The following is a 64,536-nucleotide window of genomic DNA, read 5'->3' as shown; positions in this document are numbered from 1 at the left end:
TGTGGAGAATTCCCTGGGCAAGGGATTTGGCCTGGCAAGAGGCTATACTACTCAGGGCCAGCCACCTCTGGGGTAGCCTGACTGCCTTTGGTCACCAACAGCCCTTGGACTGGCTTTCCCCCTCACAGGTTGGTCGTAAAGCACCCAAGGAGACTGACTTTCTTGGTGTTTGTTTGTTTGTTTGGGGGTTTTTTTGTTTGTTTTGTTTTGTTTTGTTTTTTTCCCCAGCTGCTGTCTTCACTCTCTGCTTTCCAAGTGTGGAGGGGAATGACCAAGGCGATGGTGGAGAGGGCTGTGAGGGTGGCAAGGGGAAACAGCAGACAGCTGTAGAGCTGGTAACCAGGCTTGAAACAGACCCAGGGAACAAGGTCTCCTGCCTTATACCTTATATATATATATATATATATATATATATATATATATATATATATATATATATATATATATATATATATATGAGAGGGATGTCCTTAAGGCAGGTCAGTGTTACATATTCACTCGAGCTCAGTGACTGCCCTGAGCGTGGGTAGCTCTCAGCCTTCCCCACTCCATTGCCGTTTGTCTGCACAGGACTAACAAGTCTTAGAAGTGAAAGACAGTCATAACAAATCCCAGTGCATAAAGAGATTAACTCAACTGTGTGAGCATACTGGTTCATTTTATCCCCTGAGCAGATCAAACCATTTAAGATTAAGGTCTTTAGTATGGCTAATTACAAGCAATCCATCATCAGGACAAGCTGCCTTCACTCTTGCCTGATGACATCTACAAGCCCCTACAGTTTCCTTGGCTCTTAAGCCACTTTCGGAAGCTCGTCTTTGTTGTGAATGTTATTGTCTACACTTCTTTCTGATGGAAAATGTCTGGAGGTGATAGCTGACTATTCTGCATTTAAGGAAATAAGGGTAGCTTGGTCTTCTGCTACACAAACAGATTTTTTTTCCTGAATTTTGCAATTACCACAGATTAAAAGGAGCTCTTATTTTATGTTTCACTATGAGCTTCAGAGACAAAGGCCTCAAACTTTTTGTATCCAGTTCAACTCCTGTTAAAATGCCTTTGAGTCTTATCTTCCTGTAGATTCTCTGCCTACTGTGGCTGAAAGAGATGGAACAACTTCTTAGAACCTGTGCTGAAGAACAGAGAAATAAGGTAGAAAGGATTCATCATACCAGTGTAGGGGGAGAAAAGAGGTAATTAGAAATGTAAAACCAGAAGCCTTAACAAGATGAGAGAAAAGGAAGATGAGGAGGTGTGTGTACTGCTTAAGAAAAAAAATGGGGTAATTCCAGATGGGTTAACCCCATTGCCATTGTGTCAAATGTTGAGGGGTCTCTTTGCAGAAAAGACTGTCACAGTCAGGGTGCTGCACCATGCGTTATCTCCAGGCCTTCAGTCACAGCTCTGCAGTGTATGAGCCCTGGAAAGCGGCTGTTCCTCTCCCAGGCACTTGGACTGTGCAACCCCTCTCACAGGCAGTATCCTGCCTTCTTTGGCCTGGGGAGAGAAAACTGACATGACAGTTGGGGCGAAAATGGCACTGGAAAAACCCCCTTTTCTTTGTGTGTGTGGACAATGACCAGCTCCATGAGGGGTGACAGGAGAGAGCTGCTCTTGAGGACATCATTGCTGTCTGGGCCCATGGGGCAATGGCTCCAGATGCATCTGTGGAACCAGGACCCTTCCAAGGCCGGGTGCATGTTGCAGATGATCTGAGGACAAAAAGTGTGTAAAATCATGGGTTCAAACTGTGTTCACCCTACTCGGTTCACCAGAATATGCCATCTTGTTAGTAAAGCAGATTTGGACATAATGATGGGCAGCTGGGAGAATTAAGTATTTCAGCTCAACCATTTCCTCAAAAAATGTTCTTCTCATAAATTAATGGCTGAAAGGAGAGAAAAAATGCTTTGAGCAAGCCAGACACAGGCTTACTCTTACATAGCTCGTGGAATGGGTTGAGAACAACTGGAGTGCTAGTTCTCCTGTCCGCTCCCATAAAATGTTTGTATTTGTCTGGTTACTGCTGATGGTTCAGGTTCTGGGAACTAACTATTTCTGGCCATTGCATGGAAAAGAAAAGAAAAAATGTTTAAAAAAGGTAGTGCTGCTCTGCTGATGACGTGTCACTGAACATAGATTTCCTTTTTTCTCTTAACTGCCCTGTCATTTTTTTGGCCTCCTTGGTGTTGCCCCATATCTCCAGTATGGTCATCTCTACAGACAGAAGCTTGCATTTAATGGCAGCTTCTGGCTGCTGCTGCTGGCAGGATTTCTCTCTGAAATCCACTCAAGGTTCTGGAGGGCATCACTGCTGCTCTGTGGGACCTCATCACCTCTGATCAACCCTCACAGTCCCGGCAGCCAGGCTGCGCTATTGGTGCTGCATGGATTTGTTCCTTATGGAACTGGAGGCAGTGAAAAGAGTGTTTCAAATGCCATTTCCCAGCCCACATGTATTTTCCCAAACTTCTTGTGAGGGACAGAACTGCAGAACAGTGAGATATATCAATATGCCTATTAAATTACAAGGACAGAGTAGTCTTCTGAACTATAGAAAATATATATCTACTATTTTTTTTTTTTACTTCCTCAGGTTGTAGAAAATCTAGAAAAGACCTAGTGAGTTATTGAGGTAGTAGGTCCCTTGAGACATGCTGGAACATCAGACAGAAAGACTAATTCCAGCTCTCCAGAGGCATTGATTTCACCCACGCATGGGACTCTTGTATCGGGAGCAGTGATCCCATACAAGACACCAGAATCCATTGGTGGAGCTTTAACTCTGGAGCTTTCAAGGAGGACCTCATTTGTCAGGGCCTTCAGGGCACTAATAGGCTTTAATGGCTATGATAAGCCTCAACTGGGGTCTCCTCCCACACTCTCTGCTTGTGGGTCCAGGAGCCTCAGTTCAGCTCAGCACAGGGCCATGTGCCCTACGCCAGCTGTGTCTGGTTGGTGTCCCCACTGATCCAGGTGCTATTGTAAACTTTGCTTCTTGCTGCAGACTTGCTGCCTGAGTCTGTGTGTACATGTACTGATCATTTTTGCCTCTTCTATTTTAGCTACTTCTGTGAAGTTGAAATATCCTGCTGCTTTCATGCCTGTTTTGATACTTGAGCTCTTGTGCCTCTTGGATGCTGAGTGTTAGAGCAGACAACATTTGCACCTTAGGACAAAACCTCATTGCTCCAGCTCCACAAAGAGGTAAGGTTTGGGTAGTGCTGAATCGCCAAGTTCAGAACAAAGATGTTTCTATGATTTGTTATTAACCTTCCAAACAAGAAAGACTGAGTGGACATGGAATGCCTTTTGAAGCTGTGAAGTGCGGAGAGTAGCAGCATGTGGTTTTGTAGCAGCAGGCCTATTTAACTAGAATATTAGCCAAGTTGAGAGCAAGCAGACCTATATTGCAAAGAAAAGGGTGCTTTGCCATAAGCAGAACAGCTAGTAGAAAAAGATCCTGGATACCTTGGCTCAAAGAACATTTCAGACTGATGAAGAAACTAACACACAGGTGTGTATTTAAGAATAATTTTCTTTACCTTTGCCTGGATTTTTCTTATGCTAGCAAAGGATAGTGGTCTGTCAGCTTAAGTAGTGTCTGCATACCTTTCGTAACTTCCTGAATAACTGTGTTATAAATCTAAAGTGCCCAAGTGTAGACATGTAAATGTGAGGTGGTTGCATAATTTCAAAGTTGATTATGATCTGCATCCTGTAAATTGAAGCAGAGTCTTGGTACAACTTCTGTTCAGATTGAGGGCATTTTAGATTCAGAGACCTTAAATGGCTCCAAATACTCTGGTACAAAAGCAGAAACAGCTTGTCCCTTGGATAGGACAAGAGTAACATTCAGAAAATCGTTCTTGATATGTTTATGGAAGGGATTGTATGAATCTATTTTAGTGAACTCAGTGACCCAAACATCCATTCCGGTGCTCTGTTTAGTTCTCTTGACTTGAGATGTGTGTGGGGTGCACAGGAATTGCAATCATTCAAAATCCAAGCAGTATTACTGGTTTGCTAAGATGATTAGCGTGGATTTTTGTCTCAAACAGCTCTCATCAAGCATCTCTCTGAGCTCTGTAAGCTCTAATGCTCATTATCTGATCACATCTTAGCTCGGGCAGAAGTTAGTGTCTGTACCAAAGAGATGAGGAAACTGTGCTAAAGAGGAAGGAAGTGACCTACTTAGAGTTGCAGAGAAGGAGTGGGAGAGGAGAGGGAAACCCAACATAAGTCAGGAGTCTGGTCTCCTTCCTTTCACAAGTAGGAAATACTTCCTCCAGCAGAAAGATAGCTTCTGGACTCTGTACCCTAGAGCCTGTTCTGATCCTAACTTCCCCCTTTTCTACTCCCCAGGGGTTGTATTAAGGCTAGAGCGTGAGAGCTGCACTTTCCCTAGCTGCCGTTTTGTGGTGAGGAACAAATGAGCATCAGTCAGCTGACTCCTGACACTCATTGGTATGCTCAGAGGGAAGCCTGGCATGCTGCAAGGAGCACTTTCTGTAGTCTGGGATGAGGAAGGAGTGGAAAAAATGCCTGGAGGGCATAGGATCCAGGGAAGACAGCCCTCCCAAGTTCTTGTTAGCTCTGATGTGGCCCTGCTTGTACTGGATGAGCCTTCCTACTTTGTTTCTGTGTAGCTCCTTCTCACTATGTACAAGGCTGGATGATGTTTCAGAGACTCAGAGATTCTTACTCTATTTTCCATGTGCCTCCAAGGCTGAAAGAAGCTTTTCACTTGTTTTAGTACAACGATGAAAAATCTATCACAGCGAAGTGACATCATAGTTTATTTACAGCTGCTTGATCAGTCAGAGGCCAAGTTCTTCAGTGTTGCCTCTCCTTGGAAACTGGCCTCTGAGGAAGAGGAGAGCTGTGTGTTTCCAGCTCAGTTCAAAGTTCACATATCAAATACTTGCAACAGTGTCCTCTCTGAGTTTTTCATTCATTATTATTAACTGGTGTTATTTAGAAACTATTTTTGAAGCAGTAAAAGTTTCCCAAAATTCTTAGCTGCTTGTACACTGTTAGTGGGGACGTAGTAACAAAATTAACCAAATAAATTGCTCTGATTTACATGGATTCTAATCCTCTCTGCATTTAAGAATTTCACCACTGATTGGCTGCTGTGTAACGATGACTGTAAGCTACACAGTAGAGGCTGTACTTGAACAGTATTTGATCATTTGCTGTTAAACAGTCTTCTAGCTTTGCCTCTGAAGAAAATCCTCCTAGACTTGTTGCCTATAGTAAAGGAGAAAGCAAAAGCATGTGATTTCAAGGAACACAAGAATTCTAGATAGGGAACTCTTTAGTATCTTAAACTAGTGCTTTCTCTGAGCAGAACTCAACTAGCTGGATGAGCCTTCTTAGTTTCCCTGTAGCTCCTTCTTGCCATCTACAAGGCTGGACGTAAAACCATGATCTAAAGTTTCAAAGTTCTTACTCTCTTAAAATGGGGAAACATAACGTCCTTGTGCATAAGTGGATGAGTTCACCTGCTGTATAACTTTTTCAAGGAAAGGCCATGAGAAGGAGGTCTGCTGCTGCAACCCACAGCCTTTTTCTCCCTGACTTGCACCTCACCCATCTTATGAAAAATCTTTGTAAAGTTTCTGCATTACTGTCACCTCTGCCCTTGAGGCTGATAGTTTGCCAGTTTGATGTAAAATTTCTGTTCTGTCTCTTCTTTCTTTTGCATGAAGGGTATCTGATTTCCACCATAATATATCTCTCTCTTTTTTTCCTTGCCCCCATTATTTTCCTGCATTTTTGATCTGTCATGATCGGTTGCTTTTCAAAAATCAACTCCATTCTTGATTTATTTTTTTTTTATTTGGGAGGGGTGGTGGTAGATGAAATGAACAACCCAGAAAGTTAATAGTAGCTGATCTCCCTCTGCCATATTTAACGCTTCTGTAAATTTTTAGGCTAGGGGAGAGCTCTAGCTCTTTTTCTTTGGACCTCTTGTACACCATTATCTTTTACATTTCACTTAGTTAACTTGTTAATCATCTAACTTGTTAATACAAGTTAGAGCTTGTATTGAGACCTATAGCTTTGGTTTTGACTATATCCATCTTAAGAAATAAGACCACTCTTAATTAAAAGATATCAAAAGGACCCACAGACTCCCTAGGTAGTTTATTCCAGTAGTTAATAATCCTTTTTATTAAAAATCTCTTCTAATTTTGGCATGCCTGGCTGCAGCTTCCAGGCAATGAGTCCTATTATGTGGCTTTCCACAATATGCTAAAGAGCTTGCGGTACTTCATATTTTCTGCCTAGGAAGCTGAATCTTCTCTGGAATTGAGTTTTATAAGCATTGTTCTGAAAGAGACTGTGTCTAGCTTTCAGTTTTGTGGTTGTTTTCTGTACCATCTACAATGTCACCCGAACTGCAAGCACCAGTCCAGAATTAGACTTGACAACATCAAAGCTAAAATGACCTTCATCTTGCGCATCCCACTCTAAAGATCTAGGACTGTCCTATGACTAAATCTTGTTCTGAGATGCTTCATGTTTGTGCTTTACATCATGCTGTTGTTTTGGAACATAAGGTCCAGGCTTGCTTTAATAAAGAGAAAATGAAGCTTTTAGTGCATGCCTATTAAATGATCACAATTTATTCTGTGTACCAAACAAGGCAAGGCTCTTATGAGGGGAAAAATAGCATGTTGTGTAAAGACTATAAGCATATGAGACTTAAAAGGAAATGGGGTGTATGTGTAAGAAACTGATGTACAAATACAGTGAAACTAACCTTAGCGCAACATAAACGGACTTTGCAGACCTGTTTAGGAACCTGTTTCATGAAGTAACATAGTTGCTGGTGGTTGTAACTCTCTGTGGACTGGCACAGAGGAGAAGGCTGCCTCCTCTCTACACCCCTACCTCACCCCCCCCAACCTCAGTCTGCTTCAAGAAGAATAAATTACTATTTCTGGAAAGTGTATGCTTATTATACTAGAGAATGATGTCTTTTATCTGACTAGTATACTCAAGAGTTTATAGAAAAGTTAGTATGTTGCTAAGTCCAAACAGTAAGGCAATATAATAAATTCTGAGGAATTGAAAACATAAATATTACTGTGGCATGTACTGATACACCCCAAGGTAGCATATGTATGTTTTAGCATACATTAACAATAAATATACAAATGCTCCAGTATCTTGGTGGATGGCACACTCCTTGTATTAATTTCTGTTAAACACTCTATTTTGGGAGCCATTTCCACCATTGCCTTGTGCTAAGTATGTTTAAACATGACAAATATGCTGGTGCTTGCTATGACTCCAGTTTCATTTTGCTTCTACTAAAATGCTGTCTGTTGTATCAAAGAGCAGGAATCCATTCTAACTACACTTCTTTCTATAGCATAAAGAATAACCTGGTCCAAAACATCTGCTGGAAATATTTGTAGATTTGATGGAACTAGGAGGTATCATCCTTCATAGGAAAAGTTCAGCATAATTAGTCTTAGGGCATAAAAATTTACAGCTCGGTAATGCTTCTTTCATAGATATTGTACACTTTTGCACACAACTGAGATTATGTCAATACTGATAAATTAGAGTGGCAACGAACATTCCCAGGCATTGGGATAACATCACCTATGCCACAGAGCTGTTCAAGTGTTCCCTGACACAACTTCAGAACTATGAAATAGCCCTTCCACAGTATTTTGGAGGTTTAAAGAATTTTCTATCCTTGGAGCAGGCTGTGGCATGCCAGTTAACCTCAGCACCCAGAAACATTACCAGGCACTTTTAATTTACTAGTGAAAATGCAGCCTAAGAGATTCAGAAACTACTAATGCTCCCCAGAGAGAGTAAGAGAATGGGTCTTCTGTCATGCAGTAGTAAGGCACTTACCCCTTCCAAAAGCCTTCATATTCCCAAGTTTTTACTTTGGATTGCATAATGATTAAACATGTGGTTTTTTTTTTCCACTATTTCATAAAGCAGATGAGAAACTTACCATGTAAAATCTTTTCTAGCAAGCAATATAAAAGTATAATGCAATATTAACCTGTGAAAGAAGAGTATTTTATCGATTATATACTTTTGAAGCCAAAAATAATTTTTGCTTTTATTCGCACTGCTTTTCTGCATAATTCCAGACATCTGTATTTAATAAACATTATAAAAAAGATCTAAAAAAAATTATCATATTGACTTAGAGCAATCTGGGATAGTACCCTTGTAAGTATTGGCACTTCTGGCAAAATTTAAGATTTGATTTTATTTTCTGTCCAAGTTTTTCAAGGAGTGAGTCAGTCTTTCACATACTACTACTGATTTATTAGCTTTGCTGAAATGACATGCTTTTGTCCAGAACTAAAGAAGAGTACCAATGTGTTTCAAGACAGAATCTAGAAATTTTGTATAACGTGTTCTCCTCGAATCGATACTACTATTGCATTTGGTCGTCATTATCTTTGAACAATCATTTTATTCAGAAGGAAGATGCTTATTTTCTTTTATCCTCTGGGAGACCAATTATCTTGACATAAGTTTTTTGATTTACTGGAGATATTCATTGAAAACTGCTTGGCAGAAAAAATGCGTTCCAAAAAGTCTGTGCAAAAAGGAGAGCTCCAGAAAATCTGTTCAAAATTATTACTTGTTATTGGAAGGTCTTCAGGAAAAAATACCCTTATTTCCCCCAGTTCTCAGTCAACTTATTCCTCATTGATTTGCATCAAACTAGTAAGAAGATCCAGTCTTTGGCAGCCAAAGAGGGCTTTGGCAAGCTTTCCAACTGTAGCACCTTTGGAGCCTTCCCTCATTACCCACTTAAGCAGCATTTGGTAAACTTTCTCTTTTAGTCCATCTCGTTCATAGTCATGATCGATTTCATCAATCTCAGGATCAGAGAAGCCCAGTTTACGAGCGCAGTGCTTCCACTGTTTAGCTAATTTTTCTCGCACTAGATTCAGATGTTTCTCGGTCAGGACAGTAGTATTGTCTGAAACGAGAAAAAGAGTATAAGAAAATGGCATAGTTTAACAGTTCTGCTACTTTCACTGTCTCGCCTGCCCTCCCCCAACTAGTTATTGGTAATATCTGGAAACAGAATTTTAGTGATACAATCAGAAGTGGCTTATGTGGAGGCAGTATTAACCAGTGATGCCAGGAAAGAATCTCCCAGTCAGAACGCATGTATTCAAAGGTCAGTTGCTGGACTTGCTTTTTGATCTGAGGCTATCGGTTTCTCACTAAGCCTGCAAAATTGAAAAGCTCCTTCCTAGAGTTCTTATACAGCTGATATCTAGATTACATATTTTATATTTTTTATATATTATTTTATATATTTTATATATTCTTTTTTATATTTTTTATATTATTTAGTTTTATATTCTGGGACACTATTAATTTGTTTACTTGGGAATACACTGGGATAGTTTAATTCAGTATTGACAAACAAAAATAAATTAAAATCCAAAATCTTCCAATTTCTACCTGAATGAAGTGATCGTGGCCCCAAGCCTGTCAGTGTTCAAGAAGTGTTTGGACAATGCTCTTAGATATATGGCTTAACTTTTAGGTTCTTCTGTGTGGCGTCAGGCACTGGACTCAATGATCTTCATGGGTCCTTTCCAACTCAGGTTATTCTATTATTACTATAAATTGAGTGAGGACCACTAATCCTTATCTTGCTTCTACCAATTTGAGTGTTGTTATTCCTCTTGTTCTTGATGCATATACATCTATACTTGTATCTAGTGTCTCATAAGAGATCATGTAACTACGGGACAAATGAGGTACACAGTATCACAGAACAGTACCAGCATAAACCCTTACTTGTTTTATACACTCATAAGTATGTAGTAGCAAAGGCCCCAAACAGTTATTTCTCGAGTATCAGAGGGAGAAAGCTGTACCAGATAAATATACGGGGAGACTACACCAAAACTAGGGAGATATTTCTCTTACCAAATACACCCAATGCTTCATAATCCATATAAGTTGCTTCTGTAGCAACAGGAGAAGTGCTGATATGTTGATTGTGCTCTTCAATTTTCATGTGATTGTAGGATCCAATTTGAATTCCGGAACTGTTACTTATGTTGTACTTGATTGAGTCTTCTGTATAAGAAAATTTAATACAATTTTATAAACAACTGCGTATGGTTCAAAATGTCAAGAAGTAACGTGAGGAGGAAGGTTTGGCTAATCAGGGAAGTGATTAAATGGTTTTATATGCATTTAATGCCATTTACTGGCAACTGTGAGCATATTTTTGTTATGCAGTGTGATATAAATGTACTTTAGTGAAAGCCCATCCTATTCTATTCTATGACAAAGTGCCATAACCAAGCCTTACATGCTGGTAGTTACTAGCCTGTAAATGTTCCCTGCGCTTCAGGAATGTGTGGTAGCAGCCTCGCTTTTTGTTGGCTAACAGCTTCAGCAGGTCTGTACTTGAAAGCACTTTTTGTTTATATTTTAAAGCCTTACTTCTGCCTATTTTCATAGATGTAAGTTCAGATCTACGATTATGGCTTCAAATTTCTGTGAGACTACAGGAAATAATTTCTAGTTGCTCATAAGGTTTCTATACTCCATGTTATACTATGCTGTCTTGATGGCATCTCTCTGTTTCACAATGTATTTCATCCCTGCTATCTAGGAGTGTATTCTTCAGTTGTATCTATTTTCACAGTGCACTCTTGCTCAGTGTTTGTTTCAACAACAGTTATTTATTTAATTTTTATTTTTTCCCCTGTTCTGTTCTTTTGGTTCTAAGGCAAGACTACAATATTTTCTGAGATACCTTACCAAAAACCCCTCCTCCTTTCTTTTAAGGCCTGAATCCTCAGCAATAAAAGTCAACATGTATATGCAACTAACTGCACCACTAAATTGCATGCACCTCTGGGAGCTTCCATTTGTGGTTTACTGCATGTGATTAGTTAAACCCCTAATTTGGTGTCTTTTGCTTACAGTTGTCTGATTTCCACACATAACATGAAACTAAGTGACTATTCTTAGCCATGTTAGGTGACATCAGTTTTCTCTTGACAATGTTTTCTGAACTTTGTTTGGATAGTCATCCATTAAATGTTCTAATTCTAGTTTAAGTGGTGAATATCACAACCTGGGTCTAAAATTGAAGTACAGGTAAGTAAAATGATAGACCAAGCTCTGTACTTAATCACCTAAAATGATGGTTAGATGCACAAACATCCTCGTTACAGCCGCAATTGGAATGTGAAGTGTGGAAATCTACAGTCACATATAAAAATCTGACTAAATGCATTTAATATTTGTTAACCTGAAACTGCTAGTCAGAAATACTGATATGTATGCATGATTAGTTTCTAGAAGTTGCACAAAAGGAATGCATTTTTTTTGAGGTGAAGGACCAAAGAAATGCATTCATATTTTTAGCTAAAAAAAATGAAAAAATCTCACGTTTTCTATTTTCGTAACTGGTAATGAGATGAATCTAGCACAAGATATGAAAACATGTACAAATGCTTTGTCAATACTAACAGTAAAAGCCTCTACGCTTTTCTCGTCTATCACTTTTGGGTCATCATCTGAAGACTCTAAGGGACATACAGTCAAGAAGACAGAAACCTGCTGTTTCAAGTTTTCTTTGTAAGTGTAAACCACTTAACCCTTTCAAAGCTTTTTCAGTTTGTAATTAAAGAATTCAAGGTGCCCCAAGCAACACAACTTCAAAGGAGCATGTATTAACAACTCCTGAGGGATAGAATAGAATTTCAGGGGTTTAAGCCAGTTGAACTGTGGAGATGTGTGCCTCAAGGAAGGTTGATCCACATGCAGCCTGTAGCTAGAGATTTGTATTAAAAATCCAGAGCAAGAAAAGACAGGTTTCCCAAATGCATGTGGGGTTCAGGAGTTGGGTAGAGTTGACATTTAATCTAAGAAAGTGACTGACTTAGATATACAGGATATCTTATAATGCTTTCATGTTTTCAGAAGCACGAGAACATAAAATACGTTGTCCTTGACCCATCAAATACACATTTAATGATGTCTACAGGCCCTGCTAGAGACAGGAATTAGTTTTACTTACCCATAGCGATAACTTCAGCTATGATTAGAGGTATTAAGCAATAACATAAATTATTTCAAGATTCTGAAGTTTTTTGCTATACTGATCAGGATGCAGTGCATAGCCTGTTGGCTACCAAGACAGACGAAGGTTACAGTGCTTACCTGTGTTCACTCTGGGTGCAGTAGGATAATATGTAAAAGTTCCCCTTGAGAAAGAAGTGGAATCCTTATTACCTAAACAAAGAGGGAAAACAAACAAACAATAATGCCAAAAGCATTATGTAAATTAAAAAAGGAAACGTACTTAAAAATGACTGCCATATTTGTAACAGTACATAGTTTGTGCTCTTAAGTACAGAGATGAGAAGCTTTTTAATTAACAGGATTGTATTAACTGGGCCCCTCACTACAGAAAGGACATTGAAGTGCTGGAGCGTGTCCAGAGGAGAGACACCAAGCTGGTGAGGGGTCTAGAGAACAAGTCATACGAGGAGAGGCTGAGGGAACTGGGCATGTTTAGTTTGGAGAAGAGGAGGCTGAGGGGGGACCTCATTGCCCTCTACAACTACCTGAAAGGAGGTTGTAGAGAGGTGGGTGTTGGACTCTTCTCCTAAGTGAATAATGGCAGGACCAGAGGAAATGGTCTGAAGTTGTGGCAGGGGAGGTTTAGATTAGGTATTAGGAAAAATCACTTTACTGAGAGAGTGGTCAGGCACTGGAACAGCCTGCTCAGGGAGGTAGTGGAGTCGCCATCCCTGGAGGTATTTAAGAAACGTGTAGATGTGGCACTTCAGGGCATGCTCTAGTGCCCGAGATTGTTGGTTTGTGTCTGTTTGTGGGTGGTGTGGTGTGTGGTTGTGGGCATTTGGTTTGGTTTTGGTGTTGGTGTTCTGGGATTTTTTGGGTGGTTGGTTTTTTTTTTTTTTTTGTTGGTTGGACTCGATGATCTCAAAGGTCCCATCCAACCAAAAATATTCTGTGATTCTGTATCTCATTGAGTAACTCTAGTCAAAGCCTAGAGTTCTCTAGTCAACTACACTCTAGTCAACTCTAGTCAAACCATGACCTTACTGTGGTTTTGCTCAGTGACTAACAGCCTTAATCATCCTTGGATCCCAGTAAGGGCAATGGGCTTCCATGTGGCCGTATGAACACCTGGCTAGTAGATGGCAGTGTGGGATCACAGTGCACCACAGTTATGGGCAGAGCTGCCTCGTATCAGGTATTCAAATCGGAAAATTCCATTCCCAAGTGTGCTCCTACAGGTTACTGCTGAGACTGACTGTGGTTTGTGTTAGCACGCTGCTTGTGACTGGCTCTAGCAAAGGCATAGGACACCACAGCATCTTTTGCTGGTGGCAGTAATGTCCAGCAGAGCTGTAACTTCCTGCCAAAGGCAGCAATCAATTTGGATGCTCACAACTGAGCTCTGCAACTCAGTATGGGGCAGTAAGAGTGACTGGGTTATGGTCACCCCACAACTCAATGGAAGAGCTGTAATGCAGCTCTTCTACACCTCAGTTTGATATCTGCTACACTACTGCACACAGCCTCCCTATAACTTTCTTTTTTTTTCTTTCAAACAGAAGATTTTACTATATTAGTGATGTTGACAGTTCCAATCCCTGCCTTCTGACATGACAGCTCTCAGATTCCTTTCAGTAAATAAACTCACATAAGCAACTAGCCACAGCCTCTGCATAAATGATTTAATAGAATAACAACTTTGTGGCCTTCTGCCTGTAAACAGCTAGGCATCCTTGATTTTCTTGTGAGATTATTTGGAAAAGAATTCCACACTAAAAATATCCAATATTTAGTAGAAGCAGGCTCACATATGTCACGCTACCTCTAGTTTCTAAAAGTTACATCTTATAGGCCTCTAGTAACCATTTATTTATGCTTTCTGTCAATGTTCAGTGTTCTCTTCCTTCTTTGTCTCCATACCTTTCTACTCAACAGCTCACTAGCAATATGGACAGAAGCTCCCCATCAGCACCAGGCAGAGCTCTCTGGAGAAAACAGTTATGAGCCTTAGCTCCTTGTTGGGTCCCTGAGCTCAGGAGTCTCTTACCTTGCTGCAAATCAAGCTAAAAATACCCGTCTATTTTCTGAAATGCTAAAATGTTGTTTGTGCACATGCAGAACCTATGGTATGAATGTTACATTTTCAAGAGTCAAGAGTTTTCCTTTGCTTTCCTAGAATGATAGGTAGCAGCTCTTGGGTTTGGTAGCTGCTGTAGCTTAGCTGTTACTTGGCTGGTAGCTGAAGAGTTAGGCATTGGGTCTGATGCTCCTCTATTACACGGATGCTTTAGAAATGGTTCACTTGAAGTTAAACGCCTGAAATCAGTGAAAACAGCATAATGAAGTCAAAGCTAAATTATTTTAGCAACCTGAATTAACTTCAAGTAAACAAAGAGAACTTCATGGAATAAATTCATCTCTACTGTATCACAGATCAACTGTTAGCAGTAAGCAGGTTGTTGTTACATAAACTACAAAACACGCCTGGACACTACACTTTTAGAGAATAAGCGTGGCTTCAGAAACACAGGTGTTGGGGGAGGTGGAATCTCACCTGTATCTGTGTCTGCATTCTTTGGATACCAGTTTACGTTGGTCTGTGACTGCAGGTTTTGGCCAGATTCAGGCACAGGAGGTTTACTTAAGCTAAAGGTATTGGCTGAACACAATCCATAGAGACCCTCTGTATTTCCCGTTAGAAGACTATAAGGGTTTAGCCCATGAAAAACATCTACATTTCCCTGTTTCGGTACTAATGCAGCTGGCTGTGGCCAAAAATATGGATTAGTGTTTGATCCTGTTTTTTCAGCTCTTGGATACAGTTCACTCCATTGAGGTGTAGGAAATGGCTTTGCAAACGGGTCGTTGGAAACTCTTCGTCTCCTTTCTTCCTCTCTCATTTCTGGGGTGTATGCTATAGGTGGAACTGCTTTATCCATCCGGCTCCCAAATACGTGGTAATTGTATTCACACTGAAGTTTCCTTTCTAGATTATCAGCAGGTGTAAATGAGGTCTCACAGCTCTCAACCGGCTGGTTCTCAGGGGAGGCAGCAAACAGGGCTTCATTAACCTGACTGGTCATGGGACCTTGAGAGCTGTGTAGAGAATTTGGCTGATCTAAAAGAGAGGAAAAGTAAATATTTGAAATGCATTCAAATGCAAGTATATAAATTGTTGCAATGACACTAGAATCAATTAATCTACCTTTAATACTACAGTAATATATAAAAGGTGAATATACAGCATTACTTCTGGCATAAGTTGTACTTTATTTTATTTTATAGAATGCCTTTACTGAGACATATTACAGATTATTATCTAGGAAGTATAGGCTTATTTAAGCTACCAGTGTCAAAATCTCACTTAGTCATGTGGTGTCAGAATTCACTGCATACTCACTTATATTGATTTCAAGTTCTCAACCACTGAAAAAAACAGTTCCTGGAGGCATTCGAAGGGTCTGATTTAATAGTGTGTCTCCACTGGCCTTAACTTGAGTTTAATCAGTGCAAAATTGGAGTGTAACAGGATGGAAAATAACACAACTGTAATTTTTGTGCTGTATGAAGTAACACCTAATTTGTCATTTTTGCAAATGATTATGTAAAATATCCCATCTGGATATTTCATGATGAATCCTTTTTGTCTAGCTTATTCTTCATAGTCCCAAAGAATACACTTTTACAAGTAACGCCTACCAAATAAAATAGTCTGTGTCATCTACATCTTTCAAACTAATTCTCACTATCAAAGGAAGCTCTACTTCAGTCTTGAACTAGATTTGAGTTATGATCTGGATCATGCTGCAGCATTCCAAGACTAAACAAGAACATAAAAATCTGCTTGTTACTACTTTTTCTTATGTTTTTAAGATTAGGACTACAGATGTTTTCTTAAAAAGTTCTGAAAGCTTCACAGTTGTCTAGAAAACATTGTACACTGCCTAAAGCAAGGGACTCTTACAGAACACTGTGGTTGGAATAAAGTGTATGTATGTGCTTCTGTTTAGCTCATATAATGCCAGTGAACTGGGTTTTGTTTGGTTTTTTCTTTTTTTTTTCCACATTACATGAATTCAGTCTGTATTTGGCAGGACCAAAACTAGTTCCTTTTGATGGCTGTATATTAGTACACCTTCAGTCTGACTCGCTCTGCTTCTTTCGTTACTGCTGCTAGAGAAAGAGTGGGAGGAATAAGCTAATACAGAAACAATCTCATCAAAAGTGACAGCTATTAGCAATTCACTGTTAGCATAAACTATATATCATCCATTCTCCCAGGCAAGTTTGAGATGTAGGAACAGATCCCGTGGGATATATTTCACTACCACTGTCTGAGTAATGCCCATTGACTGGAGGAAAAAAAACCTGACTTTGACTGACATTTGTCAAAATAGTATCTTTCTGCAGTATGGATTCACAATAAAGCTTTTGTATTTAAAATACAAGAGCATCTGTAATCTGCTGCAGTCATACGTGGTAGGGAAATGTAATTACACTCATTTAAAGATATAGCAGTGGGGCTGCCCTACTAAGTCCATAAGTTCTACTGAAAACAGTTATGGCACATCTAGCATTGGGGAAGATTTATTAGTTGCATGTTGCATTTTAACATTATTAATTTAATAATGTCTTTCAAATGGTGTGAACGAGCTCAGCAAGACTTTATTTCTATTGAATTTGATATTGTTGCTTTTAAATCAGTGTGATTTATATATGATCCTATATCCTTTGCCATTAAGAAAATTTGGTAAAAGAATTCCAGATACTACAAAACTGTAACTATATCAGCATGTGTTAGTGAGACAGCTCTATAAAACCATGAAACATGCAACTTATCCAAGATTTGATAGAAAATATGAGAGAAAGGAGATAAAATTCATCTGTTAGTGTTCCTCAGATTGTTTATGATTTCTGTCTCTAGGGAATCTAAGGAATACAATTTAATTATGCGTGCTGGTCATATTCAGAGCATTCATAAGAAAGGCTGGAGTGCGAAAAAGGAAAGTCTTCATGAGTTTAAAGCCTACAAACAAAGCAGTTGGAATGGCTAAAAGAATGGGAAGAAAGGTCGAGTATGAAAAGTAATTATCGAAGTGACCATTGAAAAGTCTAATGTTAAACAAAATTTTCAGCACAGGAGAGGAAAGCAGAAGAGAGTAGAATGAAATGGGTTCAAACTGTAGATTGTGAAAAATTCAAAACAGTAAGCATGACTTTTGGGAGCCAATTTAATCTTTTCAGTGACTACAATTCTTTCTGAAGCCCTCAATAATTGAGTCTCTTCATAACTCCTTAATGGTAAGATTGCTTACTTTGTACATGTACACAACTTGATCTTTGACAGAATAATGATGTGCTAGTAAATGACTTACCTACTTGACCATTACTGGTATCTTCTGCTACAGCATCTATTTGAAGGGACTGCATCCTATTCAGCAGTTCATTTGACTCGGGCCACATTTGCTGCATGTAAGAAAGAACAAATGGTCAAGTTACAGTCAAAAGCTTAATCAAAAGGAGTACCTGCAGAATAGGGAACAGCACAGCTTCACAGTGAAGTGGCCTGGATGAGCAGATTCTGTGAATCTGTGGGAAGAGACGCCATACTCTTACACAGACCACAGGCTGACAGAAAATACCCCTTACTTTGCTACAGATGGGCAAAATCTTTTCTTCAATGAAGGGAGGAATGACTGCAGTGCAACTACAGTAGGTAATACTCTGAGTTGGCCAAACAATACCCTTGCCTACATAACTACGAGCTTAATCCAGGCAGAGTGGTTTTGGATTGTCTGTCTTGTACTTCATAGCTAGACTTTCTGCAAGCAATCTTAGTGAGAAGATGCTGCTGAGGTAAAGGTAGCAAACATGCATCCTATTTTGTGGATGTCTAGTTAGTGAGTGCATTCATGAACAGGGAAGAGGAGAGGAAAAAGATTTACATTCAGGTATGGCCATGTTGACTTTTATGAAGAGTATTGGGAACAAGCAGTTCAGAGCAAATCTTCAGAAAGATGAAGTAAAATTTCCTTTCTGTAAACCCTCATCCTCACTTCCTTAGAGCGAGGGCAAAATCCATTCCTGTTCTACTCTTTTCATGGTTCCCATTATTCAGACTTCATAGAATTTGTTTTGCGTAGAAAAATTATTTCTCAATTCCCCCAGTGCTGCTTATTCATAAAATAATTTCTGGAAGTAGGGAGTGTGTTGTTTGGTTTTAGTTAAACCCAAGAAGTACTTTCACAGATTAAAAATCAACAACTACTATACCTTCTCAAAAAATCTACTTCCTTCTGAAAGCAAAAGATGACGTTCTAAAGCGCATTACAACCTTAGATCCTTAGATATTACTGAAGTAACTGAACTGCTTGAGCAAGAGGGTTGGACCAGATGAGCTCCAGAGATCCCTTCCAACTTTAGCCATTCTGTGGTCCTTTTAGTTAGGAGGCTGTGGACTCTGCTTCCATGATTTGCTAGTTGGGTGTGGAAGGCTATGCCCAAACCCTCTAACTCATGTTGCTACTGAAGTGGTACTAGTGGCTCACCACACTGACTTGCCTTGGATGCTGTATTCACATTCTGTGCCCTGATCAGGACTTCCTTCCTGAGAAAGTAATAGACTCAGAGCCCACTTTCTAAATGGTCCTTTGGTCCCTATGATTTGAGAGGTATATTTGCAGAAAGCTAAGGCAGTGAGTATAATTGGCCATGACCCTGATTTGGGGCCACTATCATAAATTAGATGTATGTAGTTCACATTTGCGAGTTAGTTTGGTCAAATCAGTCCAGGAAATTTGTTTCATCATTTTCATTTTGCAAACTTCTACTTCTTTTTTGAACCGTCACTGGTGCTTCATAAACATCACATGTTCTCTAAACCAGAAACTTTCATTTCCACAATTGTAGACTTGGTGACAAAAGTAAGCACTTTGTGAAACCATTCATTTACAGTTTTCTTAAAGGGCAGATGTTTTTCTTAGTTAAAATAACTGGGCATGTGCTCTTCTGAGCCTCACTTCACTGCAAAGATTAAACCCCTAATGCCAGGAGTTATCACTGATAGCCATCAGTACTACTGAAGTGAGTAAATTAATAAAACCTGTGATAAAAAGGTTCCACAATCAGCCCAATTGTTCAAGAAGTTCTCATTCTCTTATTTTCATTCAGGAAACCATTCTTTGTATCATAATTTATAAACCTACAGCTAGAAAAGTACAAGAAACCAACTTGGGCACTCAGGAAAAACACCCAATTTCAAGTTTCCCCAGTTGTTATTACTGTGGTACAGCTTCCTTGTCTCTAGCAGGCTGAGACTCATTAGACACTGAATGCAGGACAAAAAATTACCAAGAATTTACAGAGTTTTTTATACTTACTCTAAATCAGATTCTGGCGATTTTCAATCTCTAGAAATAACATTTTATTTGCTGAGTGAGACTTAATGGATATATGAGGAGCTTTTGTGAAGTAGTATCAAAGAATCAGTGTCGCTCAGGTAGGAATACACTTCGGGGGACCTCAAGCCCACCTTCTGCTCGAAACAGGGTCACTTATGGGATCAGAGTTGGTAGCTCAGCTACTGGTAGCTTTGTGCAGTTGGGTGTTGAAAACCTCCAACGGTGGTGACTGGGCAACCTCCTTAAGTAACTTGATCCACTGTTCAGCTGTCCTCGTGGGAAAAAGTGGCTTTTTTTTTTTTTTTCCCCTCTTACATCCAATTTGAATCTCTCTTTCGGTTTATATCCCCTGTCTCTTGTCCTCCTACTACGCACTGCCGTGAAGAGCTTGACTCAGTCTTCTCAATAAACTCCTCATAGGATGGGGCAGTCTGTTATTTATGTCCCCCCAAAGCCCTCACATGTCTAGGCTGAAACAGTCCTGGTCCCTCAGCCCCATTTCATATGGCAGGACTAACAAATGCTGAGCAGATCTGCTTGATCTGCTGCCTGTGACACTTATGTTGCTGGCCTTCCTGGCTGCCAGGCAGGCTGTGGCTAGTGTCCAGGTCGCTGCTCACCACAACCCTGAGGTTCTCTTCAACAGTGCCTCTCCCTGGCCAGGCAGCCCCCAGCTGGCACTGAAGTCAGGGGTTATTCCAGGTGCAGCACATTGCACTTGTCTTTTCTGAATTTCATAAAGTTTCTGTCACCCCATTCCTCCAGCCTGCAGCTGGCAGCCTTGCCCTTGTGACTGTATTGACTGGTCCTCCTACTCTGGTGTCACCTGAGCACCTTATGAGAGTATGTTCCATCACTTCACTGAGGTGACTGATAAAGTAGACCTCTGCAGTACTGCAGTTGTTAATGGCCTGCAGGTGAAGCAGGACCCATCAACTGCTACCCTCTGAGACTCACCATCCAACCTGTTTTCATCTGCCCATCCAGACAGTAACATCCAAACTTGGATACAAGAATATTTTGGGAGACAGTGTTGAAAATCTTCCTAAAGTGGAGGTAAATGACATGCACTGCTCTCCCCTCATTCACAAATCCAGCTATTTTATCATAGAAGGAAATCAGGTTGGTCATGTGTGATCAGTCTCAAAGTGGCAGAATCTGGCCATAACTGGGGTTGGGGAGAGGGGATGTGGGAAACTGGTGTTTTAAAATGCTTAGAAATTTACTCACTTTTAGCTTCTTCAGATCATCTTCAATATCTTTTTCTAGATTTTGATAGTAAAATGGCCTGTATCTTTGACTAATTTCTGAAAAAAAAAGAAAAGAACTAAGTGAAACTGTTTTTCAATGGAAAATTTATACTGTTAATATATATATTAACCGTTATTAACAATTTATACCGTTAATAATTTTAATGGATAAAGACTGAGTAAAGACTTGTATGAAGTCAGAAGCAAGAAAATTATACATACATTTGGAATTTGTTCACATGGTTCATTTAGCCTTCATGAAGAATAGGATGATTTCTAGGGATCTTTTTTTATTGTCTTTGTATCGCTTTTGAAGGGGAAGCTCTCTGTCTATGATCTGTGACTGACAGCACCTTGACTTGACTGGCCAAAAGATTGGTTGTCCCATATCAAGAAATAAGATACATTCAATTGCATTCAGTTGTTTTATTAAACAACTAGTCTGTCTCTGCTAAAGATGGAATGACTGAAATAATCTACTAACATGGTAAATATCAGTATTTTGCATATGGGAAAATTAGAAGCTAAGATCCAGTGCAATCGTAAACTCAGTCTATTAACAGTAGATTATGCAGGTTATATATGGAAATAGTAGGTGGATTCCTCCTGGTATACAAATTTCCTCTGAGTATTTAAGTATGTGCCGGTTGTAGATGAAGCTCTTGGTGCCCCTATCTAAATCCAAACCTCCATTTCCTGTTATGTGTAGGAGTGTTTTTTTGCGGTTTGGGTTTGTTGTTTTTTTTCCTGCTTGTTTTTTTGGGGGCGTTGGGTTTTTTGGCACTACATATTGAAGCAGAGAGAAAAGACAAGAGGAGATTAAGAATTTTGACTTACATTTGCTGAATGCTCTTAATCTCCTTCCCAGACCCTTCAGTCAAGACTTTCACTGACTGCAAGTGTTTTGGGATCTGACCACACAAAAGGATGATTAGCTAGTCAAAGGCTGTTGTGTCGCTCCTGGAAGGCTAAACTGGGACAGCTTTTGAAGCTAGTTTCAATAGGGCATTTTCTCAGTCATACCCAAGACATGTCCCCTGATGTTAGTTTTTCTGTAAATTTCAGCAGGAAGATTATACTATGCTGAAGACAAATTATCAGCAGGCATAAAGTGTCTTAGCTCCATCAACTCACTAGTAATTCTCAAATCTGTAAGCGTTGGACCATGTCCCGTTTTCAGTCAGCGTAAAGAAAGCAGGCTTTACTGGGCAAGTGAATTGATATTTCTATTTTCAAAGCAAAAATTTATCTTTTAAGAGGAAAACACTCAAAATTATTTTGCTGCATTACAAACTATTGACAGACACATAACAAAAAGTAATCCCAAAGCAATGCCTTACCTGCAAAGGTTGGCCGTTTCTCTGACTCTTGATCCCAGCATTGTTGCATTAAGTCAGTAATTTCCACTGGACACTTATTATTGATCTCCTTTATGTCTGGTCTGTTTCCATTCATGATACCAAAGCAAATCTGGGCTTCATTTATACCATCTGAAAATAAAATTTAATATCAGATCTCAATCAGGAGTTTTGGTACCTTTCCATAGGTAAAAGAAATAGTAAAGCAGGTGCCTGTGTGTTTGTGGATATGTGAAAGAAGATTTCAAAGAAATGCCTGATTTACAGCTAGAAATCTCTCACATTAGTGAATCCAAATCCACTACCCTAATTTCCACAGATTAGAGATTTATTTTAAGACTAATGAGTTTACTTGCACTGGGCATGTCTTACATATAAAAGTAAAGGTGACAGATCTAGCTCTCTAGAACCTGAATCTCAATTATGCTCCGCACTGGGTATGAACACAAAGATGGCCACACAGGCAATGTTTAGCCATTTAGTTAGCAAAAAATCCATTCAAAATGATAAACATGTTACTCTGGAATTCCACAGTCTGTTCCTATTGCTCTACATGAGCACATTACTGCACGTTGAGAAATTAGCACCACACAGCTGAGAAGCAGTAACTGGCTGTGTGACCATTCCTGTTAAAAAAAAAAAAAAAAAAAAGACAAAAGCAAACAAACAAACAAAAAAGACTAATAAAAAGACCAAACCACACATAACTAGCCCACCCGAGGAAATAGTGTACACCAAAGTTTCCATCCTTGCCTGCCCAAGGTTTGTCTTCTGCCATCGAGTGCAGGTTTACGCCCGAACCATGGGGGATATGAAGAGCTTGGGCTCACGCCTGCAGTTCAATTCAGATGTCCTTGTCCATGCTTACAAGTCAGGAATGATGCTACTAATGCCTCTTACTGGCCATGAGGTGTCAAACAGGTGTTATTCTTGGCCAGAAGCGATTTAATCTACTAATCTTTATTCTATAAATGCAGAACATTTGTAGCTTATCTTTGTGATAGCATCTTTTTGGAAGTAACTTACGTTCATATGGCTCTTTGTCAGCAAAAATTGCCCACATCACTATGCCAAAGCTGTAAACATCCGATTTCTCCACAGGTTTTACATGCAGACAGCTTAAATGCTCTGGGGCCATATAGAAAAGGGTCCCAGCATTGTTCTGGCGAGTGGTCTTGATTTGCTTCTGTCGGACAGTTTCTTCTTGGGTCAGCCGACTCCAGTTCTTAAAGGAGGCAACACCGAGATCTGCAATCTGAAAAATGAGACACGTTAGGGTTAGTGCTGGGATGAAGAGGAGATAAACAAGTATTTCATGCAGTGCTCAAATTTATAATGAATAGCTAGTAGTAGCTTATCTAAAAATGAAACACTGCAAAAAATGTGACAAGAAGAAAGGAAAACAAACTATTTGTCGTTTTATTGGGTCTTTTTTTCCTAAATAAAGTATCACTGCCAACTGGGAACCATTAGGCTGAACCTTCATTACTAATATAACCCCACTTGGAACAATCGTACGATGTAATGAAAAAAGTTTGGTTTTGCTCATATTGACAATTATGTTCAAGATCTGTTTGCAGTGCTTGTGGCAGAATAGAAGCAGCTGAGATTAAAATCCAGAAGTAAACTATGAGATGGCCACATATTCCTCCTCCCTCACTGCCCTCTCCATTTAGAATCCATTTAACCATTTCCTTAGATCTTCCTACAGAAAGGGGGAGGAAGAGGATCTAAAATGTGACGTGTATGCCAAAGAGACATGGAAAAGGATAGCATGGAATAAGTTAAAGCAGGGACACGTGGGTACTGTGTGCTTGACAGGGTGACATTACTGAAATTTTAGGGTGGAGTTCTACAACTAGATTAATGTCTGATGGTGAAGAAAGTGATCCTGCCCTCGTTTCCCTGCAGCCTCCATCTGCTCCTCCTGTTCCAGCTCTGACACTTACCTGACACTGAGAAGACCTAATGCAGGGCATTCAAATGGCTGGCTGAACCAACAGAAGGGTAGCACTGCCATCAAAGCAAATTTTAATCTGCTGGTTTGGCTTCCTAAATCAGGGCAGGGTGGTCAGATTAGCATCAGTGCCCACCCAAGGCAACAGGAGGTCAATAGGAGAGGAAAGATGGAAGAAAATGAGACTGTCTCTCTTGGCCACAGGCAGCTGTCAAATTAAGTTGTGCAACCCAATCACTTCAGATAACACTGAGATGATGCCTTGCCTCTCTTCTAACTTGCTTTTCTTTTCTCTCTTGTTGCCTCTAACCAGCTTATTGTTCCCCTTGAGTTTCTGAAGCTTTGGGCTAAATTTAGAGGTCGTGTATTCTGAGGAAGAGGAAAACGTAAGTGACATCCTGCTGAGGAAGTAGGAGTCCAAGTTCATGTCTACAAGTGAGAGGAGGTCTAATGGGGTAGAGGAAGATATGATCTAAATCTTCCTATGTTTGCCGTTTCCTAGAACAACTGTTTCTCTTTATAAATATTGGCAGTTACACACATTCAAGCAGATAAATCATACAACAGCTACCTTAAATTATACTTTTGATCAAGCTGCTTAAGGAAGTCTGATCTGATTCTGAATTTGATCCTGGGTTCCGGTTCAGTGATGGTAGCCTAGTTTGGTCCTGTCCATAAAAGCAAGCTGAAACCCAAAAAACCATACAATTTACATTTAAAGCAGGCCATTACCTTTTTTTAATTTATTTTTGGCAAAAAAAACCAGTTTATATCTCTTATCTACAAGCTGCTCATACTGCACTAGGACTTGCTACTACATTAACCTTGTCAAATCACTTCTCACTAATATATGCTTGAGAAATATTGAATGACAGAGCTCTCTTCACAGGAATTTCTTCTGTAGTTTCATACTGTAATGGGGTGATTATTTTGGCAACTCACCTTAGCCAGAGACAGGACATTTGATGAGGACTGCTGCAAATTCTATTCAGGTTTATTTAGCAGTAGACTCTGTATCTATGTGTCTCGATCCAAAAGCCCACTAAAGTTAATAGAAGGGCTTTGGAACAGGCTTATAAACCATTCTTTGAAGTAGCTTCCTGCTGCTTTTATTTGCAGCTGCTGGCTGTCATTTAAAAATGATGACTAAGGGAAAAAAGAGGGAGACAAAAGAGGAAAAGATAATAGGCAAAAGATGGAAAGGAATAAAAAGGAGGAGGTAAAGGCAGGAGAAGAAATTACAGCAGTAAAGGACAAAAGACATGACGCATAAGACATTTTATTTTGTTTCAATCTCTGCATGTTAAGGTTTGTTTTTTCTTTCTAGCTGTTTTGTTATTTGTAGTTCATTAATTGTGAACAATATTATTCTTTTTTTTTAATACACTTAGTAATTTTTTTTTTTTTTTGTTTACAAATGGGGGTAAGATTAAACAAACCTCAGACTCAGAGGTTTTACAGGCCACCATACTTCAGTGATTCACTGCTAACAATCTTAGTGCTAGCTTGTTGGACTACAAAGGAGTTAATCTACCAATGAGGAATACTAACCAATGCAGCTGAACTGGGTTCTTAACCCAAATCATCAGCTTGCTTCATTTGCATTCTAACAAGTACCTTAATGTGGAAATCTTTGTCCACGAGGATGTTTTCTGGTTTTAGGTCTTTGTGTACAAAGCCTTGGTCATGCAGATAAAGCATTCCTTCTGTGATCTCCAGCACAAAACGCCCTTTTACCGACAAAGGCAGTGGGACCTAAAATAAAGAACAGAAGTACCATCTATTAAAAAATGCTACTACAACTATCAAATTAAAAAACAGTCTTTAAAAAAGTTTCTTTTTGAGTCCCAAGGCTACCTCCATTCCAGCCAGGGTAAAAAAGAACCAAGGTCCTTCTTGCATCTAAATGTTCACATTAAAGTAATTCTAGCATCACTCCATGTTTACAAAAGTGTTCTTCTTTAGCAAGTTCTCTGCATAACTCTATAAACACTTCTATAACTCCAAACCTATAACTGTGGTCTGTTGCTTCGTGCTGTGTAGGAAAGCCATAGCTGTCCTCTGCTCTCTCTAGAGAAGGCAGGGCTGCGACTGGCCCTTTCATACAAAAATAGGAGAATGAGAAACTAAAGACCCCATTCTTTGGAGATAGCAATAGCATCCTGTCCCTTTCAAGTATCTTATCAACCCTAAGGAGTGGCAACGGATGAAACAATTCACTGCTCACTTTCTGTAGCACTTTCATCATGTTCCCCCGGTCCACATACTCCATCACAAGTGAGTAGTTGCCATCTTCCAAAACTATACCTAGTAGTTTTACCACACGGTCATGCTGCAGTTTGCGCATAATCCTGCCTTCTTCAAGGAGGGAAGCATTATATCTGTAAAACAGAAATTACACTGAACTTAGGTTTCAGGCTAGAAAGAACACAGGGATGAAAATGCTGTTAATTCACAATGACAACAATGGCCAAAAATGTCAACATCCCTAGAGCCACTCTAAGAGGAACCATACCTTCAGCTGGTTTTGAATTGATACAACTTTGTTCATGTCAGGTTATATTCTCCAAGTCTCAAATGGCTTGCACTGAGACTGTTTCCTCAGTCTGACTTTAAGGCCTGCTTTTCAGAAGTGCATAAGCACCCATTTTCTAGGTGCACTGCTGTTTATGTATGTCAAAATCCCTGAACTGGGGTGGGATCAGGACAGGACAGGGCTGAAATAGCCTTTGGACAAGGAGGATCAAGACACACTCCACTATCTTTTGTACAGGAAACTATACAGGTCTCTTACCAAAAGGGCTGGTATTCATGTTCACGTTCAAAATGGATTTATTACAGGGGATCCACCCACATGGATGGGGATAACGTTTACTAACAATTAGTGGTTTAGGATGAATTCAAAGCCTAACTTTATCAAGGCCTCAGTATGACACATCAATAGTAACAGGTACAAAGCTGGGAGCTCACTAAGGGTGTTAAAGAAGGATGGTACCCATTATATTAAATAGTCTCATTTTTACTGTTGCTCCTGTTCTAGTCATTGGGCAAAAGGATTTAAGACTATCTTGCTTGCTAATGCGCTCCTGTCCTGTGACTTAAAAGGAAACTGCTTTCTCCCTGTGTTCCTCTAGTACTAGAGACGAAAGTGTCTGTTTTGTTTGCATTAGGCTCAGTTGTAAATTTGCTGAAGACTTTTGGTTCAAAACTTTAAGGAATAACAAACTTATGAGCCTGTGTGGTGAGAAAGTAAAAACACAAACCCCAAAATAAACCAGGGAGGCTTATCCATTTTAATTGTGTTCATCCCAAACTGTCACTACAGTATGCACACTACTAGAATCTCTTTCCACCAGCAAAATAAAAACACAGTTAATGTATTTATTATAATTCAAACTAGAAGAACATGGGGTTTTGTCTCTCTCTAGTGGATGACTCATGGGAGAGTTTTAGGATTATCATGGCCCTGATGTAGTAGAACTTCAACGTGACCTGAATCCACTGAAATCAACAGCTAATGCAATCCTTGAATTAGATCAGTGGGCTTGGCTCACTCTGCTTTTTCTCAAGGGAGAGAGGGTTACATTCTTGGTATTATACACGTGGGGTTGGAGTCCTGCTGCTAGCTCATGTGTGTTTAGTTCCTAGTGGACATCTATGGTTGGACAATTGTATTGAAAATTGATCTGCAAGCTTGAAAATATCATGTGACCAATGACTTCCTGCCTTTCCTTAAATGTGCAAGAGTCCCCTCAATTATTAACAATTCACAGTAGTGCTCACCTTGCAATAGAAAACAGTAACTTCACTGGAACAATGAGTTAAAGGTAAAACTAAAAAAGTTAGCTCATGAGAGAAAAAAGGAAAATTTGCAGGATGGCTGCTAGTACTGTCTTAGAGTATTTTCCCCACATACAGTATCTCCAGAATCCAAAGATCTGAAATTACTACACTTTATTTAGACTTATCCCCATTGAGTTTAGAGGATTCCTTAGACAAACTGAAAGATAAAAAGCAGAACTAAGATCTGTAACTTACTCAGTGCGCTGGGGTCCTGTATACACTTTTTTTAATACTACATATCCATGTTTCTTGTGAAAGCATAAAGAAATTGTTCCAAATCCTCCAGCATCTAATTGTTTTTTTTCAAGCAAATCCTGGGTGTTCATGTGGATGTCTTCCAGCGACATGCTTGTAGTCTTTGTGGCTTAGCAATTAAAACAAAGTCAAGTGCTCTAGTGCTTCTGGACCTGTAGCACGAAGGAGGAAAAAGAAGTGCCATTATCAAGCATTTAGCTGTTCCACTAAATAAGCCTCTATGTAAGGAGTGGGACACAAGCGTATACTCTCGTTACCCTTATGAACAAAGGTCCTCAGTTTGAAACTAAAGATCATAGAATGGTTAGAGATAGAAGGGACCTTCAAGATCATCGAGTTTTATCCTGTCAACCCATTACAGTTATATTAAGTCGATGTAAAACTGTTTCTTCACCTGAGGATCCCAAAGTGCTGTTAGTAAATGTTTTTTATCCATATAATATGCAGTAGATCGGCACTGTCCCTACCCTTGGTGTGTGCAAAATCCAAAACCCAGAAAAATCAAGGGCCGTGGTCCCAAAGGCAGGTAGTGCCTAATGATTGTGATAAGTATCTCGTTTTCTAAATTGCCTGAACGTGGGCCTGTCACCTGCCCAGATACTTATATAACTCTTAGCCACCTTTTGGGCACCTTTGCAAATTCAGCTCTAAAGGGTTTGCGTGAAGCTTCAAACAAACAAACAAAAGCTTTCTCTGGAGGGTGAAACAAAGAACCTAGCTTCTGTGGGAAACTTCTTTTCACAGCTGTCTGAATTTAAGGAGACAAGTGCTAGGAAGGACTGTGTTGGAAACATAAGGCAACTTCTCCCCTGCCCCTCCAAAAGAAGAGGAACAAAGAAATTGTGAAGGTTTGCAGTATCTCCTAAGTGCACCAAGAGAAAAAGAGAGCTTGGGGGAGCCTATGAAACGGGTAGATAGGGAAACCCCAGTGGATGCCAGAATAATTTTAAGCATTTGATAAAGCTGTGGTCCTCTCTTGCCTAACATGTCTCTCAGGAGGTAAAATCTTAAAAGAAGGCTAGACAGTTGATAATTTCAGCACACACCAGCAAACTCAACTGCTAGCACAGGTGCAAGCCACAGGCTCTGTTTTTTTCCTCACTGAAGATAAGGTACCTTAAGCACCTTATATGAAGTAAGGAAAGAGCTTGCTGAGAAAAGACAAAGTTCAAGAGACTAGCAGGGCTGTTCAGTTTCCATTCCTCTTGGGTGACTATGATACAGATATACAGAGCTGGGAGAAAGGCACCATTTCAAAGTGCCATTATCAGCAACTTAGGCTGGCTCACTCAGGTAATTAAGAGCTCTAAATAGAGTAGCAAATGGATTGCCAAATTTTTCAGACCAACAAGTGACTGCTAACTCCTGTAAACTACTGTGTACCTATATTATCAAATCTCTAATTGAAAAGATTTCTTAATGCTGTTATGAACATCAGCTGCAGCCTAATTTCCACAGCCTCCTTCTGGAGCCTGGGAGCTAAGGAAGTACCGAAAGTGTCTGGAGAAAGTAGGTGTCTGAGGGAAGAGATGTTTATGTGCAGATTTGGATGCCTGGTCAGTTCAATACTGACAAGCTAAAATAGGGAAGAGCAAACTTGATTTAAAAAAAAAAAAAAAAAAAAAAAAAAAAGAGAGGTTGTGACTGTAGAAGAGAGAAAGCAAGAGCTTCCTCTTCCAAGTGTGTATGTACTCTACGGGCTGTTGTCATATAGATAAGGAACACCTTCTCTAGATCCTGGAGCAGTGTACTTTCTTCAGAGTTTTCTTTGGCTTTCCTGACTTTGAAAGGATGCAGATTTTTTCTTGCTGGAGTGCTAGCCTTTATTATGAGCACAAGACTGAGGATACAGCTTTATTCATTTAATAAGAAGGTAAGCTCTGCAATGCTTAATAATTTTTAGGGGAGAAGAGATTGTTGCTGCGTTTTCTTTGTTAGATTTTTTTTTTTAAGTTGCTTTACAGTTAATCAAATAGCTGATTAACAAATGACTCCTAGCAGTGCCAAGAATACTCACTGCTGCTCCCAGGTGAGCTTTTGTCTCCCTGGTGGTTTCTGGTGATGGTTCTCTGTCTTTCTTGGGATGGTGTTACTGATTGTTGTGCAGATGGGGTGGGTATCACAGGTACAAAGGCCTGAAATCAGTTGCAAGACTTTAATGTGGCATGAAGTAACATCTAGCTTCTTTATCTGGGGTCTCCCTTTTGAGAATTGATTCAAAGTCATGTATCTGTGGTAATTTTTCCATGCTAACGGTAATTGTACATCTAGGTAGTAGTTATTCTTGTAAGAATTGTGTGTGCTTTTCTTGTGAATGCAAATTAGATGTGATTTTTTGAGTGCTGAATCTCCCAAGTTGCATTAATACTATAGATAGTTTAGGGCTGCCATTCGATACCATGCAACCTGACAAAACACAGCCCTGCCTCGAACTGCAACAACATAGGACCTTGTTCCTGTTTACATTGCTAATACCTGTTCCTACCAAGCAGCATGTAATCACAGTAACCACAAGGCTCAGAAATTCAAAGTAATAACTTCTGAAATTGTAAGACATCTACAGAAATGAGACGGATAATAATTCAACACAGGGAATTTGCTCATAAGGGAGGGAACCCTTCTCCTTGGGTGTGCTTTACTATTAGGATGCTACTATTTTATTTGTTGTTGTTGCTATTAAGTACTGAGGTATTCTGAGTAAAAGCTTTTTGATCTTAAGACTTATTTCAAACCCAAAGTTTTTTGTAGGATGGATATCATAGGAAAGCAAACTCTAACCAGGTTTTTAAGCAAAGACTACTTATTTCGGTGCACTATTTAACATGAGCTATTGGCTGATGTTACCTGGAAATGTCAGATAATAAAAGAAATCCAGGAGAGAAGCTCAAAGGCTTAAGCTCATTCCAAGCTTACTGCTCCTTGTTGAGATACACAGTAATTCAAATGTATCCTCATTGTGATACACCAGTGCGTACATCACATATCTGTGGTCAAGAGAACAGAAATTTTGTAGTTTGGTTTAGCCTAACCTTACAGAAGCTATGTGTACTTCTAGGGGTTAATTTGTATTCTATGATGTAGCCTTCATATGTATACTTGATTGATTACAAAGCAGTATTTTTTTAATATACTATTCTGAACATCTGTATAAGGGTGGGTTCATATTTAACAAGTGCCAACAGGTATTACGAAAATTTTGAGCACTGGTTGCTAAGAGAGGGATTTTTGCCTACTAGTATGCTTGGGTTTTCTTTAGAGGGGGATGAAAGTATAATAAGTGGGTTTCTCGCATTTTCCTTTTTGACACCATGGTTATGTTCTCCCCTCTAGCCTTCAAAGGACACATAAATTCCCAAGAATTGTGACCTGGTCATTATGTTGTATCGGGCCTGATCACCATTCAAAAGTGGTTTGCTCTAGTCTAACAATTCGTTACTGATCTGATGCAGGTCTTGCGCAGTCTGCACGGTTAAGGAAGATTGCTGAGTGCATTAGCAGAGTAGTATGAAAAAAGGTCATGCTGTGATTGCAGCCCTTTTGGTCTAATGATACTCACAGGGCACAAGTTCTTGAGAGGTGTTACAAGGCATAATGGGAGAAAGTGAGTGAGTTTGCAAGCACCAAAACTCATGGCCATTTAATTATCGGTCAGGAATGGAAGGGAATAACAAACAGGAACCAAAGCTGGTATCGCCAGTACGGGTAGCAGTAGATAAATGGAAGGGTCCCTGCAGCTGAAGACAAAATTACTGCATGTGTGGAAGACATTTCAAAAGCTGAAAAGCTATCAGTGCATCTCAACTCTAGTGCTGTAACTCTCATAACCTGCTCTGTCTAAACCTGTCCCTTATGCTCAGGGCTTTCACCTGCTGCATCTTTTCACTGAGGAATGTTTGGTGGTTTGTTTTTTTCTTTTCCAAATAGCAAAGAAAATAGGTGTGCCAGATAAGCAGCAGATGACAGTAGGGATCCCGTGGGTACGCGAGGAGGAGCCAAGACCAGGGAAGCCAAGGTGTTGGTGACACTCGAGTTTTCATAGGACCAGAGCGGAGGGAGGGTGAAACACCCTGCGAGTGCCGGTAGGGCCGGAGCAGAGGGAGGGCGGAGGGAAGAAGGGAGGTGGTTCATGCAGTGACTTGCACAGGTACAGCCGCGTCACAGAACAGGAGTGGTGACCAAAAAAAAATGTGTATTCTTGTATGGGAACGAGAACAGGCTGTCTGGGCTGCCCTATACTGCCGTGGCTGTCGGAGGAAGGGGCCAGCCGGTGCCGGGCCCTCCCGGTCGGGCCGAGCTCGGTCCCTGCAGCCCCGGGGCAGTCGGGGCGGGCAGCGCCGAACGCACCCGCCTCGCCGCGGGGCCAGGAAAGTCCGAACGCGGCTTTCTCTGGCCTAGTTCCTCGTTGGCCGACTTGACATGTCCTCCTTCTTCTCCTCCTCCTCCTCCCGGTGGCTTCCTGCCGCCGGGGCCGCCTCTCCTCGCACGCACCGCTCCCCGCCGTGCCGCTTCCCGTCGCTGCGCTCCGGCGGTTCCCCCGCGGCCGGGAGACCCTCCCCGGGAAGGGAGGGGGGCGGCGGGATGCGCCGCAACCCCCCGGGCCACCTCGTCCTCGGGACCCGTCACCAGTGCCCCGGCAGTCCCCCGGGGCCAGGATCCGGACCCCGCAGTGGCAGCACCTTCGGGGCTTTCGGTTTCGGCGGGGCAGCCCCTGGTGTCCCCCCCCCCCCCCTCACCTCTTCCACTCCCCGCCACATGCCCCCCGTCGGCGGTGTCTTACCGTGTCTGCAGGCCACTGTCCTCCGCCGCTTCCCTTGGGAGGACCCGGCCGCCCGCGGGTGCGCCCTCACCGCGCCCTGCGCAGCGCCCCGGCCCGGCGGCGGCGGGAGGAGGGACAGGCCCGGCCCGGCCCGCCCTGCCGCGGAGGAGGCGGCCCGGGCCTGCCCAAGGGAGCTGCCGGGGCTGCCAAGCGGCTCGGTCGGTCTGTGCCACACACCGCACGGCCTCCGCCGGGAAGAAGGCCGAGATCCGCGCCTGCCCCCGAGCCGGGCGGCCGTACCCAGTGCATCCCGCCTCCCGCGGCCGGCTGGAAGGAGTGGGCTCCCGGTGCCCGCGCCCCCCCCGCCGGTGTGAGCAGACGGTGAATGGTGCAAACCTGGCCGCGTTAGCGAGACGGTCAGCGGTCGGGAGTTTGCTGCGTGGTGGGGATACGTTTCTTTGTCGTGGTTTTGGTGCCCAAGAGGCAGCTTTTTGTGCAGGAAGGGTGGAGGCAGGAGTTTGTGTTTGTCAGCAGAATAACTGTGACAGGTGACAGTCCTGGGGACAGCTGCAGAAATATGCAATCCAAAAGGACCACTGTAAACCATCTAGTCCGTTCTCTAGTGGCGGTCAGGTGTGTGTAGGGCGTCTCTGACAGATTTTATGTAGTTTGTCATTGTCCTAACAGCAAAGAAGACTCCATAAGTAACAAACATTTTCTATTATTTTTTATTAGGAAAATTGTTCTAATATAGAAATAACGCCTAACACAGCTTCTTTACATAAGACTGATCCCTTTGCCTTTCCTCCAGTGAAATGATGGCGATGATTAGTGTCTACTCTCTTTGCCATGACCTTTCCCTTTCTGGGGAACTGTTGTGTTCCCCATGGTGTTTTGTGTTCATGGCCCAGTACTACCAGGCACTACAAGAACAGCAGCAGAAGATGCACATGGAAGGGCAACAGCAGCCCACAACCTGTGTTTAAGGGAGGGAGCCTCTCTAAAGCTGGAGGACAAGCCTGACAGCAATGAGAAAACGAAAGTGGCCTAGGAGCTTGGCCCTGTTTCCTGGTGGAAACTGAGGCCCCAGACTGTCCTAGATCTGGACAAAGCACAATGGCCACAGAGGGTTTGATTTAGTTCTGTGCTAGGCCCCATGTTGGATTTCATGGATATAGTTCCTCAGCTGTGGAGGACTTCTGAGGCTATGTTTGTACCTGTCCCATTCCTGCCACATACAAACAAAATGTTTCAGAATGTAGTATGTGAATTCTTAACACACCCCCACCCACCCATGTATCTTTATCTGCCCTTCTAGGAGAAGACGCAGTCTGATTTGTGCCTTCTGTTGACCAGCATGTTCATCTGCAAGGGGCAGGTTTCAGTCTCATTCAGTGGGTGATTTGACAGTAAGTACTAGGTGAAAAAAAACAGAAATTCGCATTTATTTGTTGGTGCTTAGAGGTCAGTGTTACCAGTTATGATATTCCTTCTTGAATTGAATAGGGAAAATAAATTAATACAAAAATGCAATCTAAATTTACGGAGAAATCTCTTAATTCTGATTGAGAAGAAAGGGAGCTTATCCCGAACTGGCCAGTAAAGCCAGTATAGTTTTAATGCTTTTCACAATAATGCATTTATGTGAGCAGAAGCTTTCAATTTTAATATTAAAGAAAACAAAATAAGCCCATTACTTCTATTTTTACTTTAACTGAAACTTTCACTAATCTCAACCAAACTTTCACTTACTTTGTACTAAAAATCTCAGGCATTATTAAAACTAATTAAAAAAATGGAAATACACAGAATTCTATAACTTTTTTTTTTTTTTAAGCATGTAGTTGTTTTTGTTGTCAGCAGGATGACAATTGCTGTAGGTGAAATTTGTAGTTTTCACTGCACCACTGGAAAAAATTGTAGGACCTGATAAATAAAAAGTGTAAAAACTCCACAGTGCTAGATCAAGGTTACCTGGAATGCTTACCTATGTCATTAATCCTAAAAATTAAAATCAAATTGCAATATGCTTGTGCTGTAATGGGAAAGTGACTTTGCACAGGGGTATTTTCCTGGCATTAACTTTGAAGGCTGTATTGTAGCGACCTTTGCCTACAGAAGTTTAATTTTTTCTGCTCCTCTCTTTCTACCTGCAGTTGGCTGCCAGGTATCTCTTTAGAGTCCTTTCCCTCTACATGACTCGCATGAATGGTGAGCTCTGTAGGGACCTGCATTGCGGTGGGACCTGAGTGTAACGGTGCTGTGGCTGTCCCCAACTAAAGGCTCTCCTGGGAACAGCAGGGATGAGTGTTTCCTCACACAGGAGGTTCCCAGCTCTGGAGATGAGTCAATGCTGAACTCTTAATTCTGGGCTCAGCACCCAACCCTGGGGAGGGGGATCACCGGTGGGCAAAACGCTAAGGAGATATATGCCTGTAATCTTTCTGTAATCTACCTTTTAATCTAAAGCGAAAGCATTATCTGGTCTGATTGATCCCACTGCTGTCCAACAGCTGTCAAGGTATTATGTTTTACAGCTGCTTTTACAGAAAGAAGCCATGATTTTAGCTAGCTTTGGCTCATCAGTGCTACAAAACTTCTATTATTTTTCTCTCTGAGCCCCCAGAGGGCTGAGGTGGGAGAAACTGCAGCACTGTGCAACCAACAGTGTTGATGCATGGGGAGAAGGGTCGTGCCTCGCTGGGGAGTCTGAACACAGAATGGGATCCCCCAAGAGATTTGGGAACCACTGTTGCTTGTGGCTGCTGGCAGCCACAATTTCTCACTGCAGTTAAGTTCAGAAGATGACCAACTGAGGTCTCCCCTAGATGCTGAGGTGTGGCCTAGCAACAGATTTTACATGTAGAGTATACTGAGAGGATTTTGTTTCCCCTTGGCATCATATTAAGTTCCAGTGAAGACACCACCTTTGCTCTGCACATCTCACTGGAGTACATAGCATTTGCAGGTGTGGCAGCCCTCTGTGACAATCTGTTGCTTGGACAAACTGGTAAGGTCTTGGTTTATATCTCTGTCAGATGGTAGCAAAATGCTTTCTCATTTCATCAAGCGCAACTGGTAATTCAGAAACAGTTATGGGGTATTTTGGCTGCACAATCCTAGGGAAGAAATTTGTCTTCCATCTCCTTACTGAGTTTTCCAAAGAGATCAGAATTCCTCTGCATTCAAACAGCATTACATCAATACTGCTGAATTTGGAGTTTAAAAATATCTTAGTATGGTTGGAAATAACTGGTCATGAAACATTATTTCACTAAATTTTACTGTTCAAAAAAGGAACAACTTCACCAGTATTTATAATGTTTTGTTGGTGTGGTTTTTTGTTTTTTTTTTTTTTTTTTTTTAACATCAGTCTGTACCAAGCACTGTGATACAAATTCTTCAATAGTTGTTTCCTTGATATTTTGTTCTGTGGAGAATGTTCCCGTAAATATACTAACACCAGAGAATAAGATGGAAGCAACAAGAGTATTGCAGGAGTAGACATCTCCCTAATTTGTTTGTGAAAAGATCAACTACTGCCACGATGTTAAAGGACCTAAACAGAGGCTGCTGAAATGCGAGGCTGCTGCCTTGGACTAAGGCCTCTGCTTCCTCAAACTTTTGTAGACAAAGATTCTTTTATACTTTTTAACTCGAGTTTTGTAACTAAGGCTTGAATAGCTCTCTTGGCTACTTTGTAGTGACTCATCTAATTTAAGAGGAAACATCATGGATCTTGGAGCTTCATTTTTGTATGGATACAGTAGGTATTTTAATACTCTTAGAATGATTACTCAGCACTAAAACTTGAGAGCAACGTAAGCTTAAATTCGTCACATCTCTTTTGTGGAGCGTAGGGTCTTTAGGCTTTAGGGTACCTACTAACATACCCTATATTACCTAAATTGATGTGTAAAATAATGGCCCCTGAGCTGACCACTGTCACTGACAGCCAAGATCTCGGATTACAACAGATGAGAACATTAGCTAAAGGAAATTGTATGTCAGAGATGATTAGGAACAGAGCAGAGAAAGTCATATGAATCCAAGAGTCACAGAGCTGACTCTGCATGCCCTTCTGGTCCCCTCTTCTCACTAACAGGATAGTGAGGCTGGAGTTCAGAGAAGAGCAACAATGGTGACTGGAGGCCAAAGCCTTCTCTTGGAAGAACAACTGAGGAGGACAGGACTCCATGGCCTGGGAAAGAAATTATTTAGGAGCAGAGGTGACTCACATCTACAAAACTGTAAGCACTGTGTAAAAGAACAGATAAGACTGATCATTTACTGTTGACTGGGAGGAATCAAGTGAAGCTACTGGGAACCAGGTGCTTCACCCTCCCTGGAATTCCCCCCCACTCCAGTGCTTCATGCAAGGAAAAAGCTGACCCACTGAACTTTGCCAAAAAACGTTAGCTGCTTCAAGTTTGCATGAATTCAAGGGAAGACTGAACAAAATTCAGAGCAGAGATCTATTTGGCTTGGTATACATATAGAAAAACATATATAGCTCAGGAAATCCTCCAAATTAAATATAGTTGGAGCCCAGGACAGTATTCAGGGAAAGTGCTTGCTTTTCGTGGTCTATTACCGCTGTGCAGAACAAACTCAGGGTTGGAGGATGCTTGTTCTGACCTAGCACAACCACTCTTGTATACTCACATTACAAATACCCAGTCTAATACAGGCACTTAATGCTACCATGTGTAGCACGCATGCATCTGCCAAACAGTGAAGTAGTGTATCTTCATCATATAGATCAGTTTGAGATTCTTCATCTAACAGTTAAACCCACTAAGCTCTGTGATTGATCCAACACTGTAACATTTGGTTTGTCAGTTGCAACTTCTGCTTTCATATCCATTTCCCTCTTTATTGAGCAGTCTGGTAACTGAACACAGTGAATATAAGGATGATTCCTCTCCTATACATTTGCATTTGTCCTTCAGTCTCTCTTCAGGTAACTTAAAGTTGTTTTCCTTAAGTCTTTTAGGCAAGAATCTGCTTTCCCCACAACTTGCACGTATAACATTTTCCATTTTATTCCCTTTCACTTTCTTTTTCCTACACAAGAGTTACTAAGCCAAAGCAAGTTTCTTGCTTATGCAACCTAAAGGCTTTGACTCATACACACGGAAGCAGACATCTGCAACGGTTTAGGGCAGCACTGCTTCCAGGGATCTCTCTCTGCTAGAGGTGGCCCTTCACTGCATATGGTGACAAACAGGAACATGTGACTCTTTCCCTGCGGTAGCAATTACCGGTCTGGTGTATCAACTTACACTGCCACTCCAGAATCTGGGCTCAGCATGTTTATTATCCAAGTAGCCCTTAAAGAAACATAAGGGTGGGGTGTGACCAAGAACATATGGCAGATGCACACTCTGTATACAGAGGCCGAAGTGTCATTTGACAGCGACTCAGAAGACCGTTTCTTTTTTGGGCCACATTCTTTTAATATCAAAGTGCAAAGCCAGCTGTTAGGTAAGCTCATGAAAGCAAGAAATGGTGCAGCTAAGCAAGAAACCCACCCTTTGCCATATACACAAAAAGGGTTGTGCTCTTAAGCACAAAAATAATCCCCCTAAAGTTCAAGGTAAAAATCACGGATATTAAGAGCCAGACAATCATTTTGTCCCACTAGATCCTGGCTTGCAAACAGACAGTGCTCCTGCAGGTTTTCGGGCAGGTGTTCTGCCTCGCTGACTGCCGGTGCTGGAGATCTCCAAGGAATCCCATCTACACTGATACCGGAGAGGATACCCCAGCCCTCCAGACCCAAACAGCAATACTGACTGGTGTGAAGGGGCAGCAAACAGATAGGATTCCTTTTTGTATCTACTTAGGATAATAGAAACAGGGACTCTCTTTGACTTTGGGAAACTACGTACTTTGCAAATGGGAGCTATAAAGAACAGCAATATACGCACAACATACTGCTATACGATATTTGGATTTGGTTTTCTCCTTTTCTGGTATCTGTCATAGCTTTGATATTGCTTTGTAAGTGTGTGGAAAAGCCTAAGGCTGTCCACAAGGCTTTCCAGCTAAGTGACTGTGCAACTGTATACATTCTTTTGCATTATTCATGATCTGGCTTAATAGCTCAAAGGCATAAGTGTAGAGCTCTCATTTAAAAGAACAGGATTGGCCATAACAAGGTTGAGTATGGGCAGCATATTCCCTGGTAAATAAAAAAAAAAGTGGCAGCCGGTATAAGAAGTGTTAAAATAAACATGGCAACGTACTTTACTGTTTCATAAGCAGCAACAGTATAATCTGCAATTAAATACCATTTGTGTTATCAACCACTTGTAGGCAGGATGTCACTGTATGAGCAAGGATAATTCTTCACAAAGTTTTGCACCCATCTTTGAAGAGAATCCCTAGGAATCAATGAAGACAAATGCTAGATTGTCAGTTAAGCTGCTAGCTGTAGTACTCAAGATACTTATAATACATTTGAATTAGGAGATTAGTGTGCAGACATTGAGATAAAGCACTAAAAAGAACAGAGAAAAAAAAAATCTCTCTGTAGTCCTGTACCTGAACATTACTTGAAATACCACTCAGGAGAGCAGTTTATGGGCTCTTCCTTCCAAAGAGTCTTCAGACGCTGGGCCCAGGCAGTCAGCATCTCCTTCCTCTTCTCCTCAGAGACATACTCTGGAGCGAAGCAGATGTGAGGTGCAAGGACTTTGACACCACAAAAGTGCATGATTCCATGCTGGATTCAAAGCAAAGAAAGAAATGCCCAGGAAATAGTTAGCCTTTCACTTTCAAGTCAAGAATGTGGAAGATTCAGATCTGAAACTGTCTCTCTGACCCAACATAGGGCAGGATTTTTAAAGCTCTGTGTATTTATCAGAAGGGAAATAAATGGCAAAATTCATTACCTGTCCTGGCAGTCACTATTGAAGGTTACGCATTAGCAGAATGACATACAATACACTGAAAAATAAGGTCAACTTCATTTATTCTGCTCTGTGGAATTTATTTTTAAGTGCTATTAAATCTGCAGAACTGTTCTCTTCAGCTGCTCTATGCTATTAAATTTGCAAGGATCAGAGACGGCCTAAAGTTCATTGTATTTTTACATTTGAATCTCCACAGATTGTGCCTGAACTGCAGTGCATTTCTCATCCAATTCTAAGTGGTTTTTTTTTTAATCTTTTGCCTCTGGCTTAGCCAAACGATCCTGAATGAAGGCTAGTGCCTTTCAAATCAGCTCAACTTGCCGTTTTCCCTCTGGGTATTTCTGAATTCACAGTTGCATTTCACATTCTTTGTCATGTTGACTTGCAAGCTCTGCAGCGAGATAGCCTCACAAGGGCAGAGACCAAAGAATTTAAGCATATCCGTTTGTATTGTATCAAGAAGTAGCTGCCACAATTTGCCTCACCCCCTAAATTTCTCAAAGCACACTTGCTACTTCTGACAAAAGGCTAGCAATAAGAAAAGACATGCTAACTTTCCTAAGCTGATCATTAATGCCAGGATAATGTGTGACTCCCCTCCTGCCCCGCATCCTACGTGAATCAAGTATCTCTGGGGAAAAGAAATCCTGCAGGCAAGGGCTAAAGGAAATCCTACAACACCAGAGAAACTTAAAAGGCTGACAGTACAAGCTTTCTCCAAATTCCAATCTGGAGGAAGGGGCACAAAACAACCTTAAAAGTCTGTGAACTTTTAAAGTAGTTTCAGTATTTTAGGGCCCAATTTATAACCTGCAGATGCTTGGAACGGACAACTTAATTCTGATTACATTTCATATAAAATAAACAATAATACAACTGTTAAAAATAATTGGAATAATAAAAATTAAAGCAAAGCCCAACCAAATATTCATATATTATACCTGCATGGGCCACAGGAGATAGCGAATATCACCATTGATACCTCCTTTTGCGTACATCTCTTCGCTTCCTCCGGTGGTGAAAGAAAACAGAGCTAATTTGTTCTAGAATTAGGAAAGCAATGCTTGAGTTAGGCATGTTTAAAGAAAAGTTTTATAGTTTAACTCCAACCTTTGACATCTAATCCCAGAACAAGGTCTTGTCACGTATTCCAGTATGTCACTCATTACAGATTTGTGTGGTCCTATGGTGGTGGGAAGAACGACAGACTATAGTTTTAGGAAATGGATTGATTTAAACTGTTTGCAAGCTGTATGCCACCCCAGTGCACTCTGATACACCTAGCAAATTACAAAGCCCATTTTGTAGGCCAACTAAAAATCTCTAGAAGATTGCTTAAATCTTTAGGAACCACTGCATTCTCCTTATTGTACTAACTTTCAGACAGTTCTAACAAGCCAGAAAGTTACTCAACGTGTTACCAAAGTATTATTTCAGAAGAGCATAAAGTGAGAGCTTTAAACAAATATAATGGAAAAGAATATCCTCAAGAGCGTTGTGCAAATCTTGATCATAGTAAGACAATCTCAAAAACATACCTTGAGCAAACCTGAATCGTAACAGTTTGGAAACTCAAAAGCAAATCCTTGGACCAAGACTCTGTCCATCCAGCCCTTCATGATTGCTGGCATGCTGAACCAATACAAGGGAAACTAGGCAAAAAGTAAATTGCTTTTGTTAGCACGGAGCCTGGGCCATCCTTAGGCCTGGTCTACAGTCCAAATCCTACTCTCCTAATCTGTTCAGATCTTGTATATGCTTTCTTCCAGCTCTCTGTTGGGAGAGGCAGTAACTATGCTTGGCAAAAATAACTGAAGTGCTTTCTGTTTGTAGTAGTCTCAGGTACATACCTGAGTGTATAGAGCACATGGTGAATCTGGGGCCTTCTACACCAATCAAAGTCGGAATATGATGAAGCAGGAAGGTGACATTTAATTCAAACTTAAGACTGTACAGAATTGCCTCTCCTATTGCTGAAATGCAAAAGGAACATATGATCTAATGGAGAATGTGGCCAAAATGCACACAGAGAGCCTTATTACCAGGACTGACATCTGGTGATCAGTTCTGATCTGACAGTCTGCTGACAAATGTCGTAGGATCTTAAGAAAGACTCACTTTCACACCCTGCCGACATGATGACCCTGAATCACTTTATTGAGAAGAAAACTTTAACAGTAGGACCCCCTGTTTCTAGATCCTCCAATTATCCCATGGGACTACAACCTATCATGTTTTACAAGCTATCATGTTTTATTTACATTTTCTTGAATGCTTTGTGTACTCTTCTAGGATCCTTTGCTATCCCTAAACCTTTGTATACACAGCACTACAGAAGAAGAAATTCTGTAAAAGCTTATCCATGTGTGGCTTAATTCTAGACGGAAACAATGTGGAAACTGGGCCATCACCACTATCTCTAGAAGTGGTGAGTTTAGTCTGTAGTGAATTGTAAATTACTTTATGGTGTCTTTCAGAGGCTCCCCCTCCCCTCCCCTCCCCTTCCCTTCCCTTCCCTTGGATATACTCAACTCTTCCTAGCATTCTAAAGACAGAAAGTAGAAAGCAATCGCTTCCTTCAGGGAATGTTTTACTATACTTGTCTCAGAAGCAATAGGGTAAAAATGATGAAGACTTATAGTGAAATGCTTGAGTATGGTCTCATCTTAAATTTCATCTAGAGTCAGATAGTGGAATATATATAGGCTATGCCTAAGGCAAACAGTCACACAGGCACACAAAGAAATGTAAGGCTAGTATTGCCTTATACAGTATTTCGGGACTTGTAGACCCTGAGGACAGAGCTGGCACAGTGGGGAATGGAAACTGGGTGTAATGTTCCATTAGCAAGTCCAGATAGTGCTTCTGCGACTGAGCAATCAATGAGGACAGTCTGATTGGGGAAGTCCAAATTCCCCGAGCCTGCTGGCTGCTCCCACTGCTTACCCAGAAAATAAGCCTTGCCCTGCTTTTGGCCAGCCCCCCTGACATCCGTGGTCACATATGTCTTTGTGCATGCAGACATTTAGTTTGGCCTTCTGTTAGTGAATGACTGGATTTGCTGTCATTTCAATGTGGATAATTGTGCAATTGAATCACTGGATTTGCTGTTGTAACAACCTGGATAATTGTACTACTGATCTGTATTTGTTACTCTACCATTACTTACGGATAAAGCGTTTATTCCTAAAGCTGTTGGTCTGGTGTCTCTTACCGTATCCCAAACCTATAATTCGGTGGGGCTGCCTTGAGCCCTTACACGTTTCTGTGTGTAGATCTATGTTTGCTTTGCGTGAGCTCCAAGACAAAGGGATAGTGTCAGGCTGCCTGATGATATGGTGTGATTTTCATACTGAGAATTACAGTAGTATTTTGCACTCAATACTTCCTGGTCTGAGTTGCTCTATGCAATCGATTTGGAGTGCAGGTAGCACGAGGACCAGTCTTCATGACACCTATGCAATCAGAATACTTTTGAATATTAATTTTTAAGTGAAGCACTGCTGTCAATTTTACACAAGTATTTTAAGTTCCTAATCTCAGATGCCTTCCTACTCCTCAAAAATGCCAGTGTGGAGCCATTATTTGTGTGAAAAATTCATACTGTGCTAGCACAAATAATGCTTACACATGATCTGCTATTTCTGATATTTTCTAAAATCCACATCATATCAGAAAAACCCGACACCTTAAAATTGGTATGCTGGATACGGACTGTTTTATGTTGACAGCAGAGCTACTACCTCTTTTTATTCTGGTTAGATTCAATGTTCCTAATGAAATCTATAATCTTCTCACTATTGCCTTTCTTTTGTTCACCCCCGTATATTACAACTGAAGTATTTTTTGATACAGTTTAAAATAATGACCTGAAAAATCAGTAAGTCTGCTTCCTGCACTTTCTTCTGCTCTTCAATCAGATCGTTGGACAAAGCTCCTCTCTTGTAAGCTTCCCATGTCTCCATGCCATAATTGAACTCTTCTGAGTTGTGCAAGTAACCTGTGGGTAGAAGTGAATTGTCATTCCTTGCCCTGTTTCTAACATCGTAGCCAAATAAGAATTGAATACGTTGCAATCTACAGTTCTAAATTGAGTTACTGCTTTCCATTTTTTCCCACTTCCTTTTTTTAAATTTTTTGTGTGTGTGGATATCCAGCATCATCACAGCTGATAGTGATTTGATTTTAAACTAGAGAGGAATGTAATATCTCAGAGTACTAAAACTTCCACCTTTCTGTAGCAACATATGAAGTGCAATAAGAGGACTTAAGCTTGGCTCTAGACTCTGGTGATGCAGATGGATGATTTAAGTGGATTTAAGAGAATTTTGCCAGTCGCTCCACCTCTGCATTAGGGATTACTGAAACCACCACGCAGTCACAAGCACTACATAGCTGTTTTTCAGTCTGTGTAGCTGGGAAACTCAGCAGGGGCTGGGCAGGCTCTGCTGATGCCACCCAAGTGTAATTGGGTGAGCTAATTCAAATATGTCTGAGTTAGACATATACTGATTGATTCTGCTGATTCAACTAGTAGATTATCAGTCTCTAGCAGAAGAGAGAGGCAGTAGCCTCATGAATGAAACTCTAGCAAGTCATAAAATGGTATCTGAAGGCATTTCTCACCCATGAGAAACAGACTTTAGAGATTGATTGCAGGCACGTACTAATGCATTTTTCCCTCTCAGTAATGTCACTATGAGACAAGGTTCATATTCAGGAGTGAACTTTTAGAAATGTTTATGTCTGGTCATTAATAAGTTTCTTCTTGTTTTTTTGCCAGTGCTTGCACTGGACCTGCGCTATTTCTTTTTGATTCTTACATTAAAGAAAGAGTTTCTGCTGTTACAGATTACGTTATGGCTTTGTGTTTCCTAACCTGGAAAAATACTGGGGCTAAATGCTAGTAAGAGCACAGTGAAAATATCACATAAGTCTAACAAGAGCACCACTGTTTTTCTCAGGTCTTAACTGCATCATCTAGTAATTTTTAGCAGTCATACTACCAAGGTAGTCATGAGGTGCCAAGACAACTCAAAAGCCCAAGCACTTACGTGCCTGGAGCTAACTTGCAGAAAGCATTTGTAATCATTTGTTAAGAGAAGGTCGTTCTTAGAACATTTCTGCAGTTGATTGCAAATACTGTAAAAATAATATTTTCCCTCATTCACTTTAGTCAAAAGGCAAAACACTGTTTTACAAATCTGTACTGTACAGATACTTCATTTTTCTGATTAAGGAGCCATTTCTAGTGATCAGCTTTATTTAAATAATGATTATACTCGTTGGGCTCCTACACAGAATCACAGAATCACCTAGGTTGGAAGGGACCTCTTAAGATCATCTAGTCCAACCGATTAAACAAACAAACAAACAAACAAAAAAAAACAAAAAAAAAACCACCAACCACCAAACCCAACAAAAAAACCAAACAAAAAAACACACACAAAACACCACCAATACACTGATATTTCCTAGTCAATGCTAAAAGAAAATAAAAAGCTGGGGCTTGTTAGTTGAGGGATATCTGCACAAAATAATAGCAACTATTTTTTGGAGTGCACCAAACAGCATGGTTCTAGATTGTTAATACAGCCGGACAGACAAGGTGAAAGTTTGTATCGTTATTGTTGAAAAAAGTGTATTTTGGCTAGTCTCACCAACAATGTCATTTCTTGTGGCTCTTGGCTCAAACTGCATTGCATATAAATCAGACACTGTGACACTGCAGCCCTGTTTGCTCAATTCTTCCACAGCAACCCTCTTCAAAGATCCATTCAAGGACTTGGGCTCTTGATGTGCGTAGACTATCAGGGCTTTTCTCCCTGGAGGCAGAAAGAAAACCAGAAGATATCTTTGAGTACAGGAGGCAGATATGAAACAGTTTGTGGAGCCAGGGCCTGCTACTTCATTTTGCTGTAGTGTATTTTCCAAGTGGCACAAAACTAGTGAAAACAGAATGACAGTGGCAGCATTTGACTCCTGCTCTCGGCAGCAATGGGTGACTCATGAAGAGCTAATCGGTGAATGCCCCCAACCCAGAAATTTTGTGCTACACTGGGCTTGTCTAGGTGGAACTCAGTGGACAGTTTCCATAGCAGGTCACACAGTTTCCATAGCAGGTCACACTGCCCTACATAGGCACAACCCAGTCTCTCCTCTTGAGTCAGCATTTGTGTTTATCCGGTTCCACTACCCCCAAAAAACCTCACCCAATAACAGGGGAAAAAAAAAAAAAGCAGCGAGCTGTCTGCTGGTTTAGCTGCCTAGGCTGGGTCAGACAAGTTACAGCGCGAGCGTGAGGGGCAGGCTGGGATCAAAGCAGCGCCAGCTTAGATTCCCTCAAAATGCTGTGGAAACAACTTCTGAGAGCTCAGAGCATCTTCCTACTGCCAAGTGGGAACCCCTCATCTTCCAGCTCAGTGCTGCGCAGGTGACAACACCAGTGTAGATGTCTAAGATGCCACTATCCCACTTCAGCATCATCACAGCAGCTCCGCTAGAAAGTAACATGACTTTTTCTTAGACGTAAGAGTGAGCTGCCCAGTGGTACCTCAAACTGCTGATGAAGCGGATTTAAGGTAAGCTGAGTGGCAAGATGGATACGTTGGGATAGAGCTTCTTAAACTGATGTAACAAGGTGTATCAGAGCTTACTTGTTCAAAATTTTGTTGTACGTAGGCCATTCAATTTTAATAATGCTCTAAAAAAATCATTCATCACTGAACACATGGGAAAGGTGAAATACTTTTATGGGGTAGCAGTTGTTTATGCATAAACACTGCAGAGAGGGAAATTTCCAGGGACTATTGGAAATGACTGGATTTGCAAATCATGCAGCTAAACGTGCAGTTCCTAACTGCCAGCACAAAAACTCAGGCACCTCCTGAGTTCAATTTCTCCAGGGGGCACAGAAGCTGCACGGCCCAGAGCACCACCAGGGTGACAGCTAAGTTTAAGGTGTCACAGACAATTAATAGAATGTGAGCTGAATGTCTGAAGAAACAATACCTCATTTTTAACCTATTATAAGGGGTGATTATTTCTCCAGCGTGCATAGTGTCCATGAAACAATAGCTTTGCCAAAAGACTATTAAAATTTGTGGTCAAATGCTATAATAAATTTAAAGCGTGTATAGACTATATAAACCCCTGCTCCATAACTTATTCTGGAATATCAGGAGCAGTGGCCTCTCTGCTGTTCCTGCTAACTCTCAGCAAACAGGTAGTTCAGTGGCTGGAGATGACACAAGCTCAGAGATATGATGATACCATTAATACTGCGAGCTGCTGGTTTGTTTCCCGTTCAGAGGAGCTGAGGGCCCTCGGATGCAGCGCTCAGAGAGACGGGAGTTTTCAAAGGCACTGCGTACTGCAGCAGTTTCAGGCATTTGAAAAAGTAATACTTTAGCATCCCAGCTAAACACCACGAATATGCCGTAAACCAGCGTGCCCAGGGTGGAAGCAAAGAGCGTTTTTATTAGTATGTGTTCACGGAATCACGGAATTCTCAGAGTCGGAAGGGACCTCTAGAGATCATCTAGTCCAACTCCCCTGCTAAAGCAGGATTGCCTAGAGCACGTTACTCAGGACTGCATCAAGGCGGGTTCTTACCTGCCATTTTTCGGAAGCGCTTAGTAGCTTCTCCCTTGAGGGTCCGATACGGCCTGTGAACTCAAATGACAAATTTGCTTACGTGAGAAAAATCAGTGCGAGGAAAATCACGATTTCCGCGGGAAACGCACCGTTCTGCCTGGGCGCGGGGGGGGCTGCGAGGGTAACACACTGTGTGAGTGCCCCTGCGGGTGTCGGTAGGTGGCGGGGGGAGGGTGGCAGGCCGGGCCCTCAGCGTTGCCCCCCGGCGCCTGAAGGCCCCGGGGGCCGCGGCCCGCCCCGCACGCCGCCCCGGGCCCGCCCTCCCCGGCGGTACCGAGGGCCGGTTCGCCTCCGCGCCGCCGGGGGAGCACCGAGCGGCAGCCGCACACCCGCTTCACCCGGGGGCTGCGCTGGCGGCACCGCATCGCCGCCCCGCAGAAAGCGCTGGGCGCTTCTGCTGCCTCGGGAAAAACGGCTCCCGGCCCCGGCCTCAGCTCAGCGCCGGGCAGCCCCCGCCTCCCGCCCTCCTCTACCTGCTGCCCGCGGCCCGGCCTAACCCCGCGGCGGCGCTGGAAGCGGCCCTCCCCCCGCGCCCGCTGCCGGCCCGGCCCCCGGGGCTGCGCCGGGGCGGCGGCTCCGCTAGGGGCGTCGCACCCGTTCGGCGCGGCCGCCCACTGCCGGTACTACGCGTGGTACCCGCCGGTCACACGTTGTCGCAGGGTTAGCGGCGTGCTTCTTTGGGGGTCTGTCTTTTCTTCGGTCTTTTCATCCCTTCTGGCAACAGAAAGAGCAAGACCACCTGACAACTCAGTGTTTAAACGGCTCAGGGCTGCTGGTATTAGCATCCTGCTGGCAAGTAGAGCTCGCTTTTGGGTAAAAACTAGGAAAGGAGCTGAAATGGAAGTAGCCTGAAGACTTTTGAGTTTTATATAGGTTGTTTTTTAATGCCTACGCCAAAAGTGCGTGTTTTCCTTCATTCCCCCCCCCCCCCCCTCCTTCACCCCTCTCCCTCCCCTCCCCCCCCCAAGGACTATTTATGGTAAGACAAGGGAAACTAAAGGAAAAATGCTAGTAGTTTATATACTGTACCTAGATAATGTTATCTGACAGACTATTTAATATGATACTTCACGGGAACAGTAAAAAAAAATTGCACCGTTCCCGTGAATCTTTCTGCATTCAAAACTCGCTGAGTGTTACAGCATTTCCAGGGGGGGGTCTTTTTTTAAATTTTTCCCTGTTCCTGCATTCCTTCTCAGCGCTCACCCTGCACTGGAAATTGGTTCTGCCTGGACAACACCTGGGAATTGGTCTAGTCCCGGCTGGCATGCAGCCTCCTCTGGGGTCCTGTTTTCTTTCTTATCTTTACCTGCTGCTATCAGGAGCATGGTCAGAGAGAATGATGGCTGTCGCCCAGCCTGCGCATCCAAACCTTTTTCTGGGCTGGGTAGGAACCAATGCATGCCGTGTGAGGAAAACCCCCCTTTTTTTCCCCACCTTTGCCTCTGTTTCCTATCAACTTCATTTGATGCCCCTCAGCTCTTGTACCAGGAGCAACAGTGAAGAATCAGTCACTGCTCATCCCCTCTGTCCTTGGGAATTTAGTGGACCTGTATCGTGTGCCTCCCGAATCACCTCTTTTCTGGACTGAAGAGTGTTCTTCAAGGGGTATTTGTTCAGAAACTGCTCTGTACTTACAGTCATTTCTAGTGCTCTTCTCTGCCCTTTCCAATATTGCTGTATCATTTCTTGAAGTGAGGGAACCCGATCTACATATAGTATTCACAGTATGGATGCACCTTGGATGTACCCAGTAGTATAATGTGTTCCTAATGTAAAGTTTGCTTTTTTGACTGCTACCAAGTGTTGAGCTGATGTCTGTGTGGAATTATTGGTCATAATTAGATTTTGCTCCTGTGCGGTGCTGGTCAGCTCAGAGCCCTTTATTTTGTTTTTATTTGATTGTTGGTTTATTTGTCTCCCGTAAACATCTCTTAAGATTCAAAGACACTAAAAATAACTTTCAATTGCCCGGCTTCCCAAGCGGTGTCCAGAACACTGTGCTAGCCTTAGTTCCCATATAGGTTAGAAACAACCCTCATACTCTGTGAATGACTTGCCTATGGGAGGAATTTGGCACATGTTGGAAGCTTAAATACTGTTCTTCAGATATATTACAGATACACTTCTTTACTGTTATCTAAATTACTTTTACTCTTGATTTGTAGCCCCAAACTCCAGTGAAGATAAATAAATATTTTTTTTTCTCTGAAAAACTAGTCAAGGATCATGCTTTTCAGTTGATTTTATTGGGGCAGGAGGTTGGACATATATCCGAGGTGGGCAGAGATACCTCCTTTTTTATACAGTTGCAATATTTGCTAATTGGACCACTTATTTAGGAAACCCAAGAGCTGAATTTAATTCTGTCTTCAGCTTGAGGGAAACCAAACACCCATTCTTAAAGAATGACCCCCCCATCAAACTGCAGGCTGTTCTGGAGCGGGTATATCATCAGTTCCTGTTGAAGGTATGTCACTGCAGAAAAACATCTTGGGTTCCAGTGAAGGAAAAGAGAGAATGCAGGCATAATTTTGTCACTTAGGCACTGGGATGACCTTGGAACATGAAGGCTCCAGTCCTTGTGTCAAGCATTGCTGAAACCTTTAATATGCAACAGCAGTTGGGTGCATACACAGCTCCTACTATGCTGTAAAAGAAAAGCCCATGCTCTCTTTACCTAAGGTTAGTCATTAATCGGGTGAAAGTTTGAAGGTAGCAGGAGCTCATTTTTGCCAAACTGCCATTTATGTGATTTTAAGCCTTTCTTTAATTATTTTTTTTTAAATTAAATATCTGGCCTAGATTTTTTTGGTCACGGTTCCCTCTGAAGACTCATTCATTCCTACTACAAGGAAGCACAGCAGCATTAACTGAAGGAAAAGAGAAAGTTCTTATAAGTAGGAAACTGTGGTTTATGTCAAGGTAAACATTTAAAATGAAACCTGAGACTGCACCTGAAACCTCAAGCAAGTGGCGTAAATTTAGAAATTTTCATTGATTATTAACCTTACTTTTTTCCCTTCCTTTTAAAGAAATATTTTAGTTTCCAGATCAGATAATTCTGTTGCAATACTTCCAGTGGTATATTGGATGTCTTCCATAGGCTTGGAGTTTGGTCAGATGAATAACCCTTACCTGACAAAGCAAGATTGAGATATGAAAAATAAGGGAAAACAAAGCACCCAAGAAAACAGAAAGCATGAGGAAAGCAGCAAAGTAGCCCTAGCAGGATGATGATCAATTATAGAGAGATTTATAGCAAAGTGGGAATTAAGAGCTTAATGTGGGCCAAGGTGGTTTTCCAAGGCAAAAACTTGCCAAGTACTGGTCAAGAAAATTTATTCACGAGTAGCAAGGCATAATTGACGGCTTGCTTCTATCTTCTAGTGATAGAAGCAAAATTGGAAAGGACATGTAACTACAAAGGGATGGAATCATTCTTATAAACCTTTTCATCAAAACTTGGTTCCTGTTTCTCTTCCCCAGGATGGAGACAAATTTCACTGACTTCTTCCTTTCCTTTCCCATGATGAGATCTAGGGTCATGCTGTCTACAGGCTCTTCCCCTCCTCTTCCATCACTAGTTGACAGGCAGGATGTCAGTTTGGATAGCCTTGGGCTGGCAAATAATATTCTGGAAGCCAGACACATTTCTACCTGTGGTTTATTTTGTTCCTAAGTATTTTATGCCTCTTTGAAACCAGCTGTTATCCTTAATGAGCTCATTAATACTTTCTTAAACTGTTACCAGTTAAGTTCCATGAGTAATCACTGTTTTTAAGCCACTCATTTATATTCTGCAAACAAACAAAGATCCATTTTGTTCAAAGTACTTTTAAAATCCTCTCTGTTTTGCCAAGGAGGTTTTGTATTCTATTTTCAGTAATAAATACCTACTTATAATATTGCTCTGAAGATACTGAGTTTAATAATAAAGAGTGTCCATGATCATAAGGTGTTTATAACTCATCTAGGAACCGGAGAGAACCAGCTCAGTGACCTGAAATACTTGTACAGTGGCTATGCTTTCAGAGGCCTGAACTTCCTGAACCCGTAACAGTCCCTTTGAGCAGTGACAGGACATAAAAGTATTCTCACTGCTTCAGGAAGTCCATGTCAAAGACATTGGAGTAGTGCAAATATTATGACATAGGGGATATTACAGTCAAGAGTAGAATAGACTATTTCAGTTGGAGGGGACCTACAATGATCACTTGGTCCAACTGCCTGACCAACTCAGGGCTGGCCAAGTTAAAGCGTGTTATTAAGGTCATTGTCCAAATGCCCTCTGTCAGGGGTATGTAAAAGACCCAAGTTTTCCAAGTGTGTGAAACCCCAGCTATATCACATCGAAGGGTAAGGAAATAAAGGATATTTTCATATTTTACTACCATGCCAAGGCTAATTACTGTCTGGCACTGGGTGCTGTAAGAACAGCATTAGGATATACCTGAGGCAGAATAGTTTAGGATGAGTCAGAAGCTGTAAACCAGAAAGCCTTCTGCTGGGAAGTGTTTAGAGTGAGCCTAGCACTCATTGCTGTGACAGTGCCAGCAAAATTTATACAGCAAACAAAGTGCACTAGAAGCAGGAGGAAGACTGAAAAACTGCAGGTAACAAAGTGGCTGCAGGGAGAAGAAACTAGATAGAACCACGAGCAGGCGTGGCACCCAAAGGTTATACTTTGAAATGAAATGAGTTTTCCAGGTCAAAACTGTGATATACTGGCACAGTGATACAGGGACATCTGTGGCACGACTTCATGCGCCACACTGCTTTGTGAACGGGGAGAGACCTTCGTTCCCCAGACACGTCTGAATAATGCTTCCTACACTAGCATCCCGTAAGATAAAAAAAAAAAAAGTTGTTTGTCAATTGTTGGTAAAAAAGAAAAGTAAAAAGTATCAAAACAAGGGTATCTGAATGCCTGAAAACAACTGAGTGCTTTTATTTACATTCCCTTCTAATATCTTGCAAGCACTGAAATAAAAATTCTGAGTTGATTATAGGAGAAAGATAAGAAAGTCTTGCATTTCAAATACATCTAAGAGGAAATAACTAACTAATAACTAATAACATTTTATTGCCTCCAAGTTATGTCCACTTATGGCCTAACTTTAAAATCTGCGTGCTAAGAATACATTATTAGATACTACAAAAAGACTCTCTCAAATTCAAGAACTAAACTACTCTGAAATAATCAGGTTTGAGGCTTTAAGCCAGCAATGAACTGAATCATCAACACAACCCAAAACATTATAGATGCCAGTGTAAAATACAAACACATACAGCACTCGGGTTGATCGATTCCTTCAGCAACCGAACCAGATTAGCATTTTGCTTTGTTCCCTCCCCCCCCCCCCCCCAATTTATCAGATGATACACGATCAGATGATACACGATTTAAATCTGTTATATCTTAATATCTGTTGTATAAATTCAATGGAAATGCTAATATATCTCTGTGCGTGTGCATTTTTTATATGTAGATTACAAAACGTGGGTTAGGGTGGAAGGTATGGTCATCTATCTTAGAAAAGAAACTAATTAGAATATAATTGTGGAGGAATTGTTTTAGCTTTCCTTATGCCTTTTCCTAGGATTAATACAAAGTTTGTTGTAACCATTGTTCTGTCTCTGGAGCAGTATGTTAAGGCTTTAAAATACCTTGTATCCAAAGGATATGTGTTGTGCCCTCTAGCGCCCGGTGCAAGGGCTCGTCTTTATAGCAGAAGTGATGCTGTCACCAAGGACGAGTTTTAATCTTTAATGCAAGTTCTGTCCTAGAGGAAATGTTTTAAGAACCTTTGTCACCAGTGATAATAAGCAGTAAGGAAAACAATGCTAAAAAATCATTAGTATAAAAGAAATCCTACTTGGTACTAGTTTTCTGTGACTATAGCACAGAACACGGCCACTATGAGAGTAGTTCTAACCAGTGTGGTTCTGTACTGAAAAAGGAAGAAAAAGAAGAGAAATTGAGAAGTAATATCCTACAGAAAATATTTTTGCATCAGTCTGTACCCCTGTGTGTGTCACAATAACACTGTAGTTATTCCTAGACTTCTTTCGTCAGGTCATAAAGATAACAGTCACCCTCGTATCAATCCTTCTCCTTAGAGCAGAAGAGTTGACGGGCTTGTACAACAGGAAGGAAGGAAGCAGGAGGACTGTGTGACTAACAGCCTCTCACTGTGACCTGTTTTTCTTCTCAGTCTCTCTGGTAGTGAGTAACAGAAATTGAATATGGTAACTGCTGAGGTTAACAAGTCTTAGTATCTCTAAACGAAAACCAAACCATCCACAGGGATAGAGTCCTGGGAAACAATTCTCGTCAGTTGTTTAGTTTGTTTTTAAACCTTGTGATGTTAAATATTAACACTACTAAAATAATAAATGAAATGTATTTAAGGATTTTATCTGTTTGAAACTAAACTGCAGCTTCTGCTAGTAGATTTTTTGCCAGAAAGTAAGGGGACAAACACAAATTCTGGGATATGTAAACTCGTTACTTGTAAATTAGTAATCTCTTGTGTACTTTTGATCAAGAATTCTGGCCTGAGATACTCTTCGAACAGGCTGGAATTTCAAATCTGACTATAGACTCAGTCTTTGTATGCAAAGCACAGCAGATCTAGGATTTTCCTTTGCATCTGAATTCTAAGAATCTTTGCCAAGTGTGATTGTCTTTCTTCACCCCGTTTGTGATAGCAAAAGGCAACAGAGTGTGTCTGCACCTTCCCTCAACTTCTTGTGGAATTGTTCATGTGAATATAGAGTGGAATGACTATTAACTGGTACCTAAAGAGGTAATAAATGGGCAGTTTGGTTTCAGGGGAAGGCACTTTATGGAGTATTTGGAGAGTGGCAAATTATAAAAGTATTTGGAGAGCGGAGTATTATGGAGAGTGGCAATGTGTTAGCTGTGATATTAAAACACATTAATACATCTAAGTACAGTTTGCTGAGAAAGTATTTCAAAATCTGCAGATATTCTACAGCTCTACCTGTTTGATTTTGAACATTAGCTCCAAGCAGGGTTTTAAAGATTTTCTTTTTTTGCCGGGGAGAGGCGGAAGAGGGAGAAAGTAAATTTTCTATGCCAGTAACTCTTCCTTTAGATGAAACAAAAACTTAGGAGACGTGTTTTTATAGTCATTGCACTTCAGAGTTACTTTCAATCCCAGATGTAAGATTTATATTTGTCAATTATGAAGAAAAGGTCATACATCAAGTTGACATTCTGTTTTCATGTTGAAGTTGATGCTTCTTGAGATTTGAAAAGTGAGGCTGGAAGGGAGCCTAGCTGCTGGTTGAAGTCTGTTGTGGTAGGGGATGACCATCATTCCATAAAGCTGATGAAGTCTAGGTAGGCGTCAGCAGGTACATAAGATGCTGCCTATGGTGAACCCAGTGATGTGTGATATAGTGTATTTCAGAAGCGACTAAATTTAGATATTCTTTCCAAAGGGATTTTTGCAGGTTCTTCTTAAATGCCAGAGTGCTTGTCTGAAACATCTGCTGAGAAGTACTTCCATGCAGCTGCAATCCACCTGGGGAGTAGCCAGTAAAATGTGAGGGATCACCCAGTTGCCCAGTGTACCATGAGCTCACCCTGGCAAGGTTTGGTATGAGACCCACCTATGACAGTAAGTTGGTTATTGCTTCCCAGTTACTGTCAAGCCTTTCATTGACTTGGAATCAAACAATGATATGGGATCAAGTCCTGTACATGAACCCATCATCCCCTGATCTGAATGCTAACCATCACAGTAAAAAAGTCATCAAAGTAAAATTGTTTTAACACACAGTTTCCTACCCAGGCTCAAGATTAACAACCTGGCATTGGAAACAGTGAGCAAGCCAGCGATGATTAGCTTCAAAAATCCAACTACTTAGCCGGTATTCAAAAGAATAATTAGGCAGAGGACATAATTCGGGGTGTGTGTGTGTGTGTGTGTGCTTCTCTGAATTTCTGCCACAAAAAGACTGTAAGGCTTCAACAGGAGCAAAGTAACGTTTCATTGTCTTTAGCGTCTTGACGCTAAGTAATTCAGCCAGTGGTGAGCAAAAGGGAGGAGGGTGCTTGCCTGCCGAAGCCCAGAGGAGGGTGCTGGAGAGCCGAGAACGGCACTGCTAAGCGCCTTAAACTACTTGACGCACGCCGAGCAGTAGATCCACCCCCAGACCAGTGTGCTTTTGTGCTTTCTCCTGTCTCGGTGAAGCTGCAAAACTAATAGGCAATTAGTCAAGCTCTTTCCTATGTTTGCCAGTTACTTTATGTATGTAGATGCTCATCCTACACACGCCGTCTTTCAAATTTATTTCATGACTCCTTTTCATCACTTTATTTCTGCATGACTGCTGAGCAGCTCTTTTGTTACCTCCATTATCCTCTCTTGGTCTATTTTCTATGTCAGACAAAGGACCTAGATATCTTGAGTTGCACCTGTACATTTAGCAGTTTACTCGTAGAACAGATATTGTTGCCATAGTATTTGACCCTACAATCGAAGAATACTAATTTACATTTGATGGAGAGGCAAACTGATGCTTAGAGACTAAGGGAGAGACTCAGCAAAAGATAAAGCAATCCTCCAGTCTACCTCTGTGTAAAATTTCATCCCTTTAAACTGCTCTGCTGGCTAACATGTTATGCTTAAAATCCACCTGGAACAAACTTTTTGACTTAAGATTTGTCTAGGAATGTTTGAGGTAATGATTGTGAAGGGCGAAATGCAGGGATGGTCCCTGGAGCCAGAGCTGGGATCCAGACTTCTCTCTGCACTAAGAGGGCCAGCCACCACGCTACAGCCTTGCTGTGTGAAAGCCCCTGGTTCCTCAACTCTCTTCTGCAGGTTGAAGTCTCTTCAGCCTGGGGGTGCCCTGCCTTCCCTCCGGCCCCATCCTCACTTCCTGCTCTTCTGAAATACCATGGGGTTTGGTGGCTGAGGTGCACTGAGGTGTGAAACCTGTGATAAAATCCTCTCTGGGGAGGCAAGGTTTGAATTCCAGTCTTAATCATTGGGCTATAACATAGAAGGGGGGAAATTAAAAAATTGGCATGTGCACACCCAGGAAAATATATATGCTGAGTTCTGGGGTATGGGAGTGGGGGATGTGGGTAGTTCTTCACTCAGGATGTGCCAAAATGGTTGGGGAAGCAGATGATTCAAGATGTATTCCTGATATTACTTGCTGCTGTGTTATTGTTGCCTAGCTGCGGGTAATCTTTCTGTAGCCCCTGTGACACCCGAGCCCTGTAGGACCCCTCTTTGCCTAGATGTCCATGTTGGCTCTTCTCTGTTAATTGGCTGGCCAGCAAAGGGGCTGTCCTGGGGGGCAGCTGGGGTTCAGTAAGTGACCCCCTGGAAAATGGCTGCTAGTATCGCAACCTCTCTGCCCCTGCCAGGTCAGGGCCCAAGCATTCCCATGAACTTCTCAGGCCTGAAGCAGGCCTGGGCTGGGATGCTGGCTATTTTGATGCACTCGGATAAATACAAGCTTTTATAATACTAGCAATATAATGCAAGCCTTTGCGGGACTGGAGCATTACCATATCTGATAGCTACTGCCCCCCTTACAAGATTACAGTCATCAGAGGTGTGATAGGGTAGTCTTAATAGAAATGTAACCACTGCCCATATATGCCTCTTCCCCAGGCACAGCGAGGAGAAAGGCATTCCCACAGAAGGAGGTGTTATTGCAGTACGTGTGCAGAACCTGGCCTGGTAAGCTGCCTTGCAAGGTGGAATATCACAGTCTAACAGACCAAGCAATATGAGTTTTTGGCAAATGGCAGAGTGGAGGTATCTTAGGGTGATATAAAATCACCTATTCATACGAGTTGTTAATTCAATGTTTTGCATGTGTTTACTCTTTGAGAGTTCTGGTTTGAGAAATATTAAGTTTGTTGCTATAATGTGAACTAAAATCATCTCAGTGTGCCTCATTACTTTAGATTGCTTCTGCGCTTGATCTGCATGAGATAATTGGTAAAGACTTTTAGTGTGTGGTTCAGAGAGATCTGTCTCATGCACTAACTGGCATTAATCATATAGCTTTATGCATACTTTTATCTTTTTTTTTTTTTTACATTGCTGTGGGGTATCCCCATTTGTGCTCAGACCTCCTACACAAAAGGCACAAGCACAAACTTACTTCCCTGCAGCACCATAACCAGTCGTGCAGATCCACCACCGCTGCAACAGCGCTGTCACATTTTAGAATTACTTCCTTACTGTACATCTGCACCACCAGCTCCTTCCCCTCCCCCTTTTTTTCTTTGCTACCTGCAGTGTTGCAAACCCCAAGAGCAACGAGCAGAGCTGAGAAATCCCCCAAACTCAGTTATCCGTGTAGCTACTCAGCGTAGCTCTCACAGCGCTCAACATGTGCATTGCTTCCCCCATTGGGTTTTTTGACCTTTTTTGTGGCCTATTGTCATTCAGCATCCTGCGTCACACCACCTCAAAAGCCCAAATAATTTGTTCTGGGATTAATTGCTGTGTTTCAGGGGCTCAACCCAAAGAGCAATGTAGCAGCTGCTATACAGCAGTCAAAGCTGACAACAAAACCCCAAGTGGAAAATTGAAAGAGAGATGAGCTCCTCTCCTCTCCTCTCCTCTCCTCTCCTCTCCTCTCCTCTCCTCTCCTCTCCTCTCCTCTCCTCTCCTCTCCTCTCCTCTCCTCTCCTCTCCTCTCCTCTCCTCTCCTCTCCTCTCCTCTCCTCTCCTCTCCTCTCCTCTCCTCTCCTCTCCTCTCCTCTCCTCTCCTCTCCTCTCCTCTCCTCTCCTCTCCTCTCCTCTCCTCTCCTCTCCTCTCCTCTCCTCTCCTCTCCTCTCCCATTCCACATTCCTTCTCTCCCTACAAACTCAAACATTCCAATTCAGTATGTTTTTGGATAAAGAGACATCATGGTCTTCTTTATTTTTCTTGTAATTACTCTGTCCCATAACAGAATCTCCCACTACTGCAGTTTTCCCTTATGGGAAGATAGCATAGCAAGATACGCGTTTTTTGTTTTGTTTTGTTTTGTTTTTTTTTAATAATTTCTACCTCTGTAACTGCTGCTATGGGAGCAGCATTTTACCTGGAAAATTGCTCATTAATGTTGGTGGTAGTGAATACAGTTACAGAAAATTATTTTGATTTAGAGGCAGAACAGTAAGGGAGATACATGCAGGACTGCGAAACAAGAACAATTAATCTCTGCCACTGACAATCTTTATGGCCAGGTGAAAGTTGCGTAGACTATTTTTTTGAGAGTTCATTCATTTAATATGTGTTAATTTATCTCAGATTTGGATGCCTACCTTGGAAAGGGCCACACAGCCCCTGTTCCTGTGGATTCCTTAGAAACCCATTGGCAGTAGGTAGTTGTTGAGAGCAAGCTCAAGTTGGGCACCCAGAAATAAAAGGCTACTTTTGAAAAAAGGTCTTTAAAGCATTAGTGTTATGAAAATCCTTACTATCATGAATACTTATTTTAAAAAGTTGGCTGGTGACCAAGGTGAGTCGCTTAGGAGAGTGAGGGAAAGAAGGGCAGCCAAACATCTACGTCTGTTTCCCAGTTTCCTTTCACTCCCACTTTCCCTCTGCCCCAGCTGGTTGCAGAAGAGACACCATCTTTGTTGTGCCTCCCCTGCTGCTGCTGTTGTCTCTCTGGGGAATCACGGTCCACAAGCGGTACAAAAGCGGACAGTAATGTGACCCCCTGTGTGAAGAGGGCCCAAGGGTGATGAAGCCTGGATGCTTCCTGCTCAAGGATAACTTTGTTGTGACGGAGCAATTTTGTGTTGCTTCACAGGAGAGCTGTAAATTATGATGGTGGGTTTGAGTTGATCTTAGGAGGTCTTGCTGCCACACAATCTGGTGATCTCCTGGCCTGAGTTATTTCTTTAACTGTAAGGAAGGGTTTGAAAAAATAATTGTCAATGGAAAGATGAGAGAAATGGGAACAGGAACATGCACTACTACACGTACTACTACATGTATCTGTAGCAGTACAGGCAGACCTGCATAATATTATGAGTACCTGATACAATAGGGTATGGATTGCACCTTGTTTCCTCTGGATGTTGAATCATAGAACAAACACCGAAGGGCTTGCGTAACCTCCTAAGTGTCAGTGGTTACGCTGCAGAGACATGTAGTCAAACCGTTCTCCCCGGCAACACGCTCCAAAGTACAGCATTGTTTTCAGGCCTGCTGGAAACATGCCAGGTTTTTGCTGAGCTTTATGTGTGCTGGGGCATGACCTGGGGTAAGGCTGTGTGAATATATTGCCTGCAGTGTTCACTAATTCTAATGGTTTCATCCCTTGTGATGTAGTGACTCATTTCTTTGTGTGCGTGAACAGGGCAGGTAACGCTCCTAAAGCTCTTCTTATGGTTTCTGATGTGGGTTGATATGTGACTTGCTAATGCCAGTGTCCTCTCTTCATGACATTGCTTTTGGAAAGTATAGTTCTTTAAAACAAATTTTAATTTCATTTTGATTACCATATCCAATCTCCTTGCTTGACTTGCAATCCTGGACCAGTATAAAACACAAAATAATTCTTTCACTATGTTGAAGGGTCTCTGGAGAAGAAATATGTCTTAGTAGTTCTTTGTGTATCCCATAGCTTTCACACTTCCACAATACAATTGTATTTTGGAAAACCACCCGCTTATAATTACATGCTAGGATTCATATAAAAGATTAAGAAAATACCATTTAAATTGTTTGAAACAGGTGTGGGAATGCATGTTTGTCTGTCTCCAAGAACTGTCTATGCAAGTACCTTGCTGACAATTTTTTGGTGTCCATATCGTCATCATCACAGAGTCACCTACTGTTCGCCTTCTCCTAAACCCCACGGAGAGCTTTTCTTGAGGTGGGGAATCTGTGCAATGGGGAGGAAATGGCAGTGGCCTCCTCAGATGTCAAACGCGCATCACTTTTTCCTTACCCACAGCAGAGCTTGCAAGTGAAGGCTGTGTAGAAGAACAGTTTAGCTTGAAAGTGTATTACACAATACACCTAACCCCTCCGCACTGGGGACAGATAGGCATGTGACGTCAAGGGGGAGATGGCTCAGAGCCTGCAGCACCTAGCAGAAATCATGACAGCTGTAGCGGCGCTGCCATGTGTGAGAGACGCTTCTTGGGAAGGTTTCCTCTGGCTTCCCCTCGGGTTAGAGACATGTGCGGAGCAAAGGGTTGAGCCGCAGCGTGTATGAGTTTGGGCTTGAAAGACTAACTCTGTCCCCAGATCCCAAGATTGTACAATAACATGTGCCAAATCTTATTGATAATTTTGGTTCTTAAACCGTGGGCGTGTGGAGAGAAATGATTGTATGTTAGCGATTTCATGCAGCCGTGAAAGAAGAAAGAAAGTGAGCCTTTACTTCCCTGAGCACACAATATTCCAAATAGAGTGACCTTTGCCCCCTTCAGTGATAGTACAGGACTAACAGAAAGACAGCTGTAGGCATGAAAACCAAGAAAAAGTTTTCAGTAAGACCCAGAATCAAAACCAAATAACTTGTATGAAACTAAGACTGTGAGTCTTAAATGTAAATCTTCCACTATTGATATTAAATGAAATCATTGTTTTGTCGACAGAATGGCTCACCCCGACTTGGGCACGAATCTTTACTTACCCATAACACTGGCGGGGTACAAGGTTTAAGTACTCATCAGCTTTTACTATTTAATCACCTGTGTTTATTAAACCAATGTACATAGTTCAGATACTGATTCTGTCACAGACATAAAAATCTTCAATTTTACTGGCAGTTTATTCAATATCAGAAGTCACCATACAGCAATAATTAAAATAGCTATGCAACAGTGTATATAATTACTCAGACAGTCTAAGCACAGCTGCACTCATAGGCACTTGCTCTATAAAAGAGAAGCCAAAAGATTTTATTCCAGTTTTTAATGAAGTTATATTTCAGTGTCTGTATTCCAAAACTCTTCCTTGGAAATAAAGTCATATTCAGAAAAAGCCTCACATCCATATTGCATCTTTTTAGTTTGAAAGATGGCAGGATGAACTGATCTTGTTGGGATTTGAACCTCCACTGTCAGTAGATCTAACATGAACCTAGTGACAGAACTTCAGCTGATGTACCTCACCAATACCTGATGCTGTAGGATTTGATCCATGGGACATGTTAGTTTAATATTCCCAGTAAATAATATTAGGACTCCTGGTAGAAGTTTGCATTACAAAACAAACAAAACCAAGACATTTTGGAACCTCTGTCAGTCATCACTTTTATGGAGGAACTGCTGCAGAGGAGTTGAGCTCAGCCGTGTTGTACAGTGTCTCTTCCACGTCAATACTAGAAAAAACAAATGCCTACTGCAACAAGCTTTTCAAAGTACCCAATTTAATACTGAACCCCATGAGTTTGAAATTTCTATGCAGTGAACTGATTGCATCAGACTGCAGCCTGATACTGTAGCTACTCACTTCACAGTGCTGGTCTGCAAAAGCACTCACAGGAAGACCTTGTGAGAAAGGAGAAGTTGTTTAAAAGTCCTGTGCTTCCTTCCTTCCTCTGTTGGGCTGCTGTAGTAGTATCTAAGTCCTGCTGTGTACTTTGGGGTTGGTTTGGCTTATTTTATATTTGCCTTGCTGGGGGGGGTTATGCTGAAGGACTCAGAAGAGACGAGACTTTGAGCTCGCCTAGGAAGTATAACAAAAATAGTGGAGGCTGCATGGAGGGGTTTGAAAGGGATGGATCCTGAGGAGTCTGGTGGATATGTGGAGGCTGCTCCCAGTGCAATAGTAGCATGATATCTTAGCATGTGTATTGCACAAGCTTTTGAAAAGGAAATTGTGAGAGAAAGCAAAGGGACCACATACATAATGAAACTACATTATGAGTAATGAAAGTACCACCTAGCCTGTGGGCCTCCCTTTCTCCAGGAGCTGTTTGAGCCTTCATTTCCCTGTATCTGTATTCTGTGACTGGACGCTGTTTCATTTCCATGCCTGTTCAGAAAATCTCCCCTTGTTGGTGGCTCAGAACATCTCACATGTGGGTAGTGCCACCATGTTCACTGTGGTGACTTACTGAGGCAGCAAGTTAGCCAGGACCAGCCTAGTGCTAGTACTTGCCCAAAGATGTTGAGGCTGGATAGAGGTAAATAAACATGGAACAATTAGGAGATGAGATATGGTGGAGCTTAGGAGACACTTCAGATGTTCTTGGGGCAACCGAAGAATGGTGGAAGCAAGTGCTTCTGTTGCCCTGATGATTGCTGCCTCTCTGAGTCCACCTATTCCCTGTCAGTAGCCAGCCTTGCATTCCAGGGCTTTGACAAAGCCAAAATTCAGCCATCTGGATATCCTTCCTATATCTTCTGGACCTTATGCATACTGTCTTTTCCTTTAATTCTTCAGAAATTGAGTGAAGCTGTACAGTTCTCCTTTTATTCCTCTTATATTCCCTACGGGTGCTCGCCAGGGCCAGCATGGTCCCAGCAATGGGATTATGTGACAGCTTTTCTAGCAGACAGGCAATTAACCAGACTTATATTGTGATTTTGTGGTTAATTTCTAAGAAAATAGCCAGAGCTGTAATTTTACCTCAGAAACGTGAACTGCTACATTGTGCTATCTGTACCAAATTTACCACCTTCTTGTTGTCTTGTTGCTTTAGAAGAGCTTTGCATGAAAATGACGGTATTTCTTGGTAAAGGAGTATGTCTTAAGTTTGCTAATGAGTGTAAAGTCTGGTCTTCTTGAAATGTGAACGGCTCTGGGTTAAAATGGCCAAGTTCTCAGAAGAGAGGGGAAAAGGTAAAAAGCTCATCTGTTAAGAAATTAATTTGTGGTTTGGAGGAATTATAGAATTGGGGGGGGGAGGATAAAGCATGGGATGAAGCCTAAAATAATATTCCAGTAATATATTTTGAAAAAAAACTTTTAAAAAATCATACCAAAAAACTCACCATGTCCATTTATTAAGGAACAGTCCTGTGTTCTAGCAAATTTGCTGATTGTCCTTCTGAAAAATCAAACCAGTATGATTTCCTCTCTGCTCCATCTTTCTTCAGTTCAATTTACTTGTGGCTGTTACGAGGACAAAGTCTGCTAAGGATGTTTTGCATGAAGTTATAACGTATCACTGATACTTTACAATTTATACAAATTGGACTTCTGCCAATCACTTCTGTGCTCACCATAAGAAATTGAGTCTGGACTTCAAAGATGTATCAGAAATTAAATAGCAGTGTGCTGATGTGCTGCCATTTGTGGTTTTGTGCGTTTTGTTACATAGATGCAGTGTGATAAGAAATCTTTTAATTGAACTTTATGTAAGTCATTCAACTTAATGTCAAGGCTCTGATTCGTAGGGGCTACTCTAGTCCCTTTCAAACCCAGCTGGAAAGTTGCTGTGACAGAGAAGGTAGGGATTTCCCCATCAAGGGAAGTCCCCAGGTGATGATGAAGCAAAGCTAGACCCTTGAAGACACCTTTTGTTTAGAGGCATTTGAAAAACTTTCCCCTCTGACATATTGGCTCCAGGAAAATCATTATATGCTGTCATTATCCCTCCCATTCTCCTCGTGTAATTAGGGAACTGGGTGCATTACAAATGGGCACAGAGGGCACCTTTGCTTGCCTTGTTGCTTCGGCGGTGTGCCTGGCATAGCTTATGCAGATCCAAGTCTCCAATGAGCTAGTATGTAAGAGTAAAACCAGTACAACTCCAGTCACATAAATTTGCCTTCATTTTCCGTGATCTTTTTCTTTCAGTCACTAAATATATATACATATGCATGTACTTATATGAAAAGCATGTATTCATATAAGTAATAAAAGTAAAGGTCAGAATATAAGGTCTACGCTAAAGCTCAGAATCCTCCTTTTTTTTCCAAGGTAGAATTTGTTGCTAAATATTTACACATAACTAACTTAACAAAGGTGAGGTAGCCATTTTCCCCTAAACTTATATAATATGTATTTCCTTTGTGAGAGGTCCAAAAGCTTGATACATTAACTGGATATAAACAAAAAAACCACCTTGAACTGAAATCAATGCATCTCTACTGGTTCTGTGA

General features: G+C 41.5%; 2 protein-coding genes across 4 annotated transcripts; both read right to left on the bottom strand.

The window, feature by feature from the left end:
• Window positions 1-8,078: 8,078 nt before the first annotated feature.
• On the bottom strand, window positions 8,079-32,994 carry RIPK1 (receptor interacting serine/threonine kinase 1). The gene is made up of 12 exons (XM_074146607.1): window positions 32,910-32,994; window positions 28,073-28,284; window positions 26,262-26,415; window positions 25,652-25,789; window positions 23,104-23,332; window positions 22,060-22,209; window positions 20,700-20,776; window positions 17,445-17,535; window positions 14,624-15,187; window positions 12,205-12,276; window positions 9,949-10,101; window positions 8,079-8,980 (listed from the first exon to the last, which is right to left on the bottom strand). Exons 2-12 carry the CDS (start codon window positions 28,222-28,224, stop codon window positions 8,694-8,696), a joined length of 2,067 nt encoding a protein of 688 aa, XP_074002708.1. The 5' UTR covers window positions 28,225-28,284; window positions 32,910-32,994; the 3' UTR covers window positions 8,079-8,693.
• A 4,752-nt stretch (window positions 32,995-37,746) lies between these two features.
• NQO2 (N-ribosyldihydronicotinamide:quinone dehydrogenase 2) lies at window positions 37,747-48,016 on the bottom strand. 3 transcript variants are annotated; one of them, XM_074146528.1, is made up of 8 exons: window positions 47,938-48,016; window positions 47,423-47,482; window positions 45,469-45,633; window positions 43,678-43,808; window positions 41,347-41,460; window positions 40,750-40,851; window positions 39,438-39,618; window positions 37,747-39,277 (listed from the first exon to the last, which is right to left on the bottom strand). In XM_074146528.1, the coding sequence occupies exons 2-7, from the start codon at window positions 47,427-47,429 to the stop codon at window positions 39,445-39,447; spliced, it is 693 nt and encodes a 230-aa protein (XP_074002629.1). In that variant the 5' UTR covers window positions 47,430-47,482; window positions 47,938-48,016; the 3' UTR covers window positions 37,747-39,277; window positions 39,438-39,444. The 3 variants fall into 3 exon arrangements, with proteins under 3 accessions (XP_074002629.1, XP_074002628.1, XP_074002630.1); XM_074146527.1 differs by having other exon boundaries at window positions 38,190-39,277; window positions 47,423-47,475; window positions 47,938-48,010; XM_074146529.1 differs by lacking the exons at window positions 41,347-41,460; window positions 47,938-48,016 and having other exon boundaries at window positions 38,333-39,277; window positions 47,423-47,675.
• Between the last annotated feature and the right edge of the window lie 16,520 nt (window positions 48,017-64,536).

This window comes from Numenius arquata, chromosome 4 (genome assembly GCF_964106895.1).
Source record: "Numenius arquata chromosome 4, bNumArq3.hap1.1, whole genome shotgun sequence".
Lineage (NCBI taxonomy): Eukaryota > Metazoa > Chordata > Aves > Charadriiformes > Scolopacidae > Numenius > Numenius arquata.
The sequence above is the reverse complement of the archived record's forward strand: the minus strand, read 5'-3'. Positions and strand labels throughout refer to the sequence as shown.

Excerpts from the sequence above, each read along its gene's own strand:
- RIPK1 (XM_074146607.1), bottom strand. The coding sequence starts at position 28,224 with ATGTCGCTGGAAGACATCCACATGAACACCCAGGATTTGCTTGAAAAA. Across the intron at positions 17,536-20,699 it reads ATGATCTGAAGAAGCTAAAA|CAAATGTGGCCCGAGTCAAA; the intron begins GTGAGTAAATTT and ends TCTTACATGCAG. Across the intron at positions 8,981-9,948 it reads TGAAGCATTGGGTGTATTTG|ACAATACTACTGTCCTGACC; the intron begins GTAAGAGAAATA and ends TTCTCGTTTCAG.
- NQO2 (XM_074146528.1), bottom strand. Across the intron at positions 40,852-41,346 it reads ACGATTCAGGTTTGCTCAAG|AACAAATTAGCTCTGTTTTC; the intron begins GTATGTTTTTGA and ends TCCTAATTCTAG. Across the intron at positions 39,619-40,749 it reads ATCTCCTGTGGCCCATGCAG|CATGGAATCATGCACTTTTG; the intron begins GTATAATATATG and ends CTTTGAATCCAG.